Raw genomic sequence first — 72,089 nt, 5'->3', positions numbered from 1 at the left:
TTGCATTGCTTTAGAAGTTGTGCCTTGGAAGTTCATTTGGATGAAGAAATTTAAAAAATACTAAAAAACTATTTTTTTCCAATTTCACTTTTTGTTTTTATCACACTCAGAAAAAAGTGTACTCTCTATTTCAACAAAGCCAATTTAACTTTATTTTAGTTCATGGAATTATTATGTTTGGAGAAAGATTTCATTACTCTAATAATTTTTTGTGTATGTTAGTTAAATTAACTAAAAAGCGGGAAAAAATTATACACAAATTAAGTATAAAGATTTATTAAATTCGCATTTCCCACAACATAGTTCATTATTGCTTTAAATTTTTAAATTTTACTACAAATGCGTTCACCATGAACTTCGTATGTCACTAAAGACATTCTTGCAATTTCGAACTCCAATTTTTCCTTCAAACTACAAAATTTTCTTTAACAAGTGAAAAAATCCAATTATGTCTAATAAATTTTCTTGAATTTGTCGAAAAATATTTACTTATTTTTGTGACATCGGCGTGATGCAAACGCTTGTAATACTGTTTGGTTAAAATTTTCTAAAAATATTCAAAAATTTCTAAAATTAACCTAAAGTTTTCTTCGTGCTGGGTTTATTGTTTTTTCAGTGCAGTATTTTTGTTAGATTTCTTTTCTCTTTTTATCTAATTTTTACAAATTAAAAAAAATTCTTCGTCCTGGGCCTGTTGGCACCATAACAGAACGCCTTTGCACACTCTGCCACTAACGCCACGATGCATCAAAACGTCTATTCAAATGTTTGTGATATGAAGCTAATATGAAACCACGGCTTAACATTCTAACTATTTCCTGAAATGTTCTTTGTTATTACGAATGAAAAAATAAAGAACGCTGGTTCAAATAGAAAAATATTATAAAAAATATTTTTCTATTTTTATACCCTCCATCATAACTTTGTCATTCCGTTTGTAACACATCGAAATATTGCTCTAAGACCCCATAAAGTATATATATTCTGGGTCGTGGTGAAATTCTGAGTCGATCTAAGCATGTCCGTCCGTCTGTTGAAATCACGCTAACTTCCGAACGAAACAAGCTATCGACTTGAAACTTGGCACAAGTAGTTGTTATCGATGTAGGTCGGATGGTATTGAAAATGGGCCATATCGGTCCACTTTTACGTATAGCCCCCATATAAAGGGACCCTCAGATTTGGCTTGTGGAGCCTCTAACAGAAGCATATTTCATCCGATCCGGCTGAAATTTGGTACATGGTGTTGGTATATGGTCTCTAACAACCATGCAAAAATTGGTTCACATCGGTTCATAATTATATATAGCCCCCATATAAACCGATCCCCAGATTTGGCTTGCGGAGCCTAAAATAGAAGCAAATTTCATCCGATCTGCCTGAAATTTGGTACATGGTGTTGGTATATGGTCTCTAACAACCATGCAAAAATTGGTCCACATCGGTTCATAATTATATATAGCCCCCATATAAACCGATCCCCAGATTTGGCTTGCGAAGTCTCCAAGAGAAGCAAATTTCATCCAATCCGGTTGTAATTTGGAACATGGTGTTAGTATATGATGTTTAACAACCGTGCCAGAATTGGTCCATATGGGTCCATAATTATATATAGCCCCCATATAAAACATTCTCCAGATTTGACCTCCGGAGCCTCTTGGAGTAGCAAAATTCATCCGATCCGGTCGCTAACAACCATACCAAAATTGGTCCACAAATCACACAAAATTGGTCCATATCGGTTCATAGTCATGGTTGCCACTAGATCCAAAAATAATCTACCAAAATTTTATTTGTATAGAAAATTTTGTCAAAATTTTATTTCTATAGAAAATTTTTTCAAAATTTTATTTCTAGAGAAAATTTTGTTAAAATTTTATTCGGTTCATAATCATGGTTGCCACTCGAGCCAAAAATAATCTACCAAAATTTTAATTCTATAGAAAATGTTGTCAAAATTTTATTTCTAGAGAAAATTTTGTTAAAATTTTATTCGGTTCATAATAAAATTTTCATCATTGTCAAAATTTTATTTCTATAGAAAATTTTGTCAAAATTTTATTTCTATAGAAAATTTTGTTCAAATTTTATTCGGTTCATAATCATGGTTGCCACTCGAGCCAAAAATAATCTACCAAGATTTTATTTCTATATAAAATTTTGTCAAAAGTTTATTTCTATAGAAAATTTTGTTAAAATTTTATTTCTGTAGAAATTTTTGTCAAAAAAATTTGTTAAAATTTTGTTTCTGTAGAAAATTTTGTCAAAATTGTATGTCTACTTTGTCAAACTGAATTATATACGTATTGGATCGATCTTTTTTGATTTAATATATACCACGTATGGACTTACATACAATTTAGAAGATGGTGTTAGGAGGTTTTAAGATACCTTGCCATCGGCAAGCGTTACCGCAACTTAAGTAATTCGATTGTGGATGGCAGTGTTTAGATGAAGTTTCTACGCAATCCATGATGGAGGGTACATAAGCTTCGGCCTGGCCGAACTTACGGCCGTATATACTTGTTTTATATTATACATCGTTTTTATACCCTCCATAACTTTGTCATTCCGTTTGTAACACATCGAAATATTGCTCTAAGACCCCATAAAGTATATATATTCTGGGTCGTGGTGAAATTCTGAGTCGATCTAAGCATGTCCGTCTGTTGAAATCACGCTAACTTCCGAACAAAACAAGCTATCGACTAGAAACTTGGCACAAGTAGTTGTTATCGATGTAGGTCGGATGGTATTGAAAATGGGTCATATCGGTCCACTTTTACGTATAGCCCCCATATAAAGGGACCCTCAGATTTGGCTTGTGGAGCCTCTAACAGAAGCATATTTCATCCGATCCGGCTGAAATTTGGTACATGGTGTTGGTATATCGTCTCTAACAACCATGCTAAAATTGGTCCATATCGGTTCATTATTATATATAGTCCCCATATAAACCGATCCCCAGATTTGGCTTGTGGAGCCTCTAAGAGAAGCATATTTAATCCGATCCGGCTGAAATTTGGTACATGGTGTTAGTATGTGGTCTCTTACAATCATGCAAAAATTGGTCGACATCGGTCCATAATTATATATAGCCCCCATATAAACCGATCCCCAGATTTGGCTTGTGGAGCCTCTAAGAGAAGCATATTTAATCCGATCCGGCTGAAATTTGGTACATGGTGTTAGTATGTGGTCTCTTACAATCATGCAAAAATTGGTCGACATCGGTCCATAATTATATATAGCCCCCATATAAACCGATCCCCAGATTTGGCTTGCGGAGCCTCAAAGAGAAGCAAATTTCATCCGATCCGGCTGAAATTTGGTACATGATGTTGGTATATGGTCTCTAACAACCATGCAAAACTTGGTCCACATCGGTCCATAATTATATATAGCCCCCATATAAACCGATCCCCAGATTTGGTTTGTGGAGCCTCTAAGAGAAGCATATTTCATCCGATCCGGCTGAAATTTGGTACATGGTGTTGGTATATGGTCTCTAACAATCATGCAAAAATTGGTCCACATCGGTCCTTAATTATATATAGCCCCCATATAAACCGATCCCCAGATTTGGCTTGTGGAGCCTCTAAGAGAAGCATATTTCACCCGATCCGGCTGAAATTTGGTTTTTAGTGTTGGTATATGGTCTCTAACAACCATGCAAAAATTGGTCGACATCGGTCCATAATTATATATAGCCCCCATATAAACCGATCTCCAGATTTGGCTTGCGAAGCCTCAAAGAGAAGCAAATTGCATCCGATCCGGCTGAAATTTGGTACATGGTATTGGTATATGGTCTCTAGCTACCGTGCAAAAATTGGTCCACATCGGTCCATAATTATATATAGCGCACATATAAACCGATCCCCAGATTTGTGTTGCGGAGCCTCTAAGAGAAGCAAATTTCATCCGATCCGGCTGAAATTTGGTACATGGTATTGGTATATGGTCTCTAGCAACCGTGCAAAAATTGGTCCATATCGGTCCATAATTATATATAGCCCCCATATAAAACGTTCTCCAGATTTGACCTCCGGAGCCACTTGGAGGAGCAAAATTCATCCGATCCGGTTCAAATTAGGAACGTGGTGTTAGTATATGGTTGCTAACAACCATACCAAAATTGGTCCAATGACACAAAAATTGGTCCATATCGGTTCATAATCATGGTTGCCCTAGAGCCAAAAATAATCTACCGAAATTTTATTTCTATAGAAAGTTTTGTCAAAATTTTATTTCTAGAGAATATTTTGTTAAAATTCTATATCTGTAGACATTTTTGTCAAAATTTTCTTTCTTTAGAAGGTGGTGTTAGGAGGATTTAAGATACCTTGCCATCGGCAAGCGTTACCGCAACTTAAGTAATTCGATTGTGGATGGCAGTGTTTAGAAGAAGTTTCTACGCAATCCATGATGGAGGGTACATAAGCTTCGGCCTGGCCGAACTTACGGCCGTATATACTTGTTATTTTTTATTTATTTATTATTTTTATTTTTTTGTAGCATATATTTTTGTATAAATATATTTTTCCCATTAAAACTCAACAAAAAACTAAAGTGAGAAAGTCAAACGACACAGGTTCAAATCTGGTATTTGATTTGGGAATGATTTTTTTATTTATTATTTTTTTACTTTTTTATTGATTTTATATTCTTTTTGGCAAAATTTAATTGTCGAATTTTCACTTAAAACAGCCTAAGTCCGCACGAATTATTACCTTAAAATGGCCGACAAAGGCATCACACGCTGCACGAAAGTGGCTCTGCGTTATTTTGGCTCATTCCTGGCGAAGTCTCGCCACATAAGTAAAACGAATTTCCTTTTTAAGCCATTCTAGGTTGACCCATGCTGTCTTTAGGACATTTTCCCGTTGGTATTCGCCATTCATTTTGACCCCACGGTCGATGAATACTATCGGCTGCACATATTGGGCTTGCGGAATATCTTGGAGGAGCAGATGTCTTCCGATTCAGTTGAAATGTCGTATATATCACGCAAAACTTTGTCCATAGCGGTCCATAATTATATATAGACTCCATACAAACCGATATCCAAATTTTGCTTACGGATCCTCTTGTAGGAGAAAATTTCATCCTTCACTCAAAAATTGTTCCATATCAGTTCATAATTATATACAGCTTCAAAATTTTCAGCTCTCGGACGAGCGATTTAGAAGTGATAGCAAGCTTAGGTTGGCAGCAATCTATTGTTTTTTTTCGCATTTAACATTTTGATCATCGAGCCAAATATATTGTAGCATGTATTGCAAATTATAACCCTTAACTGCGCATTAAACCTTTCAAGATACAACCAGAAAAAAATTCTTACGTCGTATTCTTAATACATCATAGCGATATTTCTAAAAATATGTTTTTTTTTTTGGGAAAATTTGTTGTACTTTTGAATAATCTGCAGACAAAAAAATCAAATTGTGGCTAAAAATTCAAAGTTAAATAATATTTACCAGAAATGAAAGTAATATTGGTAAAAAAGCTGTGTAATGCAAACATATCTCTATTCTTTACTAAAATCAGATTGTTTATTTATAAATAAAAATGTTCGCATCGTATTTTTTAAGATACAACCACAATTTAAAACAAGTAAGGAAAGTCTAAAGTCGGGCGGGGCCGACTTTATTATACCCTGCACCACTTTGTAGATCTAAATTTTCGATACCATATCACATCCGTCAAATGTGTTGGGGCTATATATAAAGGTTTGTCCCAAATACATACATTTAAATATCACTCGATCTGGACAGAATTTGATAGACTTCTACAAAATCTATAGACTCAAAATTTAAATCGGCTAATGCACTAGGGTGGAACACAATGTTAGTAAAAAAATATGGGAAACATTTAAATTTGGAGCAATTTTAAGAAAACTTCGCAAATGTTTATTTATGATTTATCGCTCGATATATATGCATTAGAAGTTTAGGAAAATTAGAGTCATTTTTACAACTTTTCGACTAAGCAGTGGCGATTTTACAAGGAAAATGTTGGTATTTTGACCATTTTTGTCGAAATCAGAAAAACATATATATGGGAGCTATATCTAAATCTGAACCGATTTCAACCAAATTTGGCACGCATAGCCACAATGCTAATTCTACTCCCTGTGTAAAATTTCAACTAAATCGGAGTTAAAAATTGGCCTCTACGGTCATATGAGTGTAAATCGGGCGTAAGCTATATATGGGAGATATATCTAAATCTGAACCGATTTCAACCAAATTTGGCACGCATAGCTACAATGCTAATTCTACTCCCTGTGCAAAATTTCAACTAAATCGGAGCAAAAAATTGGCATCTGTGGTCATATGAGTCTAAATCGGGCGAAAGCTATATATGGGAGCTAAATCTAAATCTGAACCGATTTCAACCAAATTTGACACGCATAGCTACAATGCTAATTCTACTCCCTGTGCAAAATTTCAACTAAATCGGAGCAAAAAATTGGCATCTGTGGGCAAATGAGTGTAAATCGGGCGAAAGCTATATATGGGAGATATATCTAAATCTGAACCGATTTGGCTGATATTTTGCAAGTTTTTCGAGACTCATAAAATATTCGGATGTACGGAATTTGAGGAAGATCGGTTGATATACACGCCAATTATGACCAGATCGGTGAAAAATATATATGGCAGCTATATCTAAATCTGAACCGATTTTTTCCAAAATCAATAGGGATCGTCTTTGAGCCGAAACAGGACCCTATACCAAATTTTAGGACAATCGGACTAAAACTGCGAGCTGTACTTTGCACACAAAAATACATCAACAGACAGATAGACAGACAGACGGACAGACAGACAGACAGACAGACGGACATCGCTAAATCGACTCAGAATTTAATTCTAAGACGATCGGTATACTAAACGATGGGTCTCAGACTTTTCCTTCTTGGCGTTACATACAAATGCACAAACTTATTATACCCTGTACCACAGTAGTGGTGAAGGGTATAAAAAATAAGATTTTCTATATTTACCATTTTGCATATTATACATTTTATCGGAGGAATCGGTGACCCTGTGCATTTAAAACTAAAAATATTCAATCCAATCTTAGTAAAAATATTTACAGCAGATCTTTTTGTCCGATTGGTTTAATATAGATTTTCTTTCTTTTTTTGTTAGATTTAAACCAAACTAAATCAACTAAGTTTTAGAAATTTACTGCTGTGCAATTCCAGCCAACACTCGCCTCAATGTAATCTCAACAAATCAACCATCTTCAGTCAAGCAGATTGTAGGACGAAAGAGTAGACGTACGAGGATTGTAGCAACAAACCCTCTATAAAGGCTACAAAAATATTCCCTGCTTGCATTGTACGTAGTCTTTGAAATAGCCACAAGACTCAGTCGTGAGAGCAGTTATCGTTGCCGTTTTGACACCGTATGTAGGACTTGTTGGTACAATTTGAGAAGTTATCGCAATAATTTTACAAAGACTTGACTGTGCTGGCTCTCGTTCAGCATTGACTGTGACCATCACCACCACCAGCGCAAAGAGAACAACCACAAAGGACAACAACAATTCATTCGTTTATTGTCTTCTCTGTTGATGGGTGGCCTGTTCTGACATGAAACCATATTTTGTATGAAGCTATGGAATTTTCACACGCAAAAAGTATTACAAATCCAATTATGAAAATTTAATAATACAAACAATACAACAACAACAACACCAGAAACAAACAAACGGGTGAAAATATGAGCAAAACAAAAAATTCAACATACATATAACCAGACAAATACAAACTTATACACCCTACAACACAAACACAGGGAAGGCAAATGAATGCTAAAATGCAAACATACACCTACACAGTTACACTCATATATCATGAATCCATTGTGGTATCGAAATGAATGAAAGTCTTTTGAAGGCACCATTCTTTGCTAGAGCCACTAAAGCTCATGCTGCAAACATTGTGTGCCACATTGTGTGTCATAAAGTAGCAAGAATTAATTACAGATAATTGTTTCCAGGGCTTTTAATTCGATTAAAATTATAATGTCTTACTTCCATGGTAGAAGAATTATAGAAATTATAACACAAAAATGAAAATATGTTTGTAATAAATAAATGTTTGTGTGTTTATTGTTGGATTTTTAATTTTTCCATACGATTACGAGTAATGCCGATAATCACATGAAGATTTTACTTTGGTGGCTTTGGGAGCGTATGATGTATGTTAATAACATTCTCTTTCATAGGCTAATAATACGCCACAAAGTCCCGTCTCTGCAATGCCTTATATTGGATCGCATTATATCATAAAAAAAGAGTTGTGACTTTGCGGGGTATTATCATTTGAAACGTTTTTGTTTTCATGGACTGTTATTATACCCACCACCATAGAATGGTGACGGGGTATAATAAGTTTGTCATTCCGTTTGTAACGCATATATTCTTGATCAGGGAGAAATTCTAAGACGATATAAGCATGTCCGTCTGTCCGTCTGTCTGTCTGTCTGGCTGTCTGTTGTAATCACGCTACAGCATTCAATAATGGAGCTATCGTCCTGAAATTTGGCACAGAATCGTCTTTTGTCTGCGCGCAGGTCAAGTTCGAAGATGGGCTATATCGGGCCATGTTTTGGTATAGCCCCCATATAAACCGACCTCCCGATTTGGGGTCTTTCGCTTATAGAAACCGTAGTTTTCATCCAATTTGCGCGAAATTGAAAATCTAGAGGTATTTTGGGACCTTGAAGAGGTGTGCCAAAAATGGTGAGTGTCGGTCCATGGTTTGGTATAGCCCCCATATAAACCGACCTCCCGATCTTTCGCTTATAGAAACCGTAGTTTTCATCCAATTTGCGCGAAATTGAAAATCTACAGATATTTTGGGACCTTGAAGAGGTGTGCCAAAAATGGTGAGTGTCGGTCCATGTTTTGGTATAGCCCCCATATAAACCGACCTCCCGATTTTACTTCTTGGGCTTATAGAAACCGTAGTTTTTAAACAATTTGCCTGAAATTGGAAATCTAGAGGTATTTTTGGGCCATAAAAAGGTGTGCCGAAAACGGTTAGTATCGGTCGGTATTTTAGTATAGCCCCCATAAGAACGATTTCCCGATTTAACTCCTTAGGTTTCTAGAAACCGTAGTTTTTATCCGATTTGCCTGAAATTGTAAATATTCTCGTATTTAAGGCTCACAAAAACGTGTATCGGATTAAGTTTTTATCGGTCCATTTGGTAATACCTCCATATAGACCAATTTCAATTCATGAAAATTGCTTGAAACTCAATGTAAAATTTCCAGATTTTATTTTACGGGTGAAAATCTACAGATTTAAAATTTCAAATCAAGACGTTATTTTATAATTTTCTTGCACACTTACAAGAGATGTTAATGATTCCTCTAAAACTCAAACAAAAATAGTTCTTATAAATCCAGAATCTGATATAGTCCTCATAGGTGAAATCTTTAAATGTATCTTCGGGAAGTGTCCTCAAGTCCTCAAGCCCTCCTGAAATTTCAAAGGAAATCCTAATATTTGGTTCATGGTGGTGGGTATTTAAGATTCGGCCCGGCCGAACTTACTGCTGTATATACTTGTTTTAATTTAAAAAAGTAAATAATAATAGGTTGGCTGATAAGTCCCCGGTCTGACACATAGATGGTGTCACTAGTATTAAATGCATATTATTATACCCACCACCATAGAATGGTGACGGGGGTATAATAAGTTTGTCATTCCGTTTGTAACACATCGAAATATCGATTTCCTACTATATAAAGTATATATATTATTGATCGGGGAGAAATTCTAAGACGATATAACGATGTCCGTCTGTCTGTCTGTCTGTTGTAATCACGCTACAGTCTTAAATAATGCAGGCAGGTCAAGTTCGAAGATGGGATATATCGGTCCAGGTTTTGATATAGTCCCCATATAGGCCGATCTCCCGATTTTAATTCTTGGGCTTATAGAAAACGCAGTTTTTATTCAATTTACCTGAAATTAGAAATCTAGAGGTATTGTAGGACCACAAATACGTGTGCCAAAAATTGTGAGTATCGGTCCATGTTTTGGTATGGTCCCCATATAAAACGACCTCCCGATTTGGGGTCTTGGGCTTATAGAAATCGTAGTTTTTATCCAATTTGCCTGAAATTTGAAATCTAGACGTATTTTAGGACCATGTGCTGAAAATGGTGAGTATCGGTCAATATTTTGGTATAGCCCCCATATAGACCGATTTCCCGATTTTACTTCTTGGGCTACTAGAATCCGAAGTTTTTATTCTATTTGCCTGAAATTGGAAATCTAGAGGTATTTTCGGGTCATAAAGAGGTGTGCTGAAAACGGTGAGTATCGGTCCATATTTTAGTATAGCCCCCATAAGAACGATCTCCCGATTTAACTCCTTGGGTTTCTAGAAACCGTAGTTTTTAGTAGTTTTTATCTGATTTGCCTGAAATTGTAAATATTCTGGTATTTTAGGCTCACAAAAACGTGTATCGGATTAAGTTTTTATCGGTCCATTTGGTAATGCCTCCATGTAGACCGACTTCACTTCTTGAGGGTGTAGAAGGCGCACTGATCATGAAAATTGCTTGAAACTCAATGTAAAATTTCCAGATTTTACTTCTACAGATTTAGGATTTAAAATCAAGACGTTATTTTATAATTTTCTTGCACATTTACAAGAGATGTTAATGATTCCTCTAAAACTCAAACAAAAATGGTTCTTATAAATCCAGAATCTGATATAGTCCTCATAGGTGAAATCTTTAAATTTATCTTCGGGAAGTGTCCTCAAGCCCTCCTGAAATTTCAAAGGAAACCCTAATATTTGGTTCATAGGTTAGGTTAGGTTAGGTTATGTGGCAGCCCAATGTATCAGGCTCACTTAGACTATTCAGACCATTGTGATACCACAGTGGTGAACTTCTCTCTTATCACTGAGTGCTGCCCGATTCCATGTTAACCTCAATGACAAGGGACCTCCTTTTTATAGCCGAGTCCGAACGGCGTTCCACATTCCAGTGAAACCACTTAGAGAAGCTTTGAAACCCTCAGAAATGTCACCAGCATAACTGAGGTGGGATAATCCACCGATGAAAAACTTTTTGGTGTTCGGTCGTAGCAGGAATCGAACCCACGACCTTGTGTATGCAAGGCGGGCATACTAACCATTGCACCACGGTGGCTCATGGTGGTGGGTATTTAAGATTCGGCCCGGCCGAACTTAGTGCTGTATATACTTGTTTTTTATATAGTACCAACCTTCAAATGATTCGTGTCAAAATTTGACGTCTGCAAGTCAATTAGTTTGTGAGATAGAGCGTCGCACAGTGGGGTTTTTGATGTCAAAAGTGGGAATTAATTCGAAGTAGCTTTCCCTGTTTATAGTTTTAACTTTTTTCGGCCAAATTCACTAAAAGACATAAAACCAATCAAATTTTAAATATTTTTTAGTCCACATTTTATTTGTTTTCCATTAGTTAATTTGCAACAAAAAAAAGAGAGAATGAATATCTCCTTTTTGATTCTTAACAATTATTATCATCATCATCACAATCATCATCGTCAGTAAAATTACTATATGTATCATTATCATCAACACTGGCATTTTGATCACCATCAAGATTTGACTCAAATATCAACATTTGAATTGCTTCCATAGGCAAATTGTGGGGTTTCTTTTCTTTTAATTTCTCATTTCTGATATAACTGGATCCGAAGTATGTTAATTAACAGTCTTTTAAATATCTCTTCATTTGACTTTTCCATAGAACATTTTCGCAAAAAATGCTCTGTAAAATTTTTTAAATCTTTGTTTCGAGCTTCTTGCGCTTCTTCCGACAACTGTCCAATGGGAAGTAAAGCGTGGTTAATTATTTCTGCTCCAAGTAATAAATATTTGTGCACAGTTGGGGACATATAGTACCAGGGGTTGAAAAATGTATTTCCATTTAATTTCAAAATGTGCAAAAAAGTGCAGACAACTTTTTCATCTATGCTTTCAAAAGAGTTTATTGTTTTAGAAAAAGTAAACTTTTTTACTTAATTTGGCTTTATTCACAACTATTTGTCGACATATTTCTCGAAATCCTCTAATTTAAAGACTTACGAGCGAAACTAAATTTCAAATAATAACACAAGTCACATATAAAAACAAAAAACACAAAAATAATCTTATTAACCTGAGGATGAAGGTTCCATTATTATTTTTTTAATTATCGCGTTAGAAAACACTCAAAACTAATTTTTAAGACACCAATAATTTACATTTATATCGCACGCAAGGAAAACGTAAAATAACTCCAACTTCAAACATATATAGTGACACAACGGTACTTGTCAAAGACACAATTTTTGCGCTAGTGATGTGCAATTTTGTGTACTTTTACCGACTATAAAAATTTTTTCGGTTCTCCTAAATTTCATTTTTCAATTAATTCCCATTTTTGGTATCAAAAACCCCAATGTGCGTCGTTTGTGAAGCAACTTTTGTTATTGTGAAAAAAAAAAATGGAAAAAAAGAATTTCGTATTTTGATAAAATACTGTTTTCTGAAGGGAAAAAATACGGTGGAAGCAAAAACTTGGTTTGATAATGAGTTTTCGGAGTCTGCCCCAGGGAAATCAACAATAATTGATTGGTATATAAAATTCAAACGTGGTGAAATGAGCACGGAGGACGGTGAACGCAGTGGACGCCCGAAAGAGATGGTTACCGACGAAAACATCAAAAAATCCATCGAGATAGCAGAGGTCTTAAAGATATCAAAGGAACGTGTTGGTCATATCATTCATCAATATTTGGATATGCGGAAGCTCTGTGCAAAATGGGTGCCGCGCGAGCTCACATTTGACCAAAACATCAACGTGTTGATGATTCTGAGCGGTGTTTGCAGCTGTTAACTCGTAATATACACCCGAGTTTTTTCCGTCGATATGTGACAATGGATGAAACATGGCTCCATCACTACACTCCTGAGACCAATCGACAGTCGGCTGAGTGGACAGCGACCGGTGAACCGTCTCCGAAGCGTGGAAAGACTCAAAAGTCCGCTGGCAAAGTAATGGTCTCTGTTTTTTGGGATGCGCATGGAATAATTTGTATCGATTATCTTGAGAAGGGAAAAACCATTAACAGTTATTGGAGCGTTTGAAGGTCGAAATCGCGGCAAAACGGCCCCATATGAAGAAGAAAAAAGTGTTGTTCCACAAAGACAACGCACCGTGCCACAAATCATTGAGAACGATGGCAAAAATTCATGAATTGGGCTTCGAATTGCTTCCCCACCCACCGTATTCTCCAGATCTGGCCCCCAGCGACTTTTCTTGTTCTCAGACCTCAAAAGGATGCTCCCAGGGAAAAAATTTGGCTGCAATGAAGAGGTGATCGCCGAAACTGAGGCCTATTTTGAGGCAAAACCGAAGGAGTACTACCAAAATGGTATCAAAAAATTGGAAGGTCGTTGTAATCGTTGTATCGCTCTTGAAGGGAACTATGTTGAATAATAAAAACGAATTTTGACAAAAAAAATGTGTTTTTCTTTGTTAGAATGGGGGCTTATCAGCCAACCTGTTATTATTTTCAATAAAAAACACGCCTTTACTGGCATCATCTATCCTTCCTTATTTTTTGTCTTTTTCATAACATATAGTTGTGCAAGAAAAACTAACCGTAATATGAATCGACGGTCGTATCATAGCAGTAAATGTGTTTAGAGAAAAAAAAACTGAAGAAATTGAAGGCAACATAAGCTGCAATAAATCATGATCAAATGTTTGAACTGAATAAAAAGAAAACTAAACAAAACTAACCGCAGCCGTGAGCCAACCAATCATGATATCAAATTCAATATATATCATATTTTCTTTCTCTACTAGGAAAATTGAAAACATTCGAGCATTGCAAATACCAAATTGGCTTGGTAGACTTGAAAGCAAGCTATGAAACTTCAAAACTGATTACTAGGCTAGACTCCCAAGGTTAGGTGGCAGCCCGATGTATCAGGCTCACTTAGACTATTCAGTCCATTGTGCTACAACAGTGGTGAACTTCTCTCTTATCACTGAGTGCTGCCCGATTCCATGTTAAGTTCAATGACAAGGGAAGTCCTTTTCATAGCCGAGTCCAAACGGCGTTCCACAATGCAGTGAAACCACTCAGAAAAGCTTTGAAGTCCTCAGAAATGTCACCAGCATTACTGAGGGGGGTAAACCACCGTTGAAAAACTTTTCGGTGTTCGGTCGAAGCAGGAATCGAACCCACGACCTTGTGTATGCAAGGCAGGCATGCTAACCATTGCACCACGGTGACTCCCAAAATCAGCACCGTAGTCCTTATTAACCCTTTCACTACCCAATTAAAAATAGCTATAGCAATATTACTTTCCTTCAGAATTAGTTATTATAAATTGTTGGAAGATTGAAACAAATTTTTTTTTTGTTAAGTATAATTATGTGCACTTATTTATATGACAAGTGCTATGGGGACCACAGCCGCTGCCGCTTGACAAGTACTGAAGAGAGTCTACCCACTTGATCTGTACATGAAAAAACTGCAGAGATGAAACAAAGGTTACCACTCGTGTCAAAAATTGGTACCACTTATCTAACAAACAAATATTTCTATAGAAATTTTGTCAAATTTATATTCCTGTAGAACATTTCGTCAAAATTTTATTTGTATGGAAAATTTTCTCAAAATTTAATTCCAGTAGCATATTTTGTCAAAATTGTATTTATTTAAAAAAAATTTTGTCAAAACTTTATTTCTATAGAAAATTTTATCAATATTTTATTTCTATAGAAAATTTTCTTAAAATTTTATTCCTGCAGAAATTTTTGACAAAATTTTATTCTTGTAGACAATTTTGTCAAAATTTAATTCCTGTAGCAAATTCTGTCTAAACCTAATTCCTCTAGAAAATTTCGTAAAAATTTCATTCCTATAGAAAATTTTGTCAAAATTTAATTCGTGTAGCAAATTTTATCAAAATTATATTTACGTAAATTTCAAAACTTTATTTCTATAGAAAATTTTGTCAACATTTGTCTATATTAAGAAATTTTTCTCAAAATTTTATGCCTGTATACAATTTTGTCAACATTTATTTTGTATAGCAAATCGTGTCAAAATGTTATACCTCAATTTCTCATTTTTTATACCCTGCGCCACACTGTGGAACAGGGTATTATAAGTTAGTGCATATGTTTGTAACACCCAGAAGGAGACGAGATAGACACATGGTGTCTTTGGCAATAATGCTAAGGGTGGGTCCCTAAGTCGATATAACCATGTCCGTCTGTACGTCTGTCCGTCCGTCCGTCTGTCTGTGAACACATTTTTGTGATTAAAGTCTAGGTCGCAATTTAAGTCCAATCGCCTTCAAATTTGGCACATGTTCCTAATTTGGGTCAGAATAGAACCCTATTGATTTTGGAAGAAATCGGTTCAGATTTAGATATAGCTCCCATATATATCTTTCGCCCGATATGCACTAATATGGACCCAGCAGCCAGAGTTTTATACCGATTTGCTTGAAATTTTGTACAAACAGAACACTTATGGCGATTTCGATTGGGAAAAAAGGTGCAACATTCTAGGAATTGATTGCAAAATAGGACAATGTCATAGATTTTGCATCGTGAATCCCTCACAATCTATCATTTGGGCGAAAATACAATGAGGGAAAAAATAGTGTAACATCAAGGCAACATATTTTTTGCGAAACGAAAACGCCCTTAGTCGTACAGTCAAGTGTGCAAAATTTGATTGAAATCGGTTCAGATTTAGATATAGCTCCCATATATATATTTCGCCCGATATGGACTTATATGGCCCCAAAAGCCAGATTTTTGGCCGAATTTGGTTGAAATTTTGCACTACAATTAGCAGTATAGTCAAGAGTGCAAAATTTGATTGAAATCGGTTCAGATTTAAGTATAGCTCCCATATATATCTTTCGCCCGATATGGACTAATATGGTCCTAAAAGCCAGAGTTTTGGCCCAATTTGGTTGAAATTTTGCACAGGCGGTAGATGTAGATTTAAAATTGCTTCAGATTTAAATGTTTCCCATATTTTTTTTTTACTAACATTGGGTTCCACCCTAGTGCATTAGCCAACTTAAATTTTGAGTCTATAGATTTTGTTAAAGTCTATCAAATTCTGTCCAAATCGAGTGATATTTAAATGTATGTATTTGGGACAAACATTTATATATAGCACCCAACACATTTGACGGATGTGATATGGTATCGAAAATTTAGATCTACAAAGTGGTGCAGGGTATAATATAGTCGGCCCCGCCCGACTTTAGACTTTCCTTACTTGTTTTTTTATAGAAACGTTTTTCAAAATTTTATGTTTATAGAAACATATTCCAACATTTTATTTTTTTAGACATTTGATGTATGGTACTGAAAAAAAGCATGCCCGGTTCCAAAGCTTTTGTATTTACATTAAAAATTTTGATATTGATTCCGAGCCAAAGAAGCGAAGAATACAAGTAAAGATACTTTTAAGACACAATTTTCTTTTAAATTTGGGTTTTGTGTATTTGTTTCTAGGAAGCAAATTTTAATTTTTCGCTTTTTCAGCTTTTTTCCTTCATATGCTATCAAAGTCCTTTAAAACGAGTTAACGACAACTTTATTTTCCAAATTAGGATTCGACTGTCAGTAGAAATTATGGTAGGTTTCAAGTAAAAAACGTCTTTAAAAAAAAAGTGTTGAAAAACATGTCTTATTATTATTTGCATTCGTATTTTAAAGAAATTAAATCTTTGAACTCACAACAATTTTTTTTTTAGTGTACAATGTTCCCTTTTCGCGTTTTTTATGGTTACCTTAATAAAACAGTTCAATATAAGGATATAAATTAACTCAATTGATGCGCAGTTTCTTGCTCCTCTACATTTCGGCAAGACTTTACAGCAATATGTTTCTTTTCATTTATAATTTTGATTAGTAATCGCGAAAATAAAGTGGTTTCAACTCAAAACCCGAACATAGTCCACCTTTGTTTGGAATGGAATTTTTCGCATAATCTACCAAAACATCAATAATTCTACCAATCTACCAAACAGAAAAAGATCTACCATTTTTGGTAGAATTCTACGAACTGTGGGTGACACTCGTGAGACTTAAAAGTTTAGAAGTAAATTATGGCTGTTTGCAGCCAAAATGTTCTTCTTGCCGAGCCTTAAAGAGAGACAATATAGACACTATATGACGATGGAGCATATTTTCGGGACTCTCCGCCTTTTCAGTATTTATTGCGGCGAATTAAGCGGTGCGTATATGTTTGACAACAATTGCTATCTTTCGGGCAGAAATTTCTGCAACCACAAAAACTGCGAAATCGCTGCTGATGATGCAATTATTCAGAAGCGATATCAGCTTGGGTAATGCAAACCTAACGTCTATGGTAGTCAAATGCTGTTGGAGAGAGCCTAAGGTTCTCATTGAACAGCATAATGTAACTCTGTGTTGTGTACCTGGGCACTGTGAAGTAATGGGAAATGAAGAAGAAAATATACTGACTAAGAAGGGCGCTCGTGTAAGGATTAATATCCTTGCGGATATTTTCCTTCGCTGACTTCATATCTGTACAGAATTTATATCAAATATGGTTAACAATGGCGAGGGTGTTGGATTTGCTCGGAAGATTGAAAAAAATCAAGGTGATATGGGAGTAACAGAATCGTAGGAATTGTGTAAATTTGGTGGTGATGATCAGACAAGAATTGGGGCCATTAACATAGTTATCATTTAAACTAAGCAAAACAGACTTGGAAAACAAATGGTAAAACAAGTAAGGAAAGTCTAAAGTCGGGCGGGGCCGACTATATTATACCCTGCACCACTTTGTAGATCTAAATTTTCGATATCATATCACATCCGTCAAATGTGTTGGGTGCTATATATAAAGGTTTGTCCCAAATACATATATTTTAATATCACTCGACTTGGACAGCATTTGATAGACTTTTACAAAATCTATAGACTCAAAATTTAAGTTGGCTAATGTACTAGGGTGGAGCACAATTTTAGTAAAAAAATATGGGAAACATTTAAATCTGAAGCAATTTTAAGGAAACTTCGCAAAAGTTTATTTATGATTTATCGCTCGATATATATGTATTAGAAGTTTAGGAAAATTAGAGTCATTTTTACAACTTTTCGACTAAGCAGTGGCGATTTTACAAGGAAAATATTGGTATTTTGACCATTTTTGTCGAAATCAGAAAAACATATATATGGGAGCTATATCTAAATCTGAACCGATTCCAACCAAATTTGACACGCATAGCTACAATACTAATTCTACTCCCTGTACAAAATGTCAACTAAATCGGAGTTAAAAATTGGCCTCTGTGGTCATATGAGTGTAAATCGGGCGAAAGCTATTTATGGGAGATATATCCAAATCTGAACCGATTTCAACCAAATTTGGCACACATAGTTACAATGCTAATTTTACTCCCGGAGCAAAAAATTGGCCTCTGTAGGCAAATGAGTGTAAATCGGGCGAAAGCTATTTATGGGAGCTATATCTAAATCTGAATCGATTGGCTGACATTTTGCAAGTTTTTCGAGACTCATAAAATATTCGTATGTACGGAATTTGAGGAAGATCGGTTGATATGCACGCCAATTATGACCAGATCGGTGAAAAATATATATGGCAGCTATATCTAAATCTGAACCGATTTTTCCAAAATCAATAGGGATCGTCTTTGAGCCGAAACAGGACCCTATACCAAATTTTAGGACAATCGGGCTAAATCGACTCAGAATTTAATTCTAAGCCGATCCGTATACTAAAAGGTTGGTCTATGATTACTCCCTCTTGGCGTTACATACAAATGCACAAACTTATTATACCCTGTACCACAGTAGTGGTGAAGGGTATAAATAGGCCCTAAAGATGATGCCATTAAAATATGTTATCTGGACCCAGAAGTTGCGGAACACTGGTAGCACTTCCTGTGCCAGTATTAAGCATTATCCTTTAAAAGAAATAAGATACTGGACTCCTTTTGCTTTGAGGCTCTCACCGATCTGCGGGACTGTAGCTTAAGGAACAAACTGGTGTCATCCACTACAACCAAACCTAGCTTAACAGTGTGAAAAAAAATGTTTTTTTGAAGTATTTTTCCAAATACTAATAGGAGTTGCAAGTTGCTTGCGGATCCAAAAAGAACATTTTCATTACTTTTTTGGCGACGCTTTTTTTTTCCTGGGTTCTTAAGGTATGATCCTAATTAAGTGTTTTAGATGTGAATTAAAAAAATGGTAATACTTTGCGAAATAAATAATTTGTATAGTTTTTTTTTAATTTTTGAAGCATTAGTCTGAAACGTTTGACCTCAAATATTTTCAAAAATTCAAATTTTTTTAAAAATAGATTTATGTCTTTTTCCCCAAAAATTAAAAAAATTCTACCATATTAGTAATTCTTTCTCTGTTTTTAACTGTTTTAAAATTACCCGTTAAAGTTACGATAAAAGCGAGATATAACAAATTTGAGTTAAAAGAACTTCCAGTGTAGTTAAAATAAAGAACATCCTTGGGAACACATTTGCCTTCAGAACAACTTCCAAATGTTTTGCTGGGATTCTTTGTAATCGATTTGGCCTTATGAAAGATTATGAATAAATATTTAATTGAATAGAACTGAAAGCTTAGTTTTGATAAGTTTAGTTCTGGTTTACGACTTCAAAACGCAAAATGGGTATTAAATTGGTAACTATTAGAAAATTCGTTTTTCAGTGAGCGTTCTCCACTTAATGGAGATCAATGTATTATGCAAATCAAGTATTGTGATATTTATATCCCTATTCAATTAATTGACTTAACACATTTCCCATTTGATTGTAGTGCAGTTTTCTCTGCTCCTTATCAAAGTACAAAAGTCAGGTGAGCTTTGACCAAAGAAGATGGTTTCACAACTTATACAAAAAACAAACAGCAAAGAAAATAAAATTACAAAAATGTAAACAAAAATTGACCTTAACTCTGTGCTACCCATACCTCGGACAAAGTAACCGAAATCGAAATACAATAAAATGAACCACAAAGAGTCAACACAAATACCGACACTTTATAAAATAAAAGACTGCAAGGATAAAACCGGACCCAAGTGAACAACAATATCCTCGACTACGTGATGATACCTTTATGACAGTACAGATAAAGGGGAGTGGAGTTAAAGAATAAAAAAACAACAACTGCAAAAAGGAACCAATAACAAGGAATATGATAAAGATGATGGCAACGGCAGTCAAAAGAAGTTCAAGTCCCGTTGGCATGTTAAGGCTATTGTTGAACTATAGAAAGCCCTTTTCTCCTCTGCGTTGTTATTTTTTTTTTAATAAACGGAAGTTTATAGAGTAAAAGACACAAATACACACTCGACTTCACCAGTGGCCAAGACAGAAGGACACAACTAAACCACAATATGAATTTAAACAAGTATATACGGCCGTAAGTTCGGTCAGGCCGAATCTTATGTACTCTCCACCATGCATTGCATAGAAACTTCTATTAAAGACTGACATCCACAATTGAATTATGCTACTTGGGTAGGTTAGGTTAGGTTATGTGGCAGCCCGATGTATCAGGCTCATTTAGACTATTCAGTCCATTGTGATACCACAGTGGTGAACTTCTCTCTTATCACTGAGTGCTGCCCGATTCCATGTTAAGCTCAATGACAAGGGACCTCCTTTTTATAGCCGAGTCCGAACGGCGTTCCACATTCCAGTGAAACCACTTAGAGAAGCTTTGAAACCCTCAGAAATGTCACCAGCATTACTGAGGTGGGATAATCCACCGCTGAAAAACTTTTTGGTGTTCGGTCGTAGCAGGAATCGAACCCTCGACCTTGTGTATGCAAGGCGGGCATGCTAACCATTGCACCACGGTGGCTCCGGTAACCCTTGCCGTAACCTTCTTAACACCGTCTTCTAAATTGTAAGTCAGTCCATACGTGGTATATATTAAATAAGAAGGACCGATTAAATACGTATGTAATTCAGTTTGACAAAACTTTCTATAGAAACAAGTAAGAAAGTCTAAAGTCGGGCGGTGCCGACTATATTATACCCTGCACCACTTTGTAGATCTAAATTTTCGATACCATATCACATCCGTCAAATGTGTTGGGTGCTATATAAAGGTTCGCCCCAAATACATACATTTAAATATCACTTGATTTGGACAGAATTTGATAGACTTTTACAAAATCTATAGACTCAAAATTTAAGTTGGCTAATGCACTAGGGTGGAACACAATTTTAGTAAAAAAAATATGGGAAACATTTAAATCTGAAGCAATTTTAAGGAAACTTCGCAAAAGTTTATTTATGATTTATCGCTCGATATATATGTATTACAAGTTTAGGAAAATTAGAGTGAGTTTTACAACTTTTCGACTAAGCAGTGGCGATTTTACAAGGAAAATGTTGGTATTTTGACCATTTTTGTCGAAATCAGAAAAACATATATATGGGAGCTATATCTAAATCTTAACCGATTTCAACCAAATTTGGCACGCAGAGCTAGAATGCTAAATCTACTCCCTGTGCAAAATTTCAACCAAATTGGGCCAAAACTCAGGCTTCTGGGCCATATAAGTCCATATCGGGCGAAAAATATATATGGAAGCTATATCTAAATCTGAACCGATTTCAATCAAATTTAGCACACATGACTATACTACCAATTGTGCTCCTTGTGCAAAATTTCAAGCTAATCGGGATAAAACCATGTCTTCTGGGTCCATATAAGTGCATATCGGGCGAAAGATATATATGGGAGCTATATCTAAATCTGAACCGATTTCAACCAAATTTGGCACACATAGCTACAATGCTAAATCTACTCCTTGTGCAAAATTTCAACTAAATCGGAGCAAAAAATTGGCCTCTGTGGTCATATGAGTGTAAATCGGGCGAAAGCTATATATGGGAGCTATATATAAATCTGAACCGATTTCAATGAAATTTGGCACGCATAGCTAGAATGCTAAATCTACTCCCTGTGCAAAATTTCAACCAAATTGGGTCAAAACTTTAGCTTTTAGGACCATATTAGTCCATATCGGGCGAAAGATATATATGGGAGCTATATCTAAATCTGAACCGATATCAATAAAATTTGGCACACTTGACTATAGTACTAATTGTTCTTCTTGTGCAAAATTTTAAGCAAATTAGGGTAAAAATCTGGCTTCTGGGGCCATATAAGTCCATATCGGGCGAAATATATATATGGGAGCTATATCTAAATCTGAACCGATTTCTTCCAAAATCAATAGGGATCAATTCTGAGCCAAAACACATACTTGTGCCAAATTTGAAGTCGATTGGACTAAAACTGCGACCTAGACTTTGATTACAAAAATGTGTTCACGGACAGACGGACATCGCTATATCGACTCAGGAACCCACCCTGAGCATTTTTGCCAAAGACACCATGTGTCTATCTCGTCTCCTTCTGGGTGTTGCAAACATATGCACTAACTTATAATACCCTGTTCCACAGTGTGGAGCAGGGTATAAAAATATGGGAAACATTTAAATCTGAAGCAATTTTAAGGAAACTTCGCAAAAGTTTATTTATGATTTATCGCTCGATATATATGTATTACAAGTTTAGGAAAATTAGAGTGAGTTTTACAACTTTTCGACTAAGCAGTGGCGATTTTACAAGGAAAATGTTGGTATTTTGACCATTTTTGTCGAAATCAGAAAAACATATATATGGGAGCTATATCTAAATCTTAACCGATTTCAACCAAATTTGGCACGCAGAGCTAGAATGCTAAATCTACTCCCTGTGCAAAATTTCAACCAAATTGGGCCAAAACTCAGGCTTCTGGGCCATATAAGTCCATATCGGGCGAAAAATATATATGGAAGCTATATCTAAATCTGAACCGATTTCAATCAAATTTAGCACACATGACTATACTACCAATTGTGCTCCTTGTGCAAAATTTCAAGCTAATCGGGATAAAACCATGTCTTCTGGGTCCATATAAGTGCATATCGGGCGAAAGATATATATGGGAGCTATATCTAAATCTGAACCGATTTCAACCAAATTTGGCACACATAGCTACAATGCTAAATCTACTCCTTGTGCAAAATTTCAACTAAATCGGAGCAAAAAATTGGCCTCTGTGGTCATATGAGTGTAAATCGGGCGAAAGCTATATATGGGAGCTATATATAAATCTGAACCGATTTCAATGAAATTTGGCACGCATAGCTAGAATGCTAAATCTACTCCCTGTGCAAAATTTCAACCAAATTGGGTCAAAACTTTAGCTTTTAGGACCATATTAGTCCATATCGGGCGAAAGATATATATGGGAGCTATATCTAAATCTGAACCGATTTCAATAAAATTTGGCAAACTTGACTATAGTACTAATTGTTCTTCTTGTGCAAAATTTTAAGCAAATTAGGGTAAAAATCTGGCTTCTGGGGCCATATAAGTCCATATCGGGCGAAATATATATATGGGAGCTATATCTAAATCTGAACCGATTTCTTCCAAAATCAATAGGGATCTATTCTGAGCCAAAATACATACTTGTGCCAAATTTGAAGTCGATTGGACTAAAACTGCGACCTAGACTTTGATTACAAAAATGTGTTCACGGACAGACGGACAGACGGACAGACGGACATCGCTATATCGACTCAGGAACCCACCCTGAGCATTTTTGCCAAAGACACCATGTGTCTATCTCGTCTCCTTCTGGGTGTTGCAAACATATGCACTAACTTATAATACCCTGTTCCACAGTGTGGAGCAGGGTATAATAAAATTTTCTACAGAAATAAACTTTTGACAACATTTTCTATAGAAATAAGTTTTTGACAAAATTTTCAATAGAAATAAAATTTTGAAAAATTTTCTATAAAAATAAAATTGTGACAAAATTTTGTATAGAAATAAAATTTTTAAAAAATTTTCTATAGTAATAAAATTTTATAGTTTAAAATTTTAACACAATTTTCTGTAGAAATTATGTTTTGAAAAAATGTTCTAAAGAAATAAAGTGTTGACAACATTTTCTATGGCAATACAATTTTGGTAGATTATTTTTGGCTCGAGTGGCAATCGTGATTATCAACCGAAAATGGCCAATTTTTCTGTGATTAGGAATCGGTTTATATCGGGGCTATATATGATACGGACCAATTTTGGCATGGTTGTTATCATTAACTAGCGCAATGTTCCAAATTTTAATCGGTTCGGATGAATTTTGCTACTTCCAGAGGCTCCGGAGGACAAATCTGGAGAAATTCTTATATGGGGGCTATATATAATTATGGACCGATGTGGACCATTTTTTGCATGTTTGTTAGAGATCATATACTAACACCATATACCCAATTTCAAACGGATCGCATGAATTTTGCTCCTTCAAGAGGCTCCGCAAGCCAAATCTGGGCATCGGTTTACATGGGGGCTATATATAATTATGGAAATTATATGAAATAAAATTTTGAAAAATTTGCTATAGAAATACAATTTTGAAAAATTTTCTATAGAAATAAAATTTTGAAAAAATTTTCTATAGAAATCAAATTGTGACAAAAATTTCTATAGAAATAAAATGTTAACAAAATTTTCTATAGAAATACAATTTTGAAAAAATTTTCTATAGAAATAAAATTTTGAAAAATTTTCTATAGAAATAAAATTTTGACAAAATTTTCTATAGAAATAAAATTGTCGGTTTTGTTCTTTAAGCATTGTTGTTGTTTTTTATTTCAGCTTAAAACCATACATTGACTAAACTACAAGAGTAGCTTAACCAACAGAGGAAAAGAATGTTTGTCAAATTTATTTGGGCAAAGCCCTATAGACTGCAAGATGGTTGGATGGACGCACGTTTCGGAATTACCACATTCCTCATCAGCATCCTCTACTTGCAGCAAAACTATCAACCAATTATCAGAATAAATTCAGGCAGTTTATTAAACCCAACAAAAACCACACTTGAACCCTCCGAAAAAAGGTTTTACATTGATAGCCGGCTTATGCCGAAATAAATTCGAAACAAACATATCTCTTTTCCTATGCCACTGTCAAATCATCGATTTGAATTCACATGAGATATGTTTGTTTCGAATTTATTTCGGCATAAGCCGGCTATCAATGTAAAACCTTTTTTCGGAGGGTTCAAGTGTGGTTTTTGCTGGGTTTAATAAACTGCCTGAATTTATTCTGATAATTGGTTGATAGTTTTGCTGCAAGTAGAGGATGCTGATGAGGAATGTGGTAATTCCGAAACGTGCGTCCATCCAACCATCTTGCAGTCTATAGGGCTTTGCCCAAATAAATTTGACAAACATTCTTTTCCTCTGTTGGTTAAGCTACTCTTGTAGTTTAGTCAATGTATGGTTTTAAGCTGAAATAAAAAACAACAACAATGCGAAATAAAATTGTGACAAAATTTTGTATAGAAATAAAATTTTAACAAAATTTTGTATAGAAATAAAATTTTGACAAAATTTTGTATAGAAATAAAATTTTGACAAAATTTTGTATAGAAATAAAATGTTGACAAAATGTTCTATAGAAATAAAATTTTAACAAAATTTTCTATAGAAATACAATTTTGAAAAAATTTTCTATTTAAAAAAAAATTTTGAAAAATTTTATATAGAAATAAAATTTTAACAAAATTTTCTATAGAAATAAAATTTTGAAAAATTTTCTATAGAAATAAAATTTTGAAAAAATTTTCTATAGAAATAAAATTTTGACAAAATTTTCTACAGAAATAAAATCGTGACAAAATTTTGTATAGAAATAAAATTTTGACAAAATTTTGTAAAGAAATAAAATTTTGACAAAATTTTGTAAAGAAATAAAATTTTGACAAAATTTTGTATAGAAATAAAATTTTGACAAAATTTTCTATAGAAATAAAATTTTGACAAAATTTTCTATAGAAATAAAATTGTGACAAAATTTTCTATAGAAATAAAATCTTGACAAAATTTTGTATACAAATAAAATTTTGACAATATTTTCTATAGAAATAAAATTTTGACAAAATTTTCTATAGAAATAAAATTTTGACAAAATTTTCTATAGAAATAAATTTTTGACAAAATTTTCTATAGTAATAATATTTTTAAAATATTTTTGAGTGTTGTTGACCTATTTTATGTTTATTCTGATTATTAATTTTGTTCGGCTTGAGGTCATAGAAACAATCGATTTTTGATTTGTTTTAATATTTATTTCCAATATTTCGGTTAGTGCCATTAACCATCTTCTGGGATTTTGTATCTACATAAAATACAAAAATTAAATTACTTTTAATGTTCATAAATCACAATATTATTTTAGATATAATATATTGAAAATAACTAACGTGAGTTCGTGTGATGGCGTACACTAAGATTCGTTTGTGTCGATGCTTGTTTGTGATGTGTCGATACATTCTCGCGCATTCTTCCGTGTCTTTTTTGAAATTCATTCTCTTGTCAGGAGAGAGATCTATTATATTAAGCATCTCAAGAGTGTATCTACGCCTGTGATTATTCTCTTGAGCAAGTATCTCGACGTCTGTGAAGTTGGGCTTGTGTCCTGTTGTTGCACAGTGAGCTGCAAGTGCTGTTTTTTGCTCTACTGATTTGTCTACAGCTTTAAGGTCTGATTTATGCGACGAAAGTCTTGTCTTAAGTTTGGTCATTGTAGTGCCAACATATATAACATATAATAAGTTTCAAGTCGATATCTTGTTTCGTTCGGAAGTTAGCGTGATTTCGACAGACTGACGGACGTGTTTAGAATTTCACCAATACCCAGAATATATATACTTTATGGGGTCTTAGAACAATATTTCGCTGTGTTACAAACGGAATGACAAAGTTAATATACCCACATCCTATGGTGGAGGGTATAAAAATTGTGATCATCATATTTTTTTAAAAACACGTATATGTCAGAAATATTAAATTATTGATAATTGTTTTAAATATTTAAAATAGTTATGTCACAAAACTCAATAGGTACTAAAGGGTGAATATTGATGTCGTATAGAACATTTCTAGAGGTCCCCATAAAAATCTTCTGGACACTCAACAGACCAAATTCGTTTTATATGAAGTGTCTATCGTTATGGACTGATATGGATGAATTCTTAATTTCAGCTCAAAGTGGTGAAAAATAAGCTTTCCCAACCGATATGAACCAAATCATCTGACATGGATGGAGTGTAAATCTTAATGGCAGACAGCAAATTTTAAACCGTTTGGATGCTCTAGAAGTCCAGTCTGCAGTTCAAAAATCGATTAAATCGAGTTACAATCTCATTGTGATTTACATTTTTTGAGATAGTCTACTCTAACTCTCATGGCATAGGACCAAAAGAATCACACAGGGATTTTGTTAGCACACCTTTACAATTTGTTGCTTGTTTGTTGAAACTTCAGTTTAAGTGTATTAATAACATAAGTAGCACACAGAGACAATTTTATAAATGACTTCATACTAGATGATATGGTCGAAGGAATACAATGACTATGATGAAGATAGCGGTAGTGATAGTGGTGGTGGTGGTGGGAATGCGGAATTTAGAGTATATACCAGCTCAAGCAATGGTCAATGCTTAGAATAGTCTATCATACTCCGCACAAAGCAGTAAGTTTATAAAAAGGGATTTATTGTTAACAAGCAAACAAAAGCGTCTATTTTTTTTTTTTTGTCCACATGAAGTGAAAGCAAAGATTATGGCTTTCAAGCCAAATAAGGTACAGAAAGGTGCAGTACTAACGTTCAGTCAGATTTCAGGAGGAAAACTTCCACACAAGTTCCAAAGTGATATATTATAGTCTGACACCAGACACAAGGTGCCATTGTCCTAATTGAAAAGTTTCAAAAGTTAATTGAAAATACACAAGTATGTATTTTATTGTATTGCTATTGTTTTCACTTAGTAGATATTAATCAATGAAAAGTTGTTGTAACGTGAATCCAAAAAATATAAAAGCTAAAGTTATGGTTAAGGTTAAGGTACATGAATCAATGACTTGTGAGTAGAAACAGAGGCATAAGAAACAAGTAAGGAAAAGCTAAAGTCGGGCGGGGTCGACTTTATCGACCCTTCCCTAAACCAAATACCATTTAAAATCCTTTAAATTTAATGGGAGCTATATAAAGACTTATAAACATGTATTTAAATCTGAACCGACAACTTTTTGGAACAAGCGCAGTGAAGGTAAAATTGAGTCATTTTTTCCAATTTTTTCTACATAGCTTACTGAAAAAAATATTGTCGTGAGGCCAAAAATTTCATGTCCTTAAAATACAAATGCGAATTTGGCTTAGGATGGAAGATGCATTTCTCTGTTACAAAGTTTTTTTTTTCTTGTCCAAAAGTTAATAAAGTTTTCAGTGAAGTCGTCTTGTCCTTATTATTAAGTGATTCGATTTAAAAATTGATATCTTAATATTAAAGAAAATTTTGTTTGACTAAGGTCAACTTGACTTTAATAATTCAGAAATATTCTTTAAAATTAATGAAATTGTCTTTAAATTTGTTGACTTTTTGTATCTTCACTACAACACAAAATAGGACATGCTTTTCAAAATTTTATTTTAAAGACTTTTTTACTTGAAATAATTTCTACTTGAAGACAAGTCTGAAGTTGAAATTGTATGCTGTCATTAACACATTTTGATATCAGATGAAGACAATAGTTAAAAAACGAATAAATTAAATTTTTTTCCTAGAGACAAGTATGCAAAACTCAAATTTAAAAGAGTATTGTGTCTTAAAGTATCCTTATTTCAATTCTCCGCTTGTTTGGCTCGGAACTAATATCAAAATCGTTAGTGTAAAGACAAAATCTTTGGAACATGGCATGCTTTTTTTTTCAGTGCAGTGGCGATTTAACAATGATCTCGCCAAGATAGTTGGTCAATTGTGGGTTTACACAATTCGGATCCTTATCTAAATTTCAGCACTCAGTGATAAGAGAGAAGTTCAACATTGTGGTATCACAATGCACTGAATAGTCTAAGTGAGCCTGATATATCAGGCTGCCACCAATAAAATTAGAATACCTATCTCATTTATCAAATTGTCATCCTCTTTTCGCGGAATATTAGTAAAGCAATTCACGTACACTGAAAAAAAACGTGCCCGGTTCCAAAAAATTTGTCTTTACTTTAAAAATTTTGGTATTGATTCCGAGCCAAAGAAGTGGAGAATACAAGTAAGGATACTTTTAAGAAATAATTCTCTTTTAAATTTGGCTTATGTGTACTAGGAAGCAAATTTTAATTGTTCGTTTTCAGCCTTTTTCTTCATATGCTATCAAAGTCCTTTAAAAACGAGTTAACGACAACTTTATTTTCCAAATTCAGACTCGCCTTCCGGTTCATTCAAATATAGGACATGTTTTCCAACACTTGATTTTAAAGAGGTTTTTTACTTGGAACATAGCATAATTTCTGTGTTTCAAGTAACAAACCTCTTTAAAATAAAGTGTTGAAAAACATGTCATAGATTTCAACGATTTTTTGCTTTGTAGTCAAGATGCAAAAAGACAACAAATTTAAAGACAATTTCATTCATTTTAAAGAATTTTTCTGAATTATTAAAGTCAAGTTGACCTTAGCCCAAAAATTTTTCTTCCATGCTATGATATCCATTTTTAAGTCAAATCACTTAATTATAAGGACAATACGACTTTATTGAAAAGATAATTGACTTTTGGACAAGAAAAAAGCTTTATATTAGAGAAATGTGTCTTCTATGCTAAGCAAAATTTGCATTCGTATTTTAAAGACATGAACTCTTTGACCTTACGACAATATTTTTTTTTCCAGAGTAGAAAGAAATACAAACTTCAAAAACCAAATTGTAACGGCTAAAAAATGTTTTTTAATTCCAAAAAACTTTAATCCAAAGATGCTAAATCCTTAAAGTAAGCCTAAGCCTATATTTCAAGCGTTTTTATATCAAATTTAAAAATTCAATATTTCAGTTAATTTAACAATTTCTTTAAATAAAATATGTGATGGCTCTACGAAATAACGCCCCAATGAAATAAAGCCCCAATGAGAAAATGAAACAAGACCTCAAATGTTTATGCAGATAACAAAAACAAAATTGTTCGGGACTTTATTACATTTTTTTGGGACTTTGTTTCATTTTTAAGATAGGAATTTTAGTTCATAATGAAATAAAGCCGCAACATAAAAAACGAAATTACATCCCACAACTATATTTTGGAGCGTTATTTCCTTTTACCTAAATTTGCAATTGACGAAAAATTACAATATTTTTACTGTTCGAAGTACTGAACAGCCTATCAAGTAATAGGTATATAATGAATAAACTAGTCAATTCACAATTGTATTGTGATACTGCAAAACTGTAATATAACTAAATCTCATTTAATACCACTAATTTGTAGTTCTATAGTGGGGGGTACCATAAATGGCTCGATATAAATTATCGTATATATTTATGTGTGCCAAAAAGTTCTTAATTTCAAATGCAAATTGAACTCTATATTTCAAAATTTAAGGCAATGTCGGTCATATGTTTAATAAATAAAATAATGATGATAGAAATACCCATCACAATATGAGCAGATACCAACAGTCTTCAGTATATGTATTTATAGACAAGTAAAGAAAGTTCAAAGTCGGACGGTGCTTATTGTGCTATACCCTTGTGGACCAAAATTATTGATACCATCTCAAATCCTTCAACTTTGTTGCAAGCTATATATAGGTTTATATTCACATTTGCATGAATTTTAATCTGAACCGATTTGGACAAAATTGTTTACACTTCTACAAAATCTATTGACTTAAAATTTAAATTCAATATTATGGGACGAAACACAGTTTTAGTAAAAACCAAATAAGGAAACCAAAAAAGGATACGCACAGTTTCCCATCATTTTAATTGGAGACACAAATGTTGACGGTTTACATAATCCACATTTTACAGAGTTGTTGGATATGTTGCAAAATTATGACTGTGTAAACATGCACAACATGATAACGAGACCAAGTAGTGGTACGTGTATTGATCATGTATATAGTAATTTTGCTGAGAAACTATACATAGATTCCATTGAATGCGAATTGTCTCACCATAACATGATTTTCTGCAAGATTATGGCAAATACTTACAGGTATGATTGTGTAGAGGTTAAGAAAGTATATTGCGATTACGACAATGCGAAGGAGATATTGAGAGAAAGTTTACCGGCTGATTATTCTTCTTCGACGGCTTCTATGTTAACAGAAACGTTAATGAAAGTGATGGAAATGGCCATAAGTCGATCAACGGTAGTTTCGAGAAATAGGAAATAGAGGTGTGCGCGTGACACGAAATTCTCGTGACACGCGTGATTCACGCAAGAATCACGTGAGTCGTGAACAAAATCCAAAGCAAGTCTCGTGAATGTGCGTGAATGGGACTAAAATAAATATGTCGTGCGTGAGCGTGCGTGAGAAATAAAATCGGTTCGTGAATGTGCGTGAATAAAATTTCTGCAAAATCACGCTCACGAAAAAAATCAAGATTTAATTCATATTCGTATTTTAACTGAAATTAATTTAGCTCTCGAACTATATTCTCTTTTTGAAGTTTGTTACCTTTGCAGATTTCCGTTTGGAAAATGTCGTGAGGTTCGTGAATTTGTCGTGAATCACAAGAATTATCGTGAATCGTGCGTGAACGTGAGTCTTTAAAAGTAGTTCGTGCGTGAGCGTGCGTGAGTACTGGTTTTCATTTCGTGAATGTGCGTGAGTGGGATTGGCTACAACGCGTATCGTGCGTGAGCGTGCGTGAATAAACATTTTGTTTCGTGAATGTGCGTGAGTGTGAGTGAAATTTCAGTCACGCGCACACCTCTAATAGGAAACATATACAATTTGAGTTAACTCCGTGGATGAATAGAAATATACAGAGCTTGATTACACACAAGCGAAAACTCTTGAAGGCAAGGCGAAGATTGAAGAATGTTCAACTAATTGAGAGAGAGCTAAAGAGAATTAGTAGGATTATTAAAATAGCTACAAGAATTTGCCGAGAGAATTATTATATTGAAAACCTTACGAATGTGGAAAATGACAGTAGGAAATATTGGTCTTTTATTAATGATACCCTTGGTAGATCCAGACCCAGAAATACAGAATTGATGGATTCTGATGGTCAATTAATTTCAAGTGACGAGGAGAAGGCGAATAGACTCAATGACTATTTTAGTAATGTTGTTGGGGAACTAAGAGAGGGGATTGAGGTGCTGCCGGGTGACAACGTTAATTGTTTACGTACCCTATATTCTACTAACAAACGTTTTTTGTTACGTTGTATAGATATTCAGGAAGTTTTTGATGCCGTGTCTCGGATTGTAGTCAATAAAAGCCCTGGATATGATAATGTGGCACCAAAATTTATTAAAAAATGTGCAGATATTATTGTGCAGTTCTACACGATATATTAAATAAAATGATAAACTTTTCGGTGTATCCAGATGTCCTTAAGGTACAAAAAATTGTGCCTATTGCGAAAGAAACAAATGCGAAAACAACGGATAAATACAGACCAGTTTCAGTTTTACCTTCCATAAATAAAGTATTTGAGAAGATAATTTATGACAAATTACTTAGTTATATGGAGGAAAATAAATTCTTATACGATTTTAAGTTTGGTTTCAGGAGGGGTTGTGGTACTCAAGATGCGGTTGTAAATGTATCCATATGCCCTTAAGGTACAAAAAATTGTGCCTATTGCGAAAGAAACAAATGCGAAAACAACGGATAAATACAGACCCGTTTCAGTTTTACCTTCCATAAATAAAGTATTTGAGAAGATAATTTATGACAAATTACTTAGTTATATGGAGGAAAATAAATTCTTATACGATTTTCAGTTTGGTTTCAGGAGGGGTTGTGGTACTCAAGATGCGGTTGTAAATGTGGTTCGATTTGTTTGTACTGCTTTCGATGAAGGATCTAGTGGAGTCTGCGGTATATTTTTCGACTTCACGAAAGCCTTTGACCTCGTGGATCATGACATACTTATAGAAAAGATGAGGTACTATGGAATACAAGGGAAAGAACAATTATTGTTTCGGGATTATTTGAATCGCCGTAAGCAGTATGTGCACATCAATGATTGCAGTAGTGTTAGGTGTGACGCGAAGTTCGGAGTACCGCAGGGTAGTTGTTTAGGTCCTCTTTTTTCTCGATTTTTTTGAATGATTTGAAGAACCTAGAGCTGAGGGGGAAACTATTCATGTTTGCGGATGATATAGCATTGTTTTATCCATACTCGCGTGATATAGTGGTAAAGGCTATGATTGAGAGAGACGCCGCATTGATACTTGAGTATGCTCGCTTAAATAGGCTTTTAGTTAATCCACAGAAAGCGAAGTTAATTCGATTCAGACCTCGTATTTCTGATCTACATGCTAACTTCTATGTAAATGTTAACGGAGAAAGAATATATGAATCAAGTTGTGTAAAGTATTTGGAAATAACTTTGCAGAGCAATCTGTTATGGGATCTACATATTAAGGATTTAAAGAAGAAGATAGCACCAGCCGTGGGAATTTTGTATAAGTTTAAAAATAAACTAAGTATGAAGGTAAAGTTAATGATTTACCAAGCATTTATACACTCCCATTTGAACTATTTGGCAATTGTATATGCATTCAATAAGAATTGTGCTGCTATGAGATCTTTGCAACGTATGCAGAATAAGGCCTTAAAAGTAGTATATGGTCTACCTTTAACATACCCAACAATCTCATTGTACAATGATGTTTCGAAAACTATACTGCCTATTTATGGATTATATGAATGTCAAGCTTTAATATTCGTTTACAGAAACATACATAATATCGGACATCAAACGATTGTTTTTTTCTCAAAACCAACTTGAATTCAACACGCGAAATCAGTCTAATCTTCGAATTCCAAGATGTAGATTGGAAAGATGTAAACAAAGAATTGATTATAGTGGAGGAGTAAAATTTAACAATTTACCCATTAACGTAAAGAATTCTGAAAGAATTTCTGTCTTCAAAACTAGATGTAAGTCGTATTTATGTGAAAGATTTGAAACGCTTCTTTTGTAAGTCAAGTAATTTTGAAATAACATTAATTTGAAGTCCTTATTGTTATTATTTCATTTTCTTTTTACTAACCTATAGATTTTGTATTGTATCTATTGCCAACTTGCCTCTTTAAAGCCTTTAATTGGCGCTGAGGCCGCATTTTACTGAGCTTAATATATTATATGAATTATTTAAATAAAAAAAATAAAAAAACAAGTATATACGGCCGTAAGTTCGGCCAGGCCGAAGCTTATGTACCCTCCATCATGGATTGCGTAGAAACTTCTTCTAAACACTGCCATCCAGAATCGAATTACTTAAGTTGCGGTAACGCTTGCCGATGGAAAGGTATCTTAAAACCTCCTAACACCATCTTCTAAATTGTATGTAAGTCCATACGTGGTATATATTAAATCAAACAAGTATATACGGCCGTAAGTTCGGCCAGCCCGAATCTTATGTAGCCTCCACCATGGATTGCGTAGGAACTTCTACTAAAGGCTGTCATCCACAAACGAATTACTTGGGTTGCGATAACACTTGCCGATGGCAAGGTATCGTAAAACTTTTTAACACTGTCTGCTAAATTGTAAGTTAGTCCATAAGGGGTATATATTAAACAAAAAAAAGGCCGATTAAATACGTATATAATTCAGTTTGACAAAATTTTCTATAGAAATAAAATTTTGACAAAATTTTCTATAGAAATAAAAACTTGACAAAGTTTTCTATAGAAATAAAATGTTGAGAAAATTTTCTATGGAAGTAAAATGTTGACAAAATTTTCTATAGCAATAAAATTTTGACAAAATTTTCTATAGAAATAAAATGTTGACAAAATTTTCTATAGAAATAAAATGTTGACAAAATGTTCTATAGAAATAAAATGTTGACAAAATTGTCTATAGAAATAAAATGTTGACAAAATTTTCTACAGAAATAAATTTTTTACAAAATTTTCTATAGAAATAAAATTTTGACAAAATTTTCTATGGAAATAAAATGTTGACAAACATTGCTATAGAAATAAACTTTTTACAAAACTTTCTATAGAAATGAAATTTTGACAAAACTTTCTATAGTAATAAAATTTGACAATTTTAACATGGCTGTTAGAGGCCATATACTAACGAAATGTACCAAATTTCAACCGCATCGGATGACTTTTGCTCCTCCAAGAGGCTCCGGAGGTCAAATCTGGGGATCGGTTTATATGGTAGCTATATATAATTATGGACCGATATGGACCAATTTTTGCATGGTTGTTAGAGACCATATACTAACACCACGTACTAAATTTCAATTCGATCGGATGAATTTTGCTCATCCAAGAGGCTCCAGAGTTCAAATCTGGGGATCGGTTTATATGGGAGCTATATATAATTATGGACCGATATGGACCAATTTTTGCATGCTTATTAGAGACCGTATACTAACATCAGGTACCCAATTTCAAACGGATCGGATGAATTTTGCCCCTCCAAGAGGCTCCGGAGGTCAAATCTGGGGATCGGTTTATATGGGAGCTATATATAATTATGGACCGATATGGACCAGTTTTTGCATGGTTGTTAGAGACCATATACTAACACCACGTACCAAATTTCAATCGGGTAGGATGAAGTTTGCTCCTCCAAGTGGCTCCGGAGGTCAAATCTGGGGATCGGTTTATATGGGAGCTATATATATTTATGCACCGATATGGACCAATTTTTGCATGGTTGTTAGAGACTGTATACTAACATCAGGTACCAAATTTCAACCGGATCGGATGAATTTTGCCCCTCCAAGTGGCTCCGGAGGTCAAATCTGGGGATCGGTTTATATGGGGGCTATATATAATTATGGACCGATATGGACCAATTTTTGCATGGTTGTTAGAGACCGTATACTTAGACCACGTACCAAATTTCAACCGGATCGGATGAATTTTGCTGCTCCGGAAGGCTCCGCAAGCCAAATTTGGGGATCGGTTTATATGGGGGCTATACGTAAACGTGGGCCGATATGGCCCATTTTCAATACCATCCGACCTACATCAATAACAACTACTTGTGCCAAGTTTCAAGTCGATAGCTAGTTTCGTTCGGAAGTTAGCGTGATTTCCACAGACGGACGGACAGCCGGACAGACGGACAGACGGACGGACATGCTTAGATCGACTCAGAATTTCACCACGACCCAGAATATATATACTTTATGGGGTCTTAGAGCAATATTTCGATGTGTTACAAACGGAATGACAAAGTTAATATACCCCCATCCTATGGTGGAGGGTATAAAAAGATCGATCCAATACGTATATAATTCAGTTTGACAAAGTAGACATAAAATTTTGACAAAATTTTCTACAGAAATAAAATTTTAACAAAATTTTCTATAGAAATAAAATTTTCACAAAATTTTCTATAGAAATAAAAATTTTGACAAAATTTTCTATAGAAAGAAAATTTTGACAAAAATTTCTACAGAAATAAAATTTTAACAAAATTTTCTATAGAAATAAACTTTTGACAAAATTTTCTATAGAAATAAAATCTTGGTAGATTATTTTTGGCTCGAGTGGCAACCATGATTATGAACCGAATAAAATTTGAACAAAATTTTCTATAGAAATAAAATTTTGACAATGATGAAAATTTTATTATGAACCGATATGGACCAATTTTTGAGTGATTGGACCAATTTTGGTATGGTTGTTAGCGACCATATACTAACACCACGTTCATAATTTGAACCGGATCGGATGAATTTTGCTCCTCCAAGAGGCTCCGGAGGTCAAATCTGGAGAACGTTTTATATGGGGGCTATATATAATTACGGACCGATATGGACCAATTTTTGCATAGTTGTTAGGGACCATATACCAACATCATGTACCAAATTTCAGCCGGATCGGATGAAATTTTCTTCTCTTAGAGGCTCCGCAAGCCAAATCTGGGTATCGGTTTATATGGGGGCTATATATAATTATTGACCGATGTGAACCAATTTTTGCACGGTTGTTAGAGACCATATACCAACACCATATACCAAATTTCAGCCGGATCGGATGAAATATGCTTCTGTTAGAGGCTCCACAAGCCAAATCTGAGGGTCCCTTTATATGGGGGCTATACGTAAAAGTGGACCGATATGGCCCATTTTCAATACCATCCGACCTACATCAATAACAACTACTTGTGATAAGTTTCAAGTCGATAGCTTGTTTCGTTCGGAAGTTAGCGTGATTTCAACAGACGGACGGACGGACGGACGGACGGACATGCTTAAATCGACTCAGAATTTCAACACGACCCAGAATATATATACTTTATGGGGTCTTAGAGCAATATTTCGATGTGTTACAAACGGAATGACAAAGTTAATATACCCCCATCCTATGATGGAGGGTATAAAAAGTCTGATGTCAGACGGGGCCGACTATAATATACCCTACATACAACACATTCTATTTATATCTACATTTCAATACCATCTCAAATCATTCAAATTAGTTGAATGTTTTATATAAATTTTTATATTCCCATTAACCAATATTTAAAACTGGCCCGATTTGGACAAAATTTTGTCAGACTTCTACAAAATCTCTAGACTTAAAATTTAAATCGACTAAAGCCTTGGGGCGTAGCATAGTATGTGGCAGGGAATAATATGGTAAATGTTTATAAATTTTTAAGCAATTTCACAAAAATGCATCTATGATTTATCAGACGATAGATGTGTATTAAAGGTATAGGAACATTTGAGTCATTTTTACAAGTTTTCATCTTTGCAGTGAGCATCACTACGAGTAAGAAATAAAATTTTCTGTAGAAGTAAAACTTTGGCAAATTTTGATATAGAAATAAAATTTTGTCAAAATTTTCTATAGAAATAAAATTTTGTCAAAATTTTCTATATGAATAAAATTCTATAGAAATAATATTTTGTCAAAATTTTCTATAGAAATAAAATTTTGACAAAAATTTCTATAGAAATACAATTTTGACAAAATTTTCTATAGAAAAACAATTTTAACAAAATTTTCTATAGAAATAAAAGTAAAAAAAAGCTCTATAGAAATAAAATTTTTACAAAATTTTCTATAGAAATTAACATTTTGACAAAATTTTCTATAGAAATAAAATTTCGACAAAATTTTCTATAGGAATAGGAAAAGTGTTGACAAAATTTTTTACCAATCTTCGACATATGTATATATGTTAGCTATAAGGTCTTAAAATAAAATTTAAAAACGAAAAATTGATGGATCGAAATATTTCTAATAAATGGTTAAGTTGGTGGGCATTGAAATGGATCAATTCAGCTCATATGGTAGACTAGGATACATACAATAATCTCTATAATTGGAAGTTGCGTTTAATTTACAGTCATGCCGTACATTGGTCGAATGTATAACACAATGGAATCTAATTTGCGTAAAAACTTATTTAGTTACCAAATCGGTGATAAATATATATGGTAACTTTAACCAAATCTGAACCGATTTTTTTCCAAAAATCTATAGGCTCACAAAAATACATGAACAGACAGACGAATGGACACCGCTTAATCGACTCAGAATTTAATTGTAAGATGATCCGTATACTAAACAATGGGCCTCTGACTGGTCCTTCTTCGCGTTACATACAAATTCACAAACTTATTATACCCTGTACCACAGTAGTGGTGAATCCACAAGTCTAAAATCTTGTATTATAGATTTGAAATTTAACTTCGGATAGCTTGCTAGTTGAAGGAATTGACTTGAGATAGGGATATGTTCCATCATATTCACCTGATATTCTAATATTAAATATATTGCTTCAAATGTCTCTAACAAAGTCCCTTAGATTCTACAATTTATTACAGTCTCAATATTAACCAAATCCCCAAAATTTTATATTATATAAGACAATCTAATTCGAGAAGAAGGTTTCTCTGAAAATTATTGGGTGGTATTTAAAGTTTGAATCTATAAAATTTCACTTTCATTTTATATGACAATCCATAACCTACTCACCTTTTCCTTTCAATAGTTTATAGTAAAATTCATTCTCTCAACTAAATTTACTAAAAGATAAAATAAAAATAAAAATCTTTACCATTTACAATATCTTTGGAAACAGCAAATTATTAGCACCCCTACTTATATGTGTGTATATCTCCAGTATGCATTTAGATATCAAAATCAAAAAAATCTCTCATTCATAGATACCAAATAAAATTTATCGAAATAAATGAATATCATAACAATTTGTTATTTCCCATTAACATTTTGACACAAGCTTTCATTTGCTGTTGATTTTTCGTATTTTTATTTATACATTTATTCATTCAGACATTCATCCATTCATAGAATCAATGATGATTTTTTCCGAGGTGGCGAAGGAAGGAGGAGAAATCAATGAATGTTTCATGTACCATCAATGCCATCACCAATGTCTGAGCTTTTCTGTCTACAAATGCCTTAGGGAAAATAAATATGAATGTCAATGAATGTGTAATCCTATATATGCGTGTGTGTATTGATGTTAGTGCATGTCAATGAGATTGTATAAGTATCTCTATGTGTGTGTGTGTGCGTGAGTATTTCCTAATATCATAATTGATTGTATGTGTCATCGTGTAGAAAGTCAAGCATGATATTAGTATTACTACTGTCTGCTTGTTACCGGAAACGGAAACATCATTCAGGGGTGCATAATAATTTTATACGCCTGAGGGTGTGTATTTACTTTTTTGTAGTTACTCTATGGATATTGCGATGATATTTAAGAATTTAATAAATTTCTATTCGTATTTGTATTTGTATGCGGGTTTGTAATGTTTATTTATTATGTGTGTTTATATTATTTATGATAAATACAATATATGAATCAATTTGTTTATTTATTTATTCATACGATGTTTAAGAAGGGCAATAATCAATAAAAATCCATAAATACTTGTAATGATGATTTTTGGTATTTAGATATTGTCAATACCAATATTGAATATATGAATGAAATTAGCTAAATAATATTGCATGTATTTGCCACATAAATGACATCATTGCAAATTATATAGGATACCATAAAATAAAATCAATATTAAGTAAACAATTTGATTAACATACATTCAAAAAACAGAGAAAGAATATTTTGTAGTTTTAAAAAATTTTAACTAAACTGCATTACAAGTGGAGATGTCATAAAAATGAGTAAATATTTTTCGGCGAATTCACAAAAATTTATTAGACATATTTTTTTTTTTTTACTTTTTAAAGAAAATTTTAAAATTGCCCATTATTAATTGATTTAACTAACGTACAATAAAATAAGAATTTGACAAATAGTTTATAGAAATAGAATTTTGACAAAAGTATCTACAAAAATAGAATTTTGACAAAATTATCTATAAAAATAAAATTTTGACAAAATTATCTATAGAAATACAATTTTGACAAAATTTTCTATAGTTATAAAATGTTGACAAAATTTTGTGTAGTAATAAAATTTTGACAAAATTTTTTATAGAAATGAAATTTTGAAAAAAATTTTTATAGTAATACAATTTTGACAAAATTTTTTATGGAAATAAAATTTTAACAAAATTTTCTTAGAAATAAAGTTTTAACAAAAATTTCTATAGAAATAAAATTTTGACCAAGTTTTCTATAGAAATAAAATTTTGACCAAGTTTTCTATAAAAAAACAATTTGGATTTTTTGCAGTTTTTTGGTAAACTTTTCTCCACATTTTGGTACATTATTTTTGTCTCGATTGGAAACCGTGATTCCAATATGGTTCGCGATCGCTCCGTAATCTCTTCTATTGTCTTCATTGGCTAACAGCATTCTGTGAAAATGTTATTGACAAAATTTTCTATAGAAATAAAATTTTGACAAAATTTTCTATAGTAATAAAATGTTGACAAAATTTTAAATAGCAATAAAATTTTGATAAAATTTTCTTAGAAATAAAATTTCAACAAATTTTTCACCAGAAATAAAATGTTAACAAAATTTTCTACAGAAATCAAATTTTGACAAAATTTTCTATGGAAATCATATGTTGACAAAATTTTTTATGGAAATAAAATTTTGACAAAAATTTTTTATAGAAATAAAATTTTGACAATATTTTCTATAAAAATAACATTTTGACAAAATTTTCTCTAGAAATGAAATTTTGACAACATTTTCTATAGAAATAACATTTTGACAAATTTTTCTTAGAAATAAAATGTTAACAAAATTTTCTATGGAAATAAAATTTTCTATAGAAATAAAATTTTGACAAAATTGTCTCAGAAATAAAATTTTCTATAGAAATAAAATTTTGACAAAATTGTCTCAGAAATAAAATTTTGAAAAAAATTACTTACAAATAAAATGTTAAAAAAAAATTCCATAGAAATAAAATTTTGGTAAAATTTTCTATAGAAAAAATTCTATGGAAATACAATATTGACAAAGTTTTCTATAGAAATAAAATTTTGACAAAAATTTCTATAGAAATAAAATGTTGACAACATTTTCTATAGAAATAAGATTTTGACAAAATTTTCTTAGCAATAAAATGTTGGCAAAATTTTCTTGGAAATACAATTTTGACAAAATTTTCTATACAAATAAAATTTTGATAAAATTTTCTATAGAAATCAAATGTTGACAAAATTTGCTATAGAAATAAACTGTTGACAAAATTTTCTATGGAAATAAAATTTTGGCAAAATTTTCTATAAAAATAAAATTTTTACAAAATTTTCTAAGAATTAAATTTTTTTCTATGGATGTAAAATTTTAACAGATATAAAATTTTCGTTGTTATACCCACCACCATAGAATGGTGATGGGGTTTTAATAAGTTTGTCATTTCGAAATATCGATTTCCGACTATATAAAGTATATATATTCTTGATCAGGGAGAAATTGTTGGACGATATCATGTCTCTCCGTCTGTCTGTTGTAATCACGCTACATTCTTCAATAATGACGCTATCGTCCTGAAAGTTGGCAAAGATTCATCTTTTGTCTACACACAGGCAAAGTTCAAAGATGGGCTATATCGGTCCAGGTTTTGATATAGCTCCCTTATAAACCGATCCCCAGATTTGGGGTCTTGAGCTTCTAGAAACCGATTCGATTTGCCTAAAATTGGAAATCTAGAGGTATTTTAGGGCCACAAATAAGTGTGCCGAAAATTGTGATTATCGGACCATGTTTTGATATAGCCCCCATATAGACCGATCTCCCGATTTATTTCTTGGGCTTCTAGAAATCGTAGTTTTTATCCGATTTATCTGAAATTGGAAATGTGCCGGTATTTTAGGACCACAAATAGGTGTGTCGAAAATGGACCATGTTTCGATATAGCCCCCATATAGACCGACCTCCCGATTTTATTTCTTGGGCTTGTAGAAACTCTGGAATTTTTTTGGACCAGAAATAGGTGTTCGGAATATATTGTGTATCGGTAGAGATTTTTATATAAAGGGTTTTCAGAACCACAAAGTGGTGTGCTGAATTTGGTGTGTATCGGTGCATGTTTTTGGCATTGCACCCATATAGACTGAAACTGTGGTGTTTGGTAAGGCCGATTTCACTTATTGATGGTATTGAAGGCGCACTATTCATGAACATTGCTTGAAACTGAATGTTAAATTTCCCGATTTTACTTCTCGTAATCATTTGAATAATGTGGGTAAAAATCTACAGATTTTAGATTTCATATCAAGACGTTATTTAATATTTTTCTTGCACACTTACACGAGATGTTTCTGGCTCCTCTAAAACTCAAATAAAAATGGGTCTTATACATTCAGAATCTGATTTAGTCTTCATAGGTAAAATATTTACATTTATATGTGGGAAGCGTACTGGTTGAACTGATCTGCTTGGGAGATTAGCAGTCATCAAACGCCCTGAAATCCTATATATTATCAAGTACCCCACAACGACGAATAGTTTTCAAAGGAAACTATTATATTTGATTCATGGTAGGGGGAATGTAAGATTCGGCCTGGCCGAACTTACTACTGTATATAATTGTTTTTTGGTAAACTTTTCTCCAAAATTTGGTAATTTTTTTTTTTGCCTCGATTAGCAACCGTAATTCCAATACGGTTCGCGAACCAACGCCCATTGGCTTTCGTCAATCTTTTAAAATGTTAAAATTTTGTAGCCTCTAGTTATTTTCGAGCCATTTAATACATTCCGTTATGGTATGCACTTCTACCTGCCTGTCTGGGTCTTCCACATATACACCCAGGCCCGTCCTCTCACTAATCGTCGGTCCTTCGGTGTAGCAGCTATTTCCCTTTGGTAACTGTTCTGAGGTTCCATTCTCCCATTAGCATCTTACTGACATCGGATTGTTTTACTCGGCAGCTTTTGCCACTTCAGGTATACGATCATGAATTGTGGTGACCGCCGCCATTAGACCCACCGTCTCCCTATTATTCTTTGATGGTTCGTGTTTCCGCCCATTTTCAAAACACTTTCAATCTTATCACAGCAATGACGGCTTAGTTTGATATGAACCTCTATGGGTCTTATGTCCAGTCTCTAAGGATCTGGTTGACGTGGTCTTCATTGCCCTAGTTATGTCAAGATAACATGTCCATTTGACGCGTTGAAAAATTTCTATATTGACTCCTCTCCAGCGATGTCCACTAGATTCTTTTCTCCATGACCATCTTACTTACGTCAGTATGTCGTACTAGGCAGCTATGGTCACTTCAGGTATTGGATTATTGCGACATCCGCCATTACACCCATGGTTTATCATGTTTCCTGTTACCGTCCATTTTCCCAAAATATTCAATCTTGTCGCAGCCATGGCGGCTTCTATTTTGTTCTGAACTTCTAAAGGTCTTAAATCCAGTATCATCTCCAAGGCTCTGATTAACGTGGTCTTCATTGCCTGTATTAGAGTAAAATTTTACAACAATGTTGTTTTTTTTTATTCCTCTTCTTCGCATGGAAAAATTCTCAATAAATTTTCTATATCAATTAAATTATATTTAAATTTAATTGTCAACATATTGAGATAGTTTTGAAATCTTATTTAATTTATTTATTTATTTTTTCCCCAGGGACAATCATACGGTTTTTAATTTAATTTATTAGTTAAATAAAACAAACCCATTGAGAGTCAATATTATAGATTGATTTGTTTTTAAACAACCTATGACATTTTAAATCAATGCATTTTCGAACATATTGCAAAAATAAATTAAACATTTAATTGAATTTCTATTTAGAACATTTAGTAGCCACCTCCCAATTATCATCAATCAATATCACCTTAGGAAAATTGACTCAACACAAAATACTGACCATAATTGAAATTGATAAATACCAAAAGTGATTTCCATTTCAATCGAAAGACAGACATTTGGTATGCAGACAAGTCAAGAGCTTTTACCCTCCCCCCCTTGGATTCAATTGCTCTTGCAGCAGACTAGACTAAAATAGACTGTGGTAAATGGAAAAAATAATAAATTTCATTTCATACATAAATTGTCTTCAATCAATGTCAACGAAATGGAATAACTTTTGCTTTTTTTTTTTTTTTTTGGTTGGTATAGATTTGTGTGCATATACTACGTAAGAGTAGTTACACGAATTCCCCCCATGAATTCTTCCACATTTTCTCTTTGCTTTTCTAGTTAGTGAATTTCTTTGAAATAACAAAATCGAATGCAAGAAGAAAGTTTTGTTTGAATCATAATTTGATGAATTATTCATCAATTTATTTGGAACTGTAGAAAATGCAAAAGGTCGTTCATTTTATCAACCCCTATTAAGAGATTTTGTTTCAAATATTGCGAACATGCATTACTGATTCGAAGCAGGCCAATATACGTTATTGCATAAGTATATTAGAAAAATTCAGATGAAAATGAGAAAAATCCAAAATGTCCTTGGAAAACAGCTCCAGGGTAGTTAGTTAGAAAATTTTACTATGTCTGTAGATAATATTTCTAAATCAAAGTAAATTTGTAGTTTTAGAACACTCTAATTGAAAGTTGCCTTATGTTGGGTTTAAGGGTCAGAGAGCTTTACTTTAAACTGCGATAAAAACCGATTAAAATTGTTCTATATTGCTTCCATATCTCAAACTACCGATATGCCTACCACTAATCCAGAGTCCAGTGCAATTTACCCGAAATTTTGCACGCAAATTTGACAAGCATACTTTTCCACTGTTGGTTAAGCTACAATTGTAGTTTAGTCAGTGCTTGGTTTCAAGCTGAAGTAAAAACAACAACAAAATTTTATTTCTATAGAAAATTTTGACAAAATTTTATTTCTATAGAAAATTTTATCAAATTTTTATCTCTATGTACAATTTTGTCAAAATTTTATTTCTATGGACATTTTTTAAAACTTTTATTCCTATAGAATTTTCTTTCGAAATTTTATTTCTATAGAAAATTTTTTTCAAAATTTTATTTCTATAGATTTTTTAATTTTATTTCTAAATTTTATTTCAACGGAAAATTTTGTAAAACTTTAATTTTGATGGAAAATTTTGTCAAAACTTTATTCCTATAGAAAATTTTCTCAATATTTTATTTCTGTAGAAAATTTTGTCAAAACTATATTTCTGTAGCAAATTTTCACAAAATTTTATTTCTGTAGAAAACTTGGTCAAAACTTTATATTTGTAGAAAATGTTTTCAAAATTTTATTTAAAAAAAGAAATGTTGTCAAAACTTTATTTCTGTAGAAAATTTTGTTAAAATTTTATTTCTGTAGAAAATTTTATTAAAATTTTATTTATATAGAAAATTTTGTACATTTTCTTTCTATAGACAATTTTTTACATTTTCATTCTATAGAAAATTTTCTCAAAATTTTGTTTCTACAGAAAATTTTGTCAAAATTTTATTTCTATTGACTTTTTTTTAAATTTTTCTTTTTATAGAAATTTTTTTCAACATTTTATTTCTAGAGAAAATATTGTCAAAATTTTATTTCTATGGACAATTTTGCCAAAATTTTATTTCTATAGAATTTTTTTTTTAATTTTTGTTTCTATAGAAATTTTTTTCGAAATTTTATTTCTATAGAAAATTTTTTCAAAATTTTATTTCTATAAAAAATTTCGTCAAAATTTTATTTCAATGGAAAATTTTGTAAAACTTTTATTTTGATGGAAAATTTTGTCAAAATTTTATTCTAATAGAAAATTTTCTAAATATTTTATTTTAATAGAAAATTTTCTCAATATTTTATTTCTGTAGAAAATTTTGTCGAAACTTTGTTTCTGTAGAAAATTTTCTCAAAACTTTATTTCTATTAACTTTCTTTAAAATTTTTATTCCTACAGAAAATTTTGTCAATATTTAATTTCTATAGAAAATTTTGTCACCATTTTATTTCTATGGACATTTTTGTCAAAATTTTATTTCTGTAGAAAATTTTGTCAAAACTTTATTTCTGTAGAAAATGTTGCCAAAATTTTATTTATATAGAAAATTTTGTCACCATTTTATTTCTATGGACATTTTTGTCAAAATTTTATTTCTGTAGAAAATTTTGTCAAAACTTTATTTCTGTAGAAAATGTTGCCAAAATTTTATTTATATAGAAAATTTTGTCAAAACTTTATTTCTGTAGAAAATTTTTGTAAAATTTTATTTATATAGAAAATTACATTTTCTTTATATAAAATTTTTTTTTTACATTTTTCTTTCTATAGAAAATGTTCTCAAAATTTTGTCAAAATTTTATTTCTATTGACTTTTTTAAAATTTTTATTTTTATAGAAATTTTTGTCAACATTTTATTTCTAGAGAAAATTTTGTCAAAATTTTATTGCTGTGGACAATTTTGTCAAAATTTTATTTCTATAGAAATTTTTTTTTTAATTTTATTTCTATAGAAAATTTTTTCGGAATTTTATTCCCTTCGTTTTGTTTTGTTATTGTTGGTTTTTGTTCTTTAAGCATTGTTGTTGTTTTTTATTGCAGCTTAAAACCATACATTGACTACACTACAAGTGTAGCTTAACCAACAGAGGAAAAGAATGTTTGTCAAATTTATTTGGGCAAAGCCCCATAGACTGCAAGATGGTTGGATGGACGCACGTTTCGGAATTACCACATTCCTCATCAGCATCCTCTACTTGCAACTGAATTCAAATCGATGATTTGACAGTGGCATAGGAAAAGAGATATGTTTGTTTCGAATTTATTTCGGCATAAGCCGGCTATCAATGTAAAACCTTTTTTCGGAGGGTTCAAGTGTGGTTTTTGTTGGGTTTAATAAACTGCCTGAATTTATTCTGATAATTGGTTGATAGTTTTGCTGCAAGTAGAGGATGCTGATGAGGAATGTGGTAATTTCGAAACGTGCGTCCATCCAACCATCTTGCAGTCTATAGGGCTTTGCCCAAATAAATTTGACAAACATTCTTTTCCTCTATTGGTTAAGCTACACTTGTAGTTAAGTCAATGTATGGTTTTAAGAAATTTTATTCCTATAGAAATTTTTATTCTATAGAAAATTTTATTTCTATAGAAAATTTCGTCAAAATTTTATTTCAATGGAAAATTTTGTAAAATTTTATTTTGATTGAAAATTTTGTCAAAATTTTATTCTAATAGAAAACGTTAGCATAAAGGGCCCAAAATTGAGTTATCTCTCCCAGCCAGATCTATACTAAAGGCTGTGGAAAGTTCATTCTCCCGAACCGAAACATGTACAGTCCAGGCGTGTATAGATTTGTATCTGGCGTTTTCTTTTCAATGGCTCTGTTAACCATGTTCCTTAATCTATATCTGTCCATATAGCTCGAAAAATAATTGTGTAATTAGATATAATGCATTTGGACGTCAATTGCCTGTTTCGGTATCAGGCTAACATGTAATATAATAAAATTTTATTTCTATAGAAATTTTTTTAAAAATTTTATTTCTATAGAAATTTTTTTAAAAATTTTATTTCTATAGAAAATTGTTTCGAAATTTTATTTCTATAGAATTTTTTTTCAAAATTTTGTCACAATTTTATTTCAATGGAAAATTTTGTAAAACTTTTTTTTGACGGAAAATTTTGTCAAAATGTTATGCCTATAGAAAATTTTCTCAATATTTTATTTCTGTAGAAAATTTTGTCAAAACTTTATTTCTGTAGAAAATTTTGTCAAAATTTTATTTATATAGAACATTTTGTACATTTTGTTTCTATAGAAAATTATGTACATTTTCTTTCCATAGAAAATTGTCTCAAAATTTTGTTTCTACAGAAAAAATTTTCAAAATTTCTATTGACTTTTTTTTAAATTTTATTTTTATTGCAAATTTTGTCAACATTTTATTTCTAGAGAAAATTTTGTCAAAATTTTATTTCTATAGAAAATTTTATCAAATTTTTATTTCCACAGAAAATTTTTTGAAAATGTTATTTCTATAGAAAGTTTATTCAAAGTTGTATTACTATAGAAAACTTTTTCAAAAATTTAAATCTATAGAAATTTTTTTGTCAAATTTTTATTTCTATGGAAAATGTTGTCAAATTTTTATTTCAATAGAAAATTTTGTAAAAATTTTGTTTCAATGAAGAATTTTGTCAAAATTTTATTTATATAGAAACTTTAGCCAAAATTTTGTTAAGATTTTAGTTCAGTAGAAAATTTTGTCAAAATTTTATTCCTACATAAAATTGAAGTAACTCTTAGTTGGAGAGGAATATTTTGTAAAATCTACCAAAACGTCAAAAATGCTACCAATCTACCAAACAATAAAAAATCTACAATTTTTTGGTAGAATTCAACCAATTGTGGGAACCGTATCCCCAGAACCTCTTGGAAGAGTATGTACTATCATGCCCTCATGTAAACCGAGCCCCGGATTTGATTTGCGAGGGAAGGCAAAATTTCATCCAATCCGACTAAAATTTGGTAGCCGATGCAAGCATATGCCCTCTAATAATCGTGCAAAAAATTTTGGTACATAGTTATGTGTAACACCCCATATAAACCAGTCACTAGATTTGTCTTACGAAGCTGGAATAGCAAATTTTATCCTAGCCGGTTGAATGTGTATATGATATGACATGCAAAAATTGGTCCATATCGGTCAAGAATTATATCTAGCTTCCATATAAACCGATCCCCAGATTTGACCTCCCGACACGGTTGTGCCCACTCGTGCCAAAAATAGTCTACCGAAACATTTTATCTCTATATAAAATTTTGTCAAAATTTTATTTCTATAAAAAATTTTGTCAAAATTTTATTTCTATAGAAAAATTTGTCAAAATTTTATTTCTATATAAAATTTTATCAAGATGTTATTTCTATAGAAAAATTTGTCAAAATTGTATCTCTATAGAAAAGTCATCCGATCCGGTTGAAACTAAGTAGTATGTTAGTATCTGCCTTCTTATAACCGTGCAAAATTGGTCCAAATCGGTGCATATTGACTTGTGAAGCCCCATGGAGTAACATGTTTCAAACACTGCATGTGGACTAAGTTACATTTTAGTAAACAATTTTAAGAAGGGCTAAGAGACCTGTTATCACTGGCCAAGTAATTCGATTGTAGATGATACTCCTTAGTGGAACTTTGTGTACAATCCATGGTCGAACTTTCAGCCGTATTTATTTGTTTTATCTAACATAGATTCCATATCGACTAAAATAAAATCCAGAAGACAATGTTAGGAAGTTTTAAGACACGGGAACCACCGTGATGCAATGGTTAGCATGCCCGCCTTGCATACACAAGGTCGTGGGTTCGATTCCTGCTACGACCGAACCCCAAAAAGTTTTTCAGCGGTGGATTATCCCACCTCAGTAATCCTGTGACATTTCTGAGGGTTTCAAAGCTTCTCTAAGTGGTTTCACTGGAATGTGGAACGCCGTTCGGTCTCAAAACTAAATTTCTTCAAGAAATATTTATTCTTATTCATTGACGTTTTAAGTTAAATTATAGAATACAATTTCATTTAAATTCTATAATAAAATATTTTCGATTTCAATAAGGCTTAAAGACAAATTGTTCTTTAAAAATAAATTTAACAGAATTTACATATTGATTTTTTCCCAATGGAAATATCTACAACAAAACGAAATAATCAATATCAATTATTTAAGGTGACCTAGAAGTAGACAAATTAAATTTGTGGTTATTTATAAAATGTGTCCAAAGTAGTTGGTGACAAATTAAATTGCACGTCCATCTATTCAATTCAATGATGTAGTAGCACGTGTAGTTCTCTAATGGTGGCAAACAGAGAACTCATACATTAACAATCACGCATGCAATTATATTGACACGTATTGCTATTATGTGGTTGTGTAAATGCGTATGCTTCACAATGTTAACTGGGTGTTAAGGGAAACCAATGACTCCCTATATCTCGCTCTCTCTCTCACTCTCTGTGTGTGTTATTCACTACACTGTGTATGTGGGTGTGAAAGTTCGTGATATTGGGTATCTGGTTTTTTATTTCAATAGATTTCATTTCCGTTTCCATTCAAATTGTATGCATATACGTTTAGCACGTATAGCTTGGCTGGTTTATACGACTTCTCGATTCTCTGGATAATTCTATACAATATTTTTGTTATATTCCTACCGGTTGGATTTTGTGGGTTTCCTCTTTTCATCAGAGTATTGGCTGCTGATGATGGCACATAGAACATGAACAATCATCCAAACAGCCCAACTACTCTTTATGGCTGGCGGAGGCCAAATGGCACTCGAAGTGCCAGAAGGCTGAAATGCTGGATAGGGACGACAACGAAAACCAAAAAGAGGCAAACAACAGCTAAAAACTAATTCAATATTCCAATTGTAACTCAATATAATGCACACTTTGAACTGCAATGAGCCAGAATAAATTCAATATCCTTTTTAAGTTATTCATTTTCACACGGGATGGATGAAGACTCTCATCACCAGCGGAGCTTTTCAGTTGTTGCTTGCTACGTTGGTATGGGCGGAATTGTAATTCGTTGTACTGTCACGACAACTGGGTGTTTAGTACAATGGCAACGATGGGTTGACTTGAGGTGTAGACTCCATAAATTTATTTGTTTAATTCCTTCTAACACTTCGTCTCTGTCTTTGTCGTCCGTGAAAACGTTGAATTTTGTAAATGCATGCAAATTTATGTGCGATTCTTCGTTTCAATAAAGTAACACGACCAACGGAAGTATTGCAAACATCCGACGGAAATCAAATGAAATATGTTTGCCAAAGAAATTTACGACGAATTGATTTGTATACGCATTAGATTCGTACACATAAAGAAACACGCACACACACAATGTTGACTGATATTTGAGAGGAATGATTTTTATTTGGAGGACAATTTGATGAAGTTGTTTTGTATTACTTGCTCGAGTGGATTTTTGCATCATGTACTGTATCTATAATTTAATTTATTATTTTAAGACTATGTATGGTTAATTACACGAAGATACCTGACATTGTTGAAAATACACAGAATTATAGAAGATAAATAAATAAAAAATTAATTATAGAAAATAAATAAATAAAATTGATTGTGGTAGAGAATAGAGATATTTTTACATGACACAGATTCTTTACCAACATTACTTTTATCTCTGGTAAATATTAATTACTCTCCAATTAGTAGGCTTTTGAATTTTCGGGCAAAAATTGAGTTTTAGGTTTGGTTTCAGATTACACCGAAGTTCTACAGATTTTCGAGAAAAACATATTTTTTAAAACTGCGTTATGATGATTTAAATGCAACAAACTTTAATTCGTAGATTTGGGTCAAAATTTTAAGATGTAAGAATTTTTTTCTGTTTGTATTTTAAAAGATACAATGCACATTTAACGTCGAATTTATTACACCATATGTTACACTATTGGTGTGCAGAAAAAGCTATTTTCGAGTTATGTATGTGTATGTACTGAAAAAAAGCATGCCCGCCTCCAAAGATTTTGTCTTTACTTTAACCATTTTGGTATTGATTCCGAGCCAAAGAAGCGGAGAATACAAGTAAGGATACTTTTAAGACACAATTCTCTTTTAATTAGCAAGTAAATTTTAATTTTTCGTTTTTTCAGATTTTTTTTCTTCATATTCCATTAAAGTCCTTAAAAAACGAGTTAATGACAACTTTATTTTCAAAATTAAGACTCGACTTCTAGTAGAAATTATGCTATGTTTCAAATAAAAAACGTCTTTAAAATAAAGTGTTGAAAAACATGTCCTATATTTTGTAACGAACACCATACAGCATTTCTGAATATTTCCCAAAGAAATATCACTTCTAGGAAACAAAGTTATCCTTCAAAATCAATAATGGGAATAGGACTACGGGAGTCATCAGAAGGCTAGCTTGGGCCGTCGGTTGCGGGATTCGCGTCCTATTCTCAAAATTGTCAGTTCGACGTTTCAATAATAAATATAAAGACTCCCTTTTTATAAAAAAAAAAACAACAGAAAACGGGATAAAATAAAAAATTAATGAATTAGAGTAGTAGTTGTTACTAGGAAAAGAATTATCGAAATGCCCCAAAAATGAATTAAAACAGGTGAAATTTAGGAAAAGCTATTTGAAAAATCGGGTAACCTAGTAGATCGGCGACTCCTTGATGTTATTTGGAGTGCCTTGCCTCCGTGCCCTCCCTACCATGGTTCCTGTGGCTACATTGTTTCAAAGAACCCCAAATCTAACCAAAACACGCTAGACTACTTCCGCATTATCATCTACCCTTAGGAAAACTCTTAATTAGAATTTAGTAATTCATTGTTAATTTAATTTATTCAAGACATTATAAAAAAGAATATATAAAAAATCCTTCTATATAAGTTATCATATAAAGCTTCCAAATTAGTTACAGCAGATAAAATTAAAATGATCAAATTAAGAAAAATAGGAAAACATATTTAATATTTTCATAGGAAATAATTCAATGGAACTTGTAATTTGGATAATTTTCTTTAACTATCCTATAACTTTTTAACAGTGGTTTTAATTCAAAGAGCCTATGCTGTAGAAAAAAAATGCACTATGCCGTTTACATGCATATTCATAACAAAGAAAGAAATTAAAGTCGAATATAGAACAGTGAACAAAATCGATAAATAAAAATCGAAATTATATTTCCCCTTACTCTAAGAAATTGATGAGAGACAAAGAGTGAACAAATTTAGTACTCTTAATTTCTCCGCTCTTTATACTAATGCGTAGGTGGATCTCTTATCACAGTCATTTATCAACAAAGAAAAGAAGAATAAAAAAAAAATCACTCGACTTACCGAAGCATTCCACTTTGATGAAGAGGCCTCTGCAACAGCGGGAACCGTTCGGGGGTGTTAAGTTGATGCTGGATTCTTTTCTGTGGAGTTATTAGTATAATGACAATTTTTTGTTTTCAATAGCTGTAATTCATTTACCACTTTTGTTCACCTATTCTACTTTTTAAGATTTCTCATTAGTGATACAACTAATGTAACCTGAATAACTATTTGGTTTTGGTTTCAATTTTTAAAAAAAATTTTACACTATTATAAATTTTTTCCTACTTTTAATTCTTTTTTCTGTGTTTGTATGCATGTTACATATCTTAGAAAAGTTAAATTTTACATATTTTTTCTTTAATTTTTAACTTTTGTATAAAATTTTAATACTACTAGGAAAATCACCACTCACGCAAATTCTGATTGTTTTTACTTTTTCATATTTTTTTTGCGCGAATGACACTGTCTTATGTATAGAAAATCGAAGACTGAATTTACAACCAAAAGCGAGTGTTGATCTTCATTTATTGTAATGTTGTTCTTCTTCTTAATTCTCTCATTATTTCGACAATTTTTTGTTTTCTTTACTTTTTCCCCTACTTTGATGGATTCTTCGAATTACTTATATACGATGTGAATAAAATATATGAGAAAGTAGGAGGGTTCTAGGATTCTTAAATATGGAGAAATTATAAAAATGGTGAAATTTTAGATATGGAGAATTTTTTTTAAGTTACACCCAGTGAACTTTTTATGATATTTCTCGTAATACGACTTAGTTTATGAAAACTAATTGGTTCTTGCAAACATTTTGGATTAATTATTCATCCACATGGTCATCATTCAATATATAGACCGTCTAACTGGAAATGGTCGGTTGAATATTTCCCCTAATTTTTCTTTGGGCTGGACTCGCACTTTTCATAAAACTTATGGAAATCCGGCGACCGATTGGAGTCTTGTAGCTTATCCACGCTCCCCTAGATTCCAGATAAGCGTGCCTCAAACTAAATTGCCTCGGGACACGTGGTAAATAGGAGCGTGGTTTTCTGGGCCCCCCCGCCTCACACAGAAGTTTATTCGAAGTCAGATGAAATTGATGAGTCTGTCGAAGTAATTTCACTTAGTTATCGTTCCATGTAAAACAGGAATAATTTTTAGAAAAGTTATTTACCTGAACGAAGTCAAATAGATATTTTGCGATATTATTGCGCAAGACAGTGGTGTAACTCGAAGGATTTAATTTCTCACGAAATTCTTTAAAAATAGCTTGCTTTATTTAATTAATCTTTAATCTTTAACTAAGTCACAAAAACGTGATCAAAATTTTGCTACTTTTATTTTTAATTGCGCTTTGAAAAACCGATGCTATCACTTTGATGGATTGTGAAAAAAGGAAGTACAATCAAACTCGTGTAGCCAAGAAAATTCAACTTTGCCAAACAAGTATGCTTTGTCAAAATTTCGGATTTATTATGCAAAGCTGCCAGATCCGCAAATTAGAGCCTAAAAGCAACATCACAATTGAGCCAAGAGATGTTAGGGGCGTATACACACGCAGTAGATTATTGTTTTATATAAGCCTTTATATATTTCGGAAAATAAAGCAATTAAGAGGAAAACTTTAAATTTAAATTTTGAAATTTTTAGGATTTACTTCTCATTTAGGATATCGTTTTCCTCTTTAATTAAGTCATTTAATTTTAATTAAATGTTTTAATTCTTTAATTCTTTAATAATTATCATTATTATTATTATATAAATTACACCCAAGAAACAAGATCTATAAGGAAATTTTTTAAGGGTATTAAGCAATTTAATGATTGATTGGTCTATCCCTATGGACATCCATTACAATTTGAACGATTTTTTGCTTTGTACACAAAAAACTTTTTTTCTGATTCAATCACGAAATTAATTGATCCAATTAACTTTTTAATTGAAATGTCTTCAATCACAGAAAACATAGTATCAATTAAAAAATTAATTGAAAGTCAATTAAAAAATTGATTGATTTAATTAAAAAAATTAATTGATACTATTAATTTTTGTGATTGATGTTTGGTTCAATTAATATTGAAGTGAATATTTTCTAACACCCAATTAATACTTTAATTGGAAAAGTTTTCGTGAGTTTGTTTCTGTGAAGTCAAGATACAAAAAGAACACAAATTTAAAGACAATTTCATTAAATTTAAAGATTTTTTTCTGAATTATTAAAGTTAAGTTGACCTTAGCCCCAACATTTTTTCTTTCATGTTATGATACCCATTTTTAAGTGAAATCACTTAATTATAAGGACAATATTACTTCATTGAAAAGTTTATCGACTTTTGGACAAGGAAAAAAGTTTATATTAGAGAGATTCGTCTTCTATGCTAAGCAAAATTTGCATTCGTATTTTAAAGACATGAAATCTTTGACCTCACGACAATATTTTTTCAGTGTATAATAGACTTTCCTTACTTGTTAAACTGGCATTTGCTTGTACGTGAATAGCTGTGTTAATATACCGCCAAAAGAAAATGAAAATTCGATAAATGAGATCTGAATCCTAATTTTAATCCTAGATTTAAGACCAGATAGGTCGCTAAAAAATGTCTTTATTTTAAAGAAGCCGCATCTTTGGCTAGGAATCAATGCCAAAATCATTAAGAGAAGGTCAAAATATTTGGATCCAAGTAAACTTTTTTTTGAGTGCAGATAGCTCACACTTTAAACTAAAAATACAAAATATCTCCGTTAATTTAAAGATTATGCCTTTAAAACCAAAATATATTTCTTTGCTTAATGGAAAATTCGTCTTACTTCAAAGATGTGTGTATAGTAAAACAAGCAAAACAAATATTATAAACTTTCATTCAATGAAAATTTCTTTATTTTAAAGAAATTTGTTTTTAGTATTCTGTAAATTGCGTGACCTAAAATTTAGGTACCATAATCTTTTATATTAGGTCAATATTTTTTTAGTACAGGGCGGTGCTTTGCCAGGAATGGAAATGGGAAGTGTGAAATATCAGCCACCTTATCAGAAGTATTTCATAGACTTCTGGTTTGAAAGTTAAATTATATTATTTCTTAAGATTTTCGTAAATTTCATGTTCTCTTCTGGTTTTCACGTTCTTTAAGCAGACAACTACTAAAATAATTAAAGTCACCGAACAATCGCAAGCAGAAAGGTGAACTAAGACAGTAGACATAACATAAGTTAATTGTCATAAATATTCTTAAACCAGGTATTAACAACTTTTCTGAGCATGAGTATGTGTATGTTGCTAATGAATAGTAGAGACAAAATCTTTATTGAAATATCTCTCTGGTAAATACATTAACGATGTCTATGGCTATGTTACCGACAATGCGGATATGTTGTGGTGATGTGGTGGTACGAGCATAAAAACAAAGTCATTAAGCGGTTAAGAGCCATTACTTGCAAATGATAACAAGGAGGATTCCAAGGAAATGAGCAACACCACATAAGGATAACCTCTTGCCATTCAGTGTATGAGTACTATACAACAACAACAACAATCATTTCTCAAACACCAGCATAAGCTTAACCAACACACACACACACATATATATATATATACATACAAGTAATAATAATATGGTGTTGAAGAGAGGGAGTGAAGAGGAGTGGTGATGGAACATAATGTTCTCCACCACCATCACCACCACTAAGCTATTTTACATCCTGCTCACATTTATCCAAAAAAATCAACCTCATGTTCTCGTCTTGTGTGATTTCTGACAGCAAGCAAGCAATGGAATCCTTTACGTCTTGCTTTCTTTCTACTTTCACAGGTCCTTATACAGTTCTACGGCTGGTTTCCACACACTATGGTTCTTGTGTTTGCAAGGAAGCATATAAAAATCACTTTTACACGCACAATGTGTGAAATGTCACTTAACATGGATTTACTCACTCACGTCTATGCCATTTGCGTGTATATTGAGAGTAAATCTGTGGAAGGTGTCAGGTGAAGAACAGTGGTGCTCGAACGCAATTCGACAAATCGAACACTGAGAAAATAGTGAAGTTATAGGAGGGATTTCAGGGCATGCAATTTATACAACATTAAGGACAAATTTCTTTCAAATGAAATTTTAATTAAAAGAATCCTTAGAATATTTGCTTTGCAATTTTTTTCATTATATTTAGATCACGAATCCTTGAAATTTAGTTTTCTCTGTTAAAGTTGTATGTCTTTGAAGTAAGACGAGCTTTCCTTAAAATAAAGAAAACCATGTTTAATTTAATGAAATGCACCAAATCGCTTTCATCGAGCAAGATTTCCCCCAAATGATCATAAAATATTTGCATATTTTTTTTTTCATAAAATATGCGCGCAAAAATACTCAGAAACCACTGTGCAATCGAAGTCATAGTCTAGCATGTCTTAAGTACACACTCAACTATACTCTCGTACACTTGTATGCGCATTATTTATGTATATTTACCGGTCTTAATACTTACGACAAATGAGGAAACCATAAAACGAGGGGTATGTAGTAAACAAATTGATTGTACCCTACATGGGCATTATGGTTTCCGGGAGGGGAGAGACGGAACGGAAACAGAAATAAGTGTGATAATCACTTGCAAGTGTGGTCGATGATTAGTTAATGAAATTACGATTATTATAGAATAAATTGATACATAGTTACACTAATGAACAACTGTGCTAATATGTTAATTACTTCAAATTGCCCAGTACGTTATCGTACATAAGACAGCGATGTAATATGTGTAGCAAAACAGTGAAATTTTTAGAGGAATTATAATATTAAGAGAATGATATGAAACATCTCCACTACAAGAAGGGTATACGGCCGAATGTTTAGTTAGGTCGAATCTAATCTACCCAACACCATAGATTGGGCACAAAATTCTGCTAAAGTATCTAGTTTATTTAAACCAAAAAAGCAAAATTTCCAAAACCTTACTTTTTAATCCAAAGACATTGCAGTTATTTTAACGATTATTTAAATAAATTATTATTTAAATCAAAATTATTATACCCTCCACTATAGGATGGGGGGTATATTAACTTGGGGGGTATATTAACATGTCCGTCCGTCCGTCCCAAGATTTGGCTTGCGGAGCCTCAAAGAGAAGCAAATTTCATCCGATCCGGCTAAGTTTGGTACATGATGTTAGTATAGGTCTTTAACAACCATGCAAAAATTGGTCCATATCGGTCCATTATTATATATAGCCGCCATATAAACCGATCCCCAGATTTGGCTTGCAGAGCCCCTTGGAGGAGCAAAATTCATTCGATCCGGTTGAAATTTGGTACATGGTGTTACTATATGGTATCTAACAACCATGCCAGGGAGCCACCGTGGTGCAATGGTTAGCATGCCCGCCTTGCATACACAAGTTCGTGGGTTCGATTCCTGCTTCGATCGAACACCAAAAAGTTTTTCAGCTGTGGATTATCCCACCTCAGTAATGCTGGTGACATTTCTGAGGGTTTCAAAGCTTCTCTAAGTGGTTTCACTGCAATGTGGAACGCCGTTCGGACTCGGCTATAAAAAGGAGGTCCCTTGTCATTGAGCTTAACATGGAATCGGGCAGCACTCAGTGATTAGAGAGATGTTCACCAATGTGGTATCACAATGGACTGAATAGTCTAAGTGAGCCTGATACATCGGGCTGCCACCTAACCATGCCAGAATTGGTCCATATCGGTCCATAATTATATATATCCCCCATATTAACAGATCCCTAGATTTGACCTCCGGAGCCTCATGGATTAGCAAAATTCATCCGATCCGGCTGAAATTTAGTACATGGTGTAAGTATATGGTCTCTAACAACTATGCAAAAATTTGTCCACATCGGTCCATAATTATATATAGCCCCCATATAAAGCGATCTCCAGATTTGATCTCCGGAGCCACATGGATGAGCAAAATTCATCCGATTCGGTTGAAATTTGGTACGTGGTGTTAGTATATGGTATCTAACAACCATGCAAAAATTGGTCCATATCGGTCCATAATTATATATAGCCCCCATTTAAACCGATCCCCAGATTTGGCTTGCGGAGCCTGTAAGATAAGCAAATTTCATCCGATCCGGTGGAAATTTGGTACGTGGTGTTAGTATATGGTTTATAACAACTGTGCAAAAATTGGTCCACATCGGTCCATAATTATATATATCCCCCATATAAATCGCTCCCCAGATTTGACTTGCGGAGTCTGTAAGAGAAGCAAATTTCATACGATTCGGTGGAAATTTGGTACATGGTGTTAGTATATGGTCCATAACAACCATGCAAAAATTGGTCCACAACGGAGCTCTTGAAGGAGCAACATTCATCCGATGTTGAAATTTAGTACATTGCGCTAGTATATGGCCGCTAACAACCATGCCAAAAATTGGTCCATATCGGTCTATAGTTACATATATCCGACGCCCAAAAATAATCTACCAAAATTTTATTACTATAAAAAATATTGTAAAACTTTTATTATTATAGAAATTTTTTTCTAAATTTTATTACTATACAAAATTTTGTCATGATTTTATTTCTATAGAAAATTTTGTCACAATTTTATTACTATAGAAAATTTTGTCAAAATTTTATTACTATACAAAATTATGTCAAGATTTTATTCTATAGAAAATTTTGTCAAAATTTTATTTCTATAGAAAATTTTGTCAAAATTTTATTTCTATAGAAAATTTTGTCAAAATTTTATTTCCATAGAAAATTTTGTCAAAATTTTATTTGTATATTGAGAAGATATAGCCCCCATATAAAGCGATCTCCAGATTTGATCTCCGGAGCCACATGGATGAGCAAAATTCATCCGATTCGGTTGAAATTTGGTACGTGGTGTTAGTATATGGTCTCTAACACCCATTCCAGAATTGGTCCATATCGGTCCATAATTATATATAGCCAACATATTAACAGATACCCAGATTTGACCTCCGGAGCCTCTTGGAGGAGCAAAATTCATTCGATCCGGCTGAAATTTAGTACATGGTGTAAGTACGGTCTCAAGCAACTATGCAAAAATTGGTCCAAATCGGTCCATAATTATATATCGCCCCCATATAAACCGATCTCCAGATTTGACCTCCGGAGCCTCTTGGAGGAGCAAAATTCATTCGATCCGGTTGAAATTTGATACATGGTGTTAGTATATGGTCCATAACAACCATGCAAAAATTGGTCCACAACGGAGCTCTTGAAGGAGCAACATTCATCCGATGTTGAAATTTAGTACATTGCGCTAGTATATGGCCGCTAACAACCATGCCAAAAATTGGTCCATATCGGTCTATAGTTACATATATCCGACGCCCAAAAATAATCTACCAAAATTTTATTACTATAAAAAATATTGTAAAAATTTTATTATTATAGAAATTTTTTTCTAAATTTTATTACTATACAAAATTTTGTCATGATTTTATTTCTATAGAAAATTTTGTCACAATTTTATTACTATAGAAAATTTTGTCAAAATTTTATTACTATACAAAATTATGTCAAGATTTTATTCTATAGAAAATTTTGTCAAAATTTTATTTCTATAGAAAATTTTGTCAAAATTTTATTTCTATAGAAAATTTTGTCAAAATTTTATTCCCATAGAAAATTTTGTCAAAATTTTATTTCCATAGAAAATTTTGTCAAAATTTTATTTGTATATTGAGAAGACAGTGTTAAGAAGTTTTAAGATAATTTACCATTGACAAGTGTTACCGCAACCCACGTAATTCGATTGTGGATGACAGTCTTTCGTAGAAGTTTCCACGCAATCCATGGTGGGGGGTACATAAGTTTCGGCCTGGCCGAACTTACGGCCGTATATACTTGTTATCATATGTCATTTCCCTATAAGGGATCTCCAGAGCATACTTTGAAAAATTACCTTATTTTCATTGAAGTAATATTTTTTTTTTAATAAAGTGAATATGTCATCCATTAATTTTTTTTTTAATTCTATCCCTAATAAAGATACAAACAATACGATGAATTCTTAAAACCAAATTTCTTTATAGTTCAATTGTTGTACTATGGGTATTAAACACAGAAACATTAACACTTTATTATGGTGTATATATGCATTAAAAACAAAATTCTAAAGAATATGAAACGAAAAGAACATGAAAGCTTGTCATATGGTTGAAGTGAAAAGTTCATATAAGCTGACATAAATGGAAATTTAAAGTATGCAATACATGAAATTCTACTATGTGTACTAGAGGAGATAGAAGTAAAACAAATTTGCCATATAATATTTTGAGGTTTTAAACTGTCCAAGAAATTTTAAATTTTTCAGGTGGTTGTACGGCCTTATTGCAATATATTAAGCCTTTTAATAACGGCTAGTCGAAAATAGAGGTCTTAAAAAACCTTGAGTATTATATAAGGCATACTATGATTGTTTATAACTTGGCTACACTGAAAAAATATTGTTGTGAGGCCAAAGTTTTCTTGACCTTAAAATACAAATGCCTTTTTATGCTTAGCAAAGAATACGGATTTCGATGATATAAGGTTTTTGCCTTAAGATAAGTGATTCGTTTTAAAAATGGGTATCTTTACATGAATGAAAATTTTGTTTAAGGTTTTAAAAATTCCATAAAGCTCGAAAAATAATTGTATAATTAGATATAATGCATTTGGACGTCAATTGCCTGCTTCGGTATCAGGCTAACATGTAATATAATTCGGAAAAATTCTTAAAAATTAATGAAATTGTCTTGAAATTTGTTTTCGTTTTGCATCTTAACTAAAGAGCAAAAAATTCTTAAAAAATAGGATATGTTTTCAATACTTAATTTTAAAAACTTTTTTACTTGAAATATAGCAAAAATTTCTACTTCGCGTCAAGTCTGAATTTGGAAATTTAAATTCTCATTAAAACGTTTTCGATATTTTGATAGCACATGAAGAAAAAATTGGGAAAATTAATAAATTAAAATTTGTTTCCTAGACTCAAGTACAAAAATCTCAAATTAAAAAGAGAATTTCGTCTTCAAAGTGAACTTATTTCAATTCTCAGCTTCTTTGGTTCAGAAAATACCAAATCATTAGTGTAAAGACAAATTCTTTGGAACCGGACATAATTTTTTTTTAGTGTATACACTGACAAAATAAGTTGGTCGTCCATAGTTTTTATTTTTTCGCATTGGGAGATGGTAAAAGGTATTTGATATTTTCATTATTATTAAGAGGGAGGCGGTTAATTGTGGAGGATAGACACACAAATCTTATAAAGGTAAATTTGGACTATCCCAAAAAGTTTGATTGATGTCATCTTAGCCATTAGGTATTATCGTAATATTGTCGGGGCTTTACATTTTCCTTATTTGTCTTAACTCACACAAAGAGCAGATATAAAAATCTTCAAAAAATCAAAATTTGTTTTATATCTTCTTTCGCCCAGCATCTGTTGTTTTGCTATTCCTTGCTTTAATATGTCAATTTAAATATTTTGCTAATATTAACTTTTAAGATTTTCCATTTTGTCCCTTATCTTTTTGTAATAATGTGGCTTGCTTCCCATTCAACACCTGTGTGTCCTCAACATTATTAGACACGTCAACTTAACACCTCATTTTTTTGCCATACGATCTGGTGTGGCATTTCCATTCCCCAGACTGCAATCGTGCATATCAATCTCTCGTTTGCTTCTCTTTACACAAATCCTTTTCACTTTCTTTCGTTGACCTTTTTGTGGGATTTTTCCTATGTGGCAGTGTGATGCTGGGTCTTTGCATTCGATATGCCGAAGATACTCTCTTCATATTGATGGCAATGATGAAGGCTATCTACAGTTTGTAGGAAGGGATAAGGAAAAATATGGGAAACTTTTCAATTTCCGGTAGATTGACACAAGTGATTATTTAGTCTCGCGTCGCATTTTTTTACGGACAGAGTAATGGTAAACATTTCAAAGATTCATTACACAGTATAATATTTTAAATCGTTCTATTGAAGGTGAAAGATTTGGTATGGTTTTAAAGACATTTTACTTTAAACATGGGGTAAGAGAGTGATGTAGCCCTCATATACCGGTTTCCCGATTTAACTTCTCGATAGGATAGAACCCGTAGTGATCGCCAAACTACTTGAAACTAGCAGTAAAATGATGTAGATTTTAAGTAATCCCCTACGACGGGAGCCACCGTGGTGCAATGGTTAGCATTCCCGCCTTGCATACACAAGGTCGTGGGTTTGATTACTGCTTCGACCGAACACCAAAAAGTTTTTCAGCGGTGGATTATCCCACCTCAGTAATGCTGGTGACATTTCTGAGGGTTTCAAAGCTTCTCCACACGCAAAAAAATAATTCTTTCCTCCCAAACAAAATTTTAGACAAACAAAGTTCGTTTCTCATTTGCTTTTCGTTGAAAGGAAGTGTATTTGGAAGCAAAGTATATACTTTTTGTGATAAACGTTTATTCTTTTCCAGGATGTAAACACAATTTCATAAAGATTAACCCAAAAAAATTTTTTCTGGCTAATTGCATTTTCCCTCACACCTTTCTCACTTCCACGAAGTTTTTTAGTTCTTAGCACCTTTTTCTGTAATACAAACAATGTAGAAGAAATTATACGATTTTATAAATTTTTAATTTTTTTTTACCTTCCGCCTGGACGGAGAATCGAACCGCGGACCATGCAATTTTTAAGCCAACACACTATCCACTGAGCTATGTAGCCGTTATTATCATCAATAGGCAATTACCCATATAAGTTTTATTTATATAGCATAGCTTGCGGCGCCCACGAGCCGATTAAACAGAGTTTATTTAACAGAAAAATACATTTAAAGGGTGATACGGTCAAAATTTGGTCAATATAAACTTGACGTATTTCTTTCAATTTTGCATTTAAAAACCCTGAACACCCCTCATTTTGAAGGTGTGTGTGTAGAATGTTGATCCTATTTTGATTTTGGAATTCACTCTTCAGTTGTCAAAATGCCGTCCAAGCAAGAAGAGCAGCGTGCGAGCTACTCGCACGCAAAGCTGGCAAAATCGCTAAAAGTTGCCAAATCAACCGTTACAAATGTAATCAAAGTGTTTGGGGAACATTTGTCGACAGCCAAGAAGTCTGGATCGGGGGGAAATCGAAAACCGGAAGCCGCTGAGACGACAAAGAGAGTTGCCGGTAGTTTCAAGCGAAACCCTAACCTCTCTCTCCGAGATGCCGCAAATAAGCTGGGTGTATCGTCTACAACCGTGCATCGAGCCAAAAAACGAGCCGGACTATCGACTTACAAGAAGGTAGTTACTCCAAATCGCGATGATATACAAAATACGACGGCCAAAGCGCGATCCCGGAGGCTGTACACGACGACGACGATGCTGACGAAGTTTGACTGCGTGGTAATGGACGACGAAACCTACGTCAAAGTCGACTACAAGCAGCTTGCGGGACAGGAGTTTTATACGGCAAAAGGAAGGAGAAAGGTAGCAGATATTTTCAAGCACATAAAAGTTCGCAAAGAAATATCTGGTTTGCCAAGCCATCTGTACATGTGGCTTGAAAAGCAGCATTTTCATAGCTTCCGGGACTGTCAACCAAGAAATTTAGGTGAACGAGTGTTTGAATAAACGTCTGCTGACTTTCCTTTGTTCCGTACTGTTTTGGCCGGATTTGGCATCTTGCCATTACGGTAAAAAGGCCATGGAGTGGTACTCCGCAAACAACGTGCAGGTGGTTCCCAAGGACAAGAACGCTCCCAACACGCCAGAGCTCCGCCCAATTGAGAAATACTGGGCTATTGTCAAGCGGAACCTAAAGAAGACCAAAAAAACTGCTAAGGACAAGCAGCAGTTCAAGGCAAACTGGCTTTCTGCGGCGAAGAAGGTGGACAAGGAGGCTGTACAAAATCTGATGGCAGGTGTCAAGCGTGAGGCCCGGCAATTCAGATTTGGAAAAGCGAAAGCCTAATTGAATATTTTTCCTGAATTTAATACTAATTGAACTTGAAAAAGAAATTTAATTTGATTTTTTTAAATAAACGATTTCACCGATTTACACGAGTTTTCCCTTGACCAAATTTTGACCGTATCACCCTTTAGTTGGGCACCGTGGAGCAGTGGTTGCCACGTCCGACTGCATGTCAAGGGTCGTGGGTTCGGTTCCGTGCTTCGACCACAGTGTTTTTTTTTACATATATTCCAGATATGGTCGGAAGATTCCGAAAAAAATTTTCAACATTACATTCTACTATATTACATTTTTACTATGAACTGTAAAATATGTCTTATTAAAAACCTCAAAGTCAGAAAACAACAGTACTTAATATAAACGAAATGGACTGTGTTGTTGGTTAAAAAATAACTTTTTTTATCGAAAAAATAAAAATTTTGTAACAAACGAATTTTTTTTGGTGATAAAAGTATATACTTTTCGAAGCAATTCAAAAAACTCTAACAAAAGAAAAACGTTTCGATACACGTTTTCCAAACGTTTTTTTTCTTTGCGTGTAGATTTGAGAGCAGCAACTCACTCGCTCTTTTTGAGTCCATTTATGGTAAAGCTATTATTTTTGGAGAGCTGGTATGCTTGCGCCGAAGTACTTTTTTTTCGACTGCTGGTATGCTTGCACCAAAGTACTTCCCTCAAATGGCATGCCCATGGTTAGGTTAGGTTAGGTTATGTGGCAGCCCGATGTATCAGGCTCACTTAGACTATTCAGTCCATTGTGATACCACAGTGGTGAACTTCTCTCTTATCACTGAGTGCTGCCCGATTCCATGTTAAGCTCAATGACAAGGGACCTCCTTTTTATAGCCGAGTCCGAACGGCGTTCCACATTCCAGTGAAACCACTTAGAGAAGTTTTGAAACCCTCAGAAATGTCACCAGCATTACTGAGGTGGGATAATCCACCGCTGAAAAACTTTTTGGTGTTCGGTCGTAGCAGGAATCGAACGCACGACCTTGTGTATACAAGGCGGGCATGCTAACCATTGCATCATGGTGGCTCCCATGTAAAAGTACTACTGCTGATATATGTACGAAGAAGTTGTTACCTAATTTTTCGCAGGCATACTGGTAAAAGGAGCTTTTGCTGAGATATAAATAAATGTTTGCAGCTTATTATTCCAAAAACAAGTATATACAGTAGTAAGTTCGGCCGGGCCGAATCTTAAATACCCACCATCATGAATCAAATATAATAGTTTCCTTTGAAAATTTCAGGGGGTTTGATGACAGATATTTTCCCAAGCAGATCAGTTCAACCAGTATGCTTCCCACAGATAAATGTAAAGATTTTTACCTATGACAACTACATCAGATTCTGAATTTATAAGAAATATTTTTTGTTTGAGTTTTAGAGGAATCCTAAACATATCTTGTAAGTGTGCAAGAAAATGATGAAATAACGCCTTGATTTGAAATCTATAATCTATCATCCCAATTATTTAAATGACTACGAGAAGTAAACTCTGGAAATTTTGCATTCAGTTTCAAGCAATTTTCATGATCAATAAGTGAAATCGGTCTATATGGAGGCTTTACCAACTGGACAAATAAAACTAAAATACACTTTGTTATGGGTCTAAAATGCCAGTATATTTTCAATTTGTGGCAAATCGGATAAAAGCTACAATTTCTAGAAACCCTAGGAGATAAATCGAGAGTCCGGTGTAATGGGGGCTATACCAAAACATAGAAGGATACAAACAGTGTTCAGCCTATTTAATTGAAGTTCTAGAATCTAGATCCCATATCGCAGGGCCCGTTTATAAGGGGGCTATATAAAAAACTGTACCGATACTCAATATATTCGGCACAACCCTTTATGGTCCTAGAATACCTCTAGATTTCCAATTTCAGGCCAACTGGATAAAAAATACACTTTCTAGACGCCCAAGAAACAAAATCGGGAAATCGGTCCATATGGGTGCTATACCAAAACCTGGATCGATAGGCACCATTTTCGGTACACTTTTTGATGGTCCTAAAATACCTCTAGATTTGCAATTTCAGGCAAATTCTGTGCCAAATTTCATCTGTGCCAAATTTCAGGATGATAGCGCCATTATTGAAGGATGTAGCGTGATTAAAACAGACAGACAGAGGGACATGCTTATCTCGTCTTAGAATTTCTCCCTGATCAAGAATATATATACTTTATATAGTCGGAAATCGATATTTCGATTTGTTACAAATGGAATGACAAACTTATTATACCCCCGTCACCATTCTATGGTGGTGGGTACACGCAAAGAAAAAAACGTTTGGAAAATGTGTACCGAAAACGTTTTTCTTTTGTTAGAGTTTTTTGAATTGCTTCGAAAAGTATACACTATTATCACCAAAAAAAAAATCGTTTGTTACAAAATTTTTATTTTTTCAATAAAAAAAGTTATTTTTGAACCAACAACACAGTCCATTTCGTTTATAGCAAACACTGTTCTTTTCTGACTTTAGGTCTTTAATAACACACATTTTACAGTTCAAAATTTAATATACTACAATGTAATGTTGAAAATTTTTTCGGAATCTTCCGACCATATCTGGAATATATGTAAAAAAAAAACTTTGGTCGAAGCAGGGTCGACCCTTGGCATGCAAGTCGGACGTAGCAACCACTGCTCCACGGTGCCCAACTAAATGTATTTTTGTGTTAGATAAACTTTGTTTAATCGGTTCGTGGGCGCCGCAAGCTATGCTATATAAATATAACTTATATGGGTAATTGTCTATTGATGACAATAACGGCTACATAGCTCAGTGGATAGTGTGTTGGCTTACAAATTGCATGGTCCGCGGTTCGATTCTCCGTCCAGACGAAAGGTAAAAAACAAATTTTAAATTTATAAAATCGTATAATTTCTTCTACATTGTTTGTATTACAGAAAAAGGTGCTAATAACTAAAAAACTTCGTGGAAGTAAGAAAGATGTGAGGGAAAATGCAATTAGCCAAAAAAAAATTTTTTTTGAGTTAGTCTCTATGAAATTGTTTTTACATCCTAGAAAAGAATAAACGTTTATCACAAAAAGTATACACTTTTCTTCCAAATACACTTCCTTACAGCGACAAGCAAATGAGAAACGAACTTTGTTTGTCTAAAATTTCGTTTGGCAGCAAAGAATTATTTTTTTGCGTGTATAATTAATTACCCAGCAAAAAAAGCGTCGCCAAAAAAGTAATGAAAATGCTCTTTTTGGATCCGGAAGTGGTGCAAAATTGACGCAGAAGCGATGAATTTAACATGGGCTTGTCATAGGACGGAAGTTCTCCATTTCAACAGCCGTTGCACTGAATTTGCATCACTTCTTTAGGTGTGATCCGAATTCAATGTTTTGGATGTAACTTAAAAATTTCTGTGATATTTTGTCGAATAAATAATTTTTATATTTTTTATAATTTTTATTGGATTCTAACGCTCGTCGGAATTTTATTTATTTTTTTATTTCATCCGATCCGGCTGAAATTTGGTACATGATGTAAGTATATCGTCTCTAATGACCATGCAAAAATTGGTCGAAATCGGTCCATAGTTATATATAGGCCCCATATAAACCGATCCTCAAATTTGACCTCCGAAGCCCCTTGGAAAAGCAAAATTCATCCGATTCGGTTGAAATTTGGTACGTCATGTTAGTATATTGTATCCAACAACCATGCAGGAATTAGTTCATATCAGTCCATAATTATATGTAGCTCCCATATAAACCGATCCCCAGATTTAGTTTGCGGGGACTCTAAGAGAAGCAACTTTCATCCGATTCGGTTGAAATTTGGTATATTGTTCTAGTATATGGCCGTTAACAACCATGCCTAACTAGGTCCATATCGGTCTATAATTATATATAGCCCCCAGATAAATCGATCCCCAATCACACAAAAATTAGTCCATATCAAGTTCATAATTGTATATAGCCCCCACATAAGCGACCCCCATATTTCAATTCTGGCCTTCTACGTATCGTGCAAAAAGTCCATATCGATTCGTAATTATTTGTAGACTTAACTATGCATAATTTTTTGTCTAATATACACCACGTATGGACTAACTCACGATTTAGAAAACGATGTTAAGAAGTTTTAAGATACCACAAACCAAGTAATTCGATTGTGGATGGCATTCTTTCGTAGAAGTTTCTACGCAATCCATGATGGAGGGTACATAAGATTCGGCCTGGCTGAACTTAAGGCAATATATACTTGTTTGCTATTTAGACGGTGACGGAAATCTCCTTCTAGCCCTAAATTTTGAAACTTGAAAAAAGTTGCCAAATTTTTATGGGAGGTGAACATTTTTCGCATTTGTGGAAAGCTTAAAGATAGTCTCTGGACAAAAACTCTACTTTGATTTTCGATATTTGGTCGCAGAAGGGGGCGTCCCATTTTTAAGAAACTTGAGCAAAATATACACTTCAAATTTATAGGAAACGTGGGAGAAGGTGATTAATTTAATACAGTGTACATGATCGGGGAAGAAAAACTCCCCTTTGGAATACTGAAAAAATAAAACTTTTGCGATTTACTTGGAACTTATTATTTAACCCTTGTACCACATTTGGATGATTTGGTGACCCAAGTCATATTTATTATCATCGCATTTTTTACTGTTGGAATATACTACCAAGGGGACTTGACAAACTACGATTGAAATTCACAAAAATACCTGAAATTCAGTAAAATACGTTTACCTAAAAATATTTTAAAATTACACAGTGGCCACATTTTAAAGTTCACGTAGCAGTTATACACGAAAGACTTACTTTATTTTCATGCTATTACTTGAAGTTCTAGTGTATTCGTTACGGGAATATTTTTAGGAAGTTAAGGGAAACCCCATGCGAAGAAATGAATGTCACATGGTGTGGGATCAGCAAACCCCAAGTAGAATAAAAAAACATACGGCTGTTTGTTTTTTCAAAAGGCTCATAAACAAATTGAGTTCATAAAATCTGAGAGTAGACTGGCATAGTAGAGCAAGAGCAGCAGCAGCACTACATAAAGGTTTGTAATGTAAGCAGCCTGACAGCAGGCAGCCTTACAATCGAAACTTTACGATGTCTTGTAGAACAACTTATAACGATACGAGAAAAAAAAAACAATAATACCCGCATGTTGTAAAAAGAGGAGAGAACGCACACATCTACGTCTACACTATGGCAGAAGACTCAATATGTACCACACACACACTCTCTCATACAAACATTTGAAGTCACATATGCCTTTGGAGTTTGTACGTGCTTATGTGACATCAGTACACCTACCTTCGATTTTCCTCTTCAGTACATTTGCTTTGTTAGTGTTTTCGTTTTTTTTTTTATTGCTTTATTTTTTAACACCACCAATACCGGCGGCACCAGCAGCAAATATTGTTTGTTATTATAGTGACACAATTGAATAAATTTAATAATAAAATTTACTTTTTTTCTTGTATTACATATTTGTTTCGTACTGAAAGCGTAACATTACAAAGAGATTTCATAAAGTCTTTGATGAAGAAATAACAGAGGCGGAGATTTTGAATTGAATTATGGGATGGGTATTTAAGTGAAGTTCAATATTAAGGAGCAACAAATTTCCTTTGAAAGATTATAGCAGAGGTTTGACACAGCATTACTGTTACACATACTGTTATACGTACATGGCAATAGTAATAATGAATAATTAATACTCAAACTAATTTTACAAGTTTTTTCTATCAAATTATGAAATCGCATTATTCTTTGAATTAGATCTGAATAAACCCAACATTCATTTTGTCTCCATTGCACAGAAAATCATTCCACAAAATAAACAGTTTATGAGAGTATGGATTATTTATTACAGAATATTTTTTTTGCATATTTTCAGGCAACACTATAGTCCGCTTTATAACGTTATGATTGGAGAAGGAACAAAGGCTGAAAATTATAACATGGATCACGTGATCCGGGATTAAAATTTACGAAAACTATTGTCCAAAAACAAATAAAAAGTATAAACGGCCGTAAGTTCGACCAGGCCGAATCTTATGTACCCTCCACCATTGGAAAACGTGTACCGAAAACGTTTTTCTTTTGTTAGATTTTTTTGAATTGCTTCGAAAACTATACAAATTTATCACCAAAAAAATTCGTTTGTTACAAAATTTTTATTTTTTCAATAAAAAAAAGTTATTTTTGAACCAACAACACTGTCCATTTCGTTTATATCAAACACTGTTCTTTTCCGTCTTTAATAACACACATTTTACAGTTCATAGTAAAAATTTAATATAGCAGAATGTAATGTTGAACATTTTTTGGGAATCTTTCGACCATATCTGGAATATATGTAAAAACAAAAAAAACTTTGGTCGAAGCAGGGATCGAACTCACGACCCTTGACATGCAAGTCAGACGTAGCAACCACTGCTCCACGGTGCCCAACTAAATGTATTTATCTGTTAAATAAACTTTGTTTAATCGGCTCGTGGGCTCCGCAAGCTATGCTATATAAATATAACTTATATAGGTAATTGTCTATTGATGACAATAACGGCTACATAGCTCAGTGGATAGTGTGTTGGCTTACAAATTGCATGGTCCGCGGTTCGATTCTCCGTCCAGTCGAACGGTAAAACAAAATTTATAATTTATAAAATCGTAAATTTTTTTCTTCATTGTTTGTATTACAGAAAAATGTGCTAATAACTAAAAAACTTCGTGGAAGTGAGCAAGATGTGTGGGAAATGCAATTAATTAGAAAAAATTTTTTTTGAGGTAGTCTTACTTTTCTTCCAAATACACTTCCTT

The sequence above is a fragment of the Haematobia irritans genome, chromosome 3 (assembly GCF_050003625.1).
Source record: "Haematobia irritans isolate KBUSLIRL chromosome 3, ASM5000362v1, whole genome shotgun sequence".
NCBI classification, from domain to species: Eukaryota; Metazoa; Arthropoda; class Insecta; order Diptera; family Muscidae; genus Haematobia; species Haematobia irritans.
This window is presented reverse-complemented; position numbering follows the sequence as displayed.